The sequence below is a fragment of the Nicotiana sylvestris genome, chromosome 2 (assembly GCF_000393655.2).
Source record: "Nicotiana sylvestris chromosome 2, ASM39365v2, whole genome shotgun sequence".
Classification (NCBI taxonomy): domain Eukaryota; kingdom Viridiplantae; phylum Streptophyta; class Magnoliopsida; order Solanales; family Solanaceae; genus Nicotiana; species Nicotiana sylvestris.
Window position 1 is genome coordinate 92,837,042 of NC_091058.1, and position 72,089 is coordinate 92,909,130.

Below are 72,089 nucleotides of genomic sequence, written 5' to 3' on the forward strand. Positions count from 1 at the left end.
AGAATACATGGGAGAGGGGAACAAACCTCAAAGCCTACAAGAGCCTAATTGAAGATTATATTGCAAGTAAGGCACCGAGGACGTCGCCAACTCAGGTGGGGGAGAATGTCATGGGCGGCTTTCCAGCCATGCCCCATGACCCCTTGGGCGCACCCCGTGGCGTCCTAGCAAGCCTCCAATTGCCTAAAGCCACGGACGTCCCCGTGGTCTTGGCCTCGCCAAGTGACAAGCGCACATGTGCCTCTGTCACCCCACCGATATCCCTCGCTAGCGCCCAGCCGCAGGCAGATGCCAACAACGCCGCGCGCCCAGACAACGCCCCATGCGCCGACCGTGATGCCAAAGATGCTGCTGCTGACAACGGACCTGTTTCTGCCTTGTAGAAAACTAAGTCCTTTTCATTGTAAATATAGAGTAGTTTTATTTCATGTACTTCCATTATGTTTCTCTAGCTTAGTCAAGTCTAGTCTTGTAGCTTTGGTTTATTTTTTTAAGCATTATTAGGGGGATCAAACAATCAAGCTTTCTAGCAAGCAAACAATTCTCTGTATTGGTGTCTCTCCCCCTCGACACCTGTTGCTTTTTGTAATAGCTTTCATTAATGCAATCAAGCTTTCTCTCATTCTCAATTATTTCTGTTCTCTCAATTGCTCTTGACATTGGTTTTTCCGTATGACACTGACAATCTAGTCTAGCGTACGGAGGGGACCTCAGCTGGCGGACAGTAACTGCACTGACATCAGTTGCTTAGCTTTACGTCGCCCTTCCAAAGAATCTCAGGAAGGCGCCACGTAACACAACACATGAAGACTGATGTAATATACCATGTTGTCTCATGTAGGACTGAAATAACTCTGACATGTATTCTTTAGCGTTATCACTCCTTAGAGTACGTACTGAAGCATTGAATTGAGTTTTGACTTCAGCACAAAAGGCAGAAAAATGAGTAAACACTTCAGAGCGGCTCTTCATAAAGTAAATTCAAGTCATTCGAGAAAAATCATCTACAAAAGTGACAAAATACTTATGCCCAGTTTTAGAAACAACCGGACATGGTCCCCAAACATCAGAATGGACTAACTCAAAAGCTGACTCAGCTCGCTTATTAACCCTTGGACTTAACGAGATGCGATGGTGTTTTGCAAATTGACATGACTCACAATCCAATGATGAAATATTCTGAAACTGAGGACAGAGCTTCTTTAACGAAGGCAAAGAGGGATGTCCAAGTCAATAATGTGCTTCAAAAGGAGACACGATACTAGAGCACGCAACAGACCTTGACTCCCATTCATCAAGGATGTAGAGATCACCAGATATATATCCTTTACCAATAACCTACATCGTCTTAAGATCTAGAATCAAACAATGATCGGGAAAGAATGCACCACAACAAGTTGATCCATCAGCTACAATAACCGGAGAGGGTGCTTTATGTGAGCGAAAGCTAGAAAAAATATTTGGATTACCTGTCATGTGATTTGTGGCACCTGAATCGATCACCCATTTATTGGAAGAGGTGATAAGACATGTTTTATCTGACCAACAAAGGCAGTAACTGGAGAAGATTTTTTAACTGATTTATGATATTGAAGGAATTTTAGAAACTCATCCGAAACCAAGATTGTTGGACTAGGAGTTGTTGCATTATTATTCTTTACCATCATTTTTCCTTTCAATAACAAACTGATTAAACTAACAGAGGTCCCCGAAGCTAAAAGATACCCAAACAGATTCTGGTAGATACGGAATCAACAATCTATTGAACAGGATTTAACTTTAATAATCCACTCAACCAAATCAGAGAACCAAACGAATTTGTCCCCAACTCAAACAAAATCAGAGACCAACAAAGTTTCTGATAAGGAAAGACCCATCAGACAATATCAAGTCACTAATCGATCACCACAGTGAGTCAAAAATAAAGATGCAAGCTTCTTACACAGGCAGCCTCCAGGAAAAATACCACAGAATTAAAGAAATCGAATAACCAATAAACCAAACACAAACCTGACCAAACAAAGTAGAAAAAAATCTGGTATGAGGTTGTTCTTTGCCAAAATGTAATTCTATGATCAGAGAAACACCACAAGTCAACTGGAAATATCAAAAAGACCTCAAATTAGCTTCCGGCCAAGGAATTTCCGGTAGCGGATTCGACTCAGCTCCGATGAGCAGTAGACTTGCTCTGATACCCAGAGACAATAGAGAAATCTTTCTTGTTTGTATTCAAGAAGTAACAAGTATATATACAAGTACATAGAGCCCTAACTATGGAAAGAATCAAAAAGGAAATCTTATAAATCTGTTGTGAATCCCTATAATTATGCTAGCTATGTATATTACATAAGATTATGTCTACATTCATTATCTAACAAGAAGATTTTAAACTTTCTTCTTTGGATTGCAGGCCTTAACGTAGGAGTTGCTGTACTTGCCGGCATTGGCATTGGATGGCTAATCTTCTTCTGCAAACAAAAGAGAAAGCGGATTGCAGCACAGGCTTCACCTATCCAAACCGAAAAGAAAGATCTTCCAATTTTATGTTCAAGCAATGGCCTGACTTCTTCTTCTCCTAATTCTTCAACCACTTTCACCAGAAGCATTCCCTCTTATCCCTCTTCCAAATCTGAAGCTGATTACGGGAGGGGAAGCTCCTACTTTTGGGCGCATGTCATCAGCTTCGCTGAACTTGAAGAAGCCACGGATAATTTTGATCAATCTAAAGAACTTGGAGATGGTGGTTTTGGCGTCGTGTACTATGGTATGTACTGCAAACTCCTGATTGCATATTATTATTTTGGTAAGAGAGCCTCCTAACAATTTTAGTAATTGTTAATCATGCAAGCTCCGTGATGGTCGTGTGGTTGCAGTCAAGCGCTTGTATGAGAACAATTTCAAGCGTGTAGAGCAGTTCATGAATGAAGTTGAGATTTTAACTAAGTTCCGCCACCAGCACCTCGTGACATTATACGGGTGCACATCAAAACGAAGCCGAGATTTACTGCTTGTTTATGAGTACATATCAAACGGGACAGTGGCAGATCATCTGCATGGAAATCGGGCCAAATCTGGTTTACTCTCTTGGCCTGTCCGAATGAACATAGCCATTGAGACTGCTGATGCTCAGGCTTATCTCCACTCCTCAATTATAATACGCCGTGATGTCAAAACCAACAACATTCTATTAGACAATGATTTCCATGTGAAAGTTTCTGATTTTGGGCTATCAAGATTGTTCCCAAATAATGTCACACGTCTCTACTGCTCCACAGGGTACACTCAAAACACTTTTCTATCTTGGCATTTGGTAGATCAGATTGACCACAAAGAGAACTTTGGTCATTTTAGCCGCTCAATGAACTTAGTTGATCTTATGCAGTCTTAATGGAGCATCTATAAGCAGTTTTTCTGTTGTTTTGCTGAAGGAGTAGGTGAAACCCTCCCTAGGATGTGTGCCCTATTACTTTTTTATCTGAACAGCAGCTATAGTTTTCTGAGATTTCTTTTTTGACAGCATAGTGAGTGTACTAAGAGCTACGGTTTTGTAAATGACTCTTTGGTGATTAGTAAAATAATTTAGTTACAAAAAAAATCATTAAATTATAAAGGAAACACTTAGCCCCCTATAAGCCAGCAATTTGATGTCAAATTTCATTTAGATGAATCAGAAATTCGAATTTCCCAATGTTCCATTTGTTATCTTTCATTTCCAATTTAAAGTATGGCATGAAGCTGGTTGATCTACAGTAATGAGGTGGTTCGATACGCTTTACGCACGCAGAGTGCTAGTAGGGCTAAGACAGAATAATTGGGTCTCTGGGCCTGGATTACCTGCAAATTTATTTAATCATCTAGCCGGACTTACTATATGACAGGGAACTTCTTGGTGTCTTTATGTAAGTGCTTTATGGTCTTTGCCTATGTTTAGTTCACACATACTGGCAAGGAGGAGGAGCTATCATATGTTTTGTGTTGTGGATTACGGGACAATGTAAACTTGCCGCATTATATCTTTGATGCATAGAGTAAGTCATTTATGGTCGGAATTGAGCTCTATGGTGTTTTTTTTCCATCTGTTTTTGATAAGTTAAGCGTGCCTACTCACTCCAGATTTTGGATATAGTAATGTCTTCATTGGCAACAGTTGCCCTCTGTTGGAACATAAATTCTAAAGGTCATTCTTTTGGTTTGTGCAGGATTTTGTTTTAGTTTGACACGGATAAAGAATGCATCAAAAGAACCAGAATTGGTGTACCATATTGTCAAGGGGACTTTTGAGAGAGTGGTGTTCAGCCCGAATATGTGTGCTAAAGCTTAGACACTGACGTTGAACCTCTTCTAGTATGTTTCCAGCTCAGAACTTGATTTGATTTCTTGTATATAATATGTTCTCTCCTAACTTGGATCTTGAAAACTCTAATCAATATAAAATCTGCTTTAGAAATTTGAAAGGGTGACCGCTGCCTACTGGGATTGTTTTCGACTTTAGATATCAGTACTCTCTTATCTTCAAGTGAATTTAAAGTTAAAGGTTAATGAATGGTGTGGTGAATTGAAAAAGAATCAGATAGAAGAATGACATCAGCTATTGAGAAAATGTCGGAAAAGGCAGGGTCCAGCGCCGAGGAAATGCCAAGTTTTTTTGGCAGAATGCGGAAACAAGAGTCTTATACTAGTAGTTGCTCATCGTGACTTGTTTCTATGGCTTTAGGCATGGAAGGCGACTGATTGCTCTGCGCATTGTTTGTTGTGAATATAACATGGAGTGATTGTGCTGGTCCATTACTTTCCCATCATTGCTCTTTACCTTAAATTTCCCTTTCCCTTACTTTCTCTTTTTTCTTTCTTTGCTTTTACTGTCTCTGCGCAAATCTTTCTATATTCCCGTACCCCGTCAAACTATTAAACGCAAGACATGTATCTTTATACATAAAATTATTTAGTCATGTTACGTATCTTTATGTTAATTTATAAACTGCTAAGGTTAAGTTAATTGATTTGACATAAACGTCGAGTGCAGATAAATTTATTCCTGTATTCCTTCTAAATATTTTAAACTGAAAACATCAAAATTGGATACATTCAACATTCTCATGTGTGTATTACTTTAGTGCTTACAGTTTAATAAAATAGCAGCTTGTCAAATATTCTAGGTGATTATATTCTTACCAAGTAAAGAAATGGTTATAATTCAATTATGTATCATTCTCTTCATCACGTTCATTATAGTGAGTAGTTAAGCATTATTCTCTTGATTATTCGGAGCTGTCGAGAGGACTTAATTGCTATGGCTAGCTAAGTTGCGCGGCGTAGTGTTTCTTTGCGTACAAGAAAAACATTTTTAACTTTTTGACGTCTTTCGAAGTTTCAATCATACGGGGCACTACTTCTTTACCTGAAAAAAGTAGTAGTACTATATTTCTTGGGTCTCTTTTCCTTTTGATTTTCGTCTTATTGTGAAAGACTTAACCACCTCTTCCTGTCTTCCATCCGATTTCCTTTTCAACTCCGTACATACTACCATTACGTTGGCAGAGCACAAAAACAAAAATGTTATAAAATAAAGACCGTAAAGTAAAGACAAGTATAGAGAGAAATTGTTATATTATTCGAATTCAAACTGATGTACATAATAAATTGAAATTTCTTCTATTTATAGAAGAAAGGAAGCTGATGTGTAAGCTGTTACTATACCAGATATGGATAATCTTCTACTGAGAGCAATGTTTATCCATAACGGAGTACTGAAAGGATAAGCTTATTATACCCGATATGGATAATCTTCTACCGGGGGTAATGTTTATCCATAACTGGGTACTGAAAGGATAAGCTTATTATACCCGGTATGGATAATCTTCTACCGGGGGTAATATTTATCCATAACCGGGTACCGAAGTGATAAGCTTCTATTTCCAATAGAGTACTAAATAGATAAGCATATTTACGGTGGAGTCTCATATGGATAAGCTTCTTCAGAAGCTTATTTACAACGGAGTACTAAATGAACATCCATAATATAATATATTTATAACACTCCCCTTGGATGTTCATTAAAATATAATGTGCCTCATTAAAACCTTACTAGGAAAAACTACGTGGGAAAAAATCCCAGTGAAGGAAAAAGAGTACACATATTTAGTAAGACGCATTGCTAGGTGCCTCATTAAAAACCTTATAAGGAAAACCCCATGGGAAAAAACCTTAGTAAGGGAAAAAGAGTGCATCGCGTATTTTACTCCCCCTGATGAAAACCTTGTTTCAAATATTTGAGTCTCCGCATTCCAATCTTGTATACCATCTTCTCAAAAGTTGAAGTTGGCAAAGATTTAGTGAATAAATCTGCTGGATTATCACTTGAACGGATTTGTTGCACATCAATGTCACCACTTTTCTGAAGATCGTGTGTGTAGAATAATTTTGGTGAAATGTGCTTCGTTCTATCTCCTTTTATAAATCCTCCCTTCAATTGGGCTATGCATGCAGCATTGTCTTCGTATAAAATTGTGGGTCTTTTCTCACATTCCAAACCACATTTTTCTCGAATAAAATGAATTATTGATCTCAACCATACGCATTCCCTACTTGCTTCATGAATAGCTATTATCTCAGCGTGATTTGAAGAAGTAGCAACAATAGATTGCTTTGTGGAGCGCCATGATATGATAGTACCTCCATATGTAAATACGTAGCCGGTTTGAGATCGAGCTTTATGGGGATCAGATAAATAACCTGCATCTGCATAACCAACAAGGTCTGCACTATCTTTGTTAGCATAAAACAAACCCATATCAAGAGTTCCCTTTAAATATCGCAATATATGCTTAATCCCGTTCCAATGTCTCCGTGTAGGAGAAGAACTATATCTTGCTAGTAAATTAACAGAAAATGCTATGTCAGGCCTTGTAGCATTAGCAAGATACATTAGTGCACCAATTGCACTGAGATAGGGTACTTCGGGACCAAGGAGTTCCTCGTCCTCTTCTGGAGGTCGGAACAAATCCTTATTCACTTCAAGTGATCGAACAACCATTGGTGTACTCAATGGGTGCGCTTTGTCCATGTAAAAGCGTTTTAAGACCCTTTCTGTATAGGCAGATTGATGGATAAAGATCCCGTCTGCTAAATGTTCAATTTGCAGACCAAGACAAAGTTTTGTCTTTCCAAGATCTTTCATCTCAAATTCTTTCTTAAGATATTCAATTGCCTTTTGGAGCTCTTCTGGAGTTCCAACAAGATTTATGTCATCAACATAAACAGCAAGTATAACAAATTCTTGATGCCATTTTCTTTATAAAAATACATGGACAAATAACATCATTTATGTAACCTTCTTTCAGCAAATATTCACTAAGGCGATTATACCACATGCGCCCAGATTGCTTTAAACCGTACAAAGATCTTTGTAATCTGATTGAATACATTTCCTGAGATTTTGCTTCAGGCATTTTAAATCCTTCAGGGATTTTCATATAAATTTCATTATCAAGTGAACCGTACAGATAAGCTGTAACTACATCCATTAGATGTATTTCAAGCTTTTCATGTAGTGCTAAACTGATGAGATATCGAAATGTTATGGCATCCATAACAGGTGAATATGTTTCATCAAAATCGACTCCAGGTCGTTGTGAGAATCCTTGTGCAACAAGGCGAGCTTTGTATCTTTCAACTTCATTTTTATCATTCCTTTTTCGCACAAAAACCCATTTATGACCAACTGGTTTTATACCAGCAGGTGTTTGGACTACTGGTCCAAAGACCTCTCTTTTAGCAAGTGACTTCAATTCCGATTGAATTGCCTCTTGCCATTTTGGCCAATCAGATCTTTGTCGACATTCTTCGACAGATCGAGGTTCAAGATCCTCACTATCTTGCATAATATTAAGTGCAACATTATATGCAAAAATATTATCCACCACTATTTCAGATCGATTTAAATTAATCCCATCACCGATCGAACTTATTAAAAGTTCCTCACTCACATGAGCTTCGGGTTCATTGATTTCTTCAGGAATCTCAGAACTAATCAGATTTTGGGTCTCTTCAGGAGATCCCTTCATAGTATCGTTTTGATCATTTGTCGATTTTCTTTTTCGAGGATTTCGATCCTTAGAACCCAAAGGCCTACCACGCTTCAGGCGTGCTTTAGGTTCACTAGCTCTCATGCTAGTAGATGGTCCTACTGGGACATCAATTCGGATAGGCACATTCTCTGCTGGGATATGTGACTTAGTTATCCTTTTCAAATCAGTAAATGCGTCTGGCATTTGATTTGCTATATTCTGTAAATGGATGATCTTCTGGACCTCCTGATTACATATAGGGGTACGGGGATCAAAGTGAGATAATGATGAAATTTTCCACACAATTTCTCTTTTGATTTCCTTTTTCTCTCCCCCTAATTGTGGAAAATTTGTTTCATCAAACCGACAATCTGCAAATCGAGCAGTAAATAAATCTCCTGTCAATGGTTCAAGATAGCGAATAATAGAGGGTGATTCAAACCCAACATATATTTCTATCCTTCTTTGTGGTCCCATCTTACTACGTCGTGGTGGTGCTATTAGTACATATACAACACATCCGAAAATTCGTAGATGGGCAATATTTGGTTCATGACCAAAAACTAATTGTGACAGAGAATATTTATTATAATGTGTCGGTCTGAGACGGATAAGTGATGCTGCATGCAAGATAGCATGGCCCCAAGCAGTAGTGGGCAATTTTGTTTTCATAAGTAGTGGTCTTGCTATCAATTGCAGGCGTTTAATAAATGACTCTGCAAGGCCATTTTGAGTATGAACATAAGCTACAGGATGTTCAACTTTTATCCCAACGGATAGACAATAATCATCAAAAGCTTGAGATGAGAATTCTCCAGCATTATCAAGGCGAATAGCCTTTATAGGATAATCTGGGAATTGTGCCCTTAATCGAATTATTTGGGCTAATAGCTTTGCAAACGCCAGGTTGCGAGATGATAGTAGGCACACATGAGACCATCTTGAAGATGCATCTATTAGGACCATAAAATATCTAAACAACCCACTTGGTGGGTGAATAGGTCCACATATATCCCCATGTATACGCTCTAAAAAGGCAGGGGATTCAATACCAACCTTCATTGGTGATGGTCTAGTGATCATTTTTCCTTGATAACAAGCATCACAAGAAAATTCGTCATTTGTAAGAATCTTCAAGTTCTTTAATGGATGCCCACTCGAATTTTCAGTAATTCGTCTCATCATTATTGATCCGGGATGGCCCAAACGGCCATGCCAAAGCACAAAAGTATTTGAATCCGTAAACTTCTGGTTTACGATAGAGTGTGCTTCAATTGTACTAATTTTTGAATAGTATAAGCCAGAAGATAAAGTTGGTAACTTTTCTACAATGCATTTCTGGCCAGAAATATTCTTTGTAATACAAAGATATTCCCTGTTCATTTCATCTATTGTCTCAACATGATACCCATTTCGGCGGATATCTATAAAACTCAACAAGTTTCTTCGGGACTTGGAGGAGAACAATGCATTGTCTATAATAAGTTTTGTTCCCTTAGACAGAAATATTATGGCTCTTCCGGAGCCTTCAATCAAACTTATATTACCAGAAATTGTTGAAACATTTGCTTTTTCCTTATGCAAATAAGAAAAGTATTTCTGATCGTTGAATATGGCATGAGTTGTTCCACTATCAATAACACAAATATCTTCATGATTTGTCTTTGATCCAAACATAATTTGAGGGTTATCCATATTCTTCAAAATAACATAAATAAAATATATTATAGTAAACATCATTATCAAAGCATAACTTTTATTTATGTACAACAATTACATAACCATACTATCTATTACAAACAACAAAAATTAAAATATTTACATTTCTACAGATTCACTACCGATTACATGACTTGTTTCTCCTTCTGGGAGTGCAAAGTAATCAGCTACATCCAAATGCATGAAGTCTAAATTATCTTCAGAAATAAAATTTGCTTCAGCATTTTTCTCTGTCTTCTTCAGGGAGGCTTGATAAAGCTCAACCAGGTGCTTTGGCGTACGACAAGTACGTGACCAGTGCCCTTTTCCTCCACATCTATAGCATGCATTTTCTGCATTTGGCGCTTGCACCGCTTCATGCTTTTGTTCCTTCCTTTTCCACTGCTGGTGGTGAGGAGGCTTCTTTGGTGCATTATTATTACCATGATTGGGGTTTCTTCCCCGACCACGGCCATGACCACGACTGGGGCCACGACCTCTTCCACGTTTAGCTTGGTGGAAGTTCGTCTCATTCACTTCAGGGAATGGACAAGAACCAATAGGTCGGCTTTCATGATTTTTCATTAATAGCCCATTATGTTGCTCTGCTATAAGAAGATGTGAGATAAGTTCAGAATACTTTTTAAATCCCATCTCTCGATATTGCTGCTGCAGGAGCATATTCGAGGCATGAAAAGTGGTGAAAGTTTTCTCCAACATATCATGATCAGTAATATTATCACCACATAATTTCAATTGGGAAATAATTCTGAACATAGCAGAATTATACTCACTGATAGATTTAAAATCTTGTAGCCTTAGATGAGTCCAATCATAACGTGCCTGTGGAAGAACGACCATCTTCAGGTGGTCATATCTATCTTTCAAATTATTCCACAGTATGACTGAATCTTTAATAGTGAGATATTCCATTTTCAGGCCCTCATCAAGATGATGGCGTAGAAATATCATTGCTTTGGCACGGTCTTGGTTTGATGCCTGATTTTATCCTTGATGGTGTCTGCCAGACCCATCGCATCAAGATGAATTTCAGCATCAAGCACCCAAGATATGTAGCTTTTGCCCGATATATCCAGGGCTACAAATTCAAGTTTAGAAAGATTTGACATTATTTAGGAAAAGAAAGTTCTTACCTCTAATACTTTCAAAGTATTTGCTCGAGATGTTAGAGTCTCGTGCTGATAACGTGTTATAAAATAAAGACTGTAAAGTAAAGACAAGTATAGAGAGAAACTGTTATATTATTCGAATTCAAATTGATGTACATAATGAACTGAAATCCCTTCTATTTATAGAAGAAAGAAAGCTGTTGTGTAAGCTGCTACTATACCAGATATGGATAATCTTCTACTGAGAGCAAATGTTTATCCATAACGGAGTACTGAAAGGATAAACTTATTATACCCGATATGGATAATCTTCTACCGGGGGTAATGTTTATCCATAACTGGGTACTAAAAGGATAAGCTTATTATACCCGGTATGAATAATCTTCTACCGGGGGTAATATTTATCTATAACTGGGTACCAAAGTGATAAGCTTCTTCAGGAAGCTTATTTCCAATAGAGTACTAAATAGATAAACATATTTACGGTGGAGTCCCATATAGATAAGCTTCTCTTCTTATTTACAACGGAGTACTAAATGAACATCCATAATATAATATATTTATAACAAAAAGGTATTTTAGGTACTGCTTTTCATTTGACTGACTGTTTTAACTTTAACTTGATGACGCAAAAAATGGGAAAGAAAATGTCAAATTATCTGAAAAAGTGTACAGATGGGATTATATTGACGTGTTCCATTAACTCTCTCTCATTCTTCTGTTTGACCTAATCGGACAATCTTGATAATTGATGCTCTCCAATTTAATAGTAATGCTTACGTTAGCCCTTTGTCATTCCCTCGGCTAGCAATTAGTGCAAAATTAAAAACAAGAAAGGAAAGAAAAGACTTTTATCGTACAACATTTTCTCTTTGGCTGGATCTTCCAACTTGCCGCACCTGTCTCATGCTTTTGGTCCGAACATTGGCAAGAATAACAACCTTCAATGCATATTCCTACCGAGATTTTAGCCCCTTTTTTTCCTTAAAAAATGCCTTTTCCTAACAAGTATCAACATTTCTCTTTCTTTCTCGTTTTAGCCAGCTGCAAACATGTCTATGATGTGTATAAAACGTGAGGAATATATAATATTTGGCTTTGGGAACCGACTATATTCTCGTCATAGTGGTTGATACACCTTATTACAATGTTTTGGGTTATCTTGAACTGTCTCTTTTTTTGTTTAAACATTCGGTGTTTGAAATTTACTATCCAGACTAATTTAAATTGCATTGCATAAATTTGTTGAAGAAATAAACGTGTCAAGTTTTCCACCTCAACAATCCAAAAACTCAAACTCAAAACTTCTAATTAAGGAGTAAAATCCTACCACACCATCTATTTTGAAGTTGTTGAAGTTACATAGGACCATTTCTACTTCGTGTATTTGTACAATGGTTAAAATAATCAAAGCTTCGTTACCTTCTTCTGTGGTTGGTAAACTATTTATGCTTTTGTTTGAATAACTCATTTTAAAAAAATGCAATTTATGATTTTTTGGACAGAATGTAGTACAGTATATTCTGGCACCCATAGCTGTGAATGACTTTAAGGTCTTACATACTATAAAAAGTAGCCGTCAGTATTTTGTCGACATTTCACACACAAAAAACACACACTAAAAAAAACAAATCCGAAAACTCCAACGTTCTACAATATCCCTCTCCCATCTCTCCAACAACTTTCAATTTTCTACGCGCCTCCCTTATCCTCCACGCGCCGCCCTGAAGAAGAAAAAGATAAGAAAAAGTGAGTTGCTTTTATGATTGGTGTAGTAGCATTTAGTTAAAATGGGGGGAGTGACTTCTTCTATCGCCGCTAAGTTCGCCTTCTTCCCACCAAATCCGCCGTCCTACACGGTGGTCGCCGACGACGGTCATCTCAGCATACCTGAGGTAGCGAGGAGGGATGAGGTAGACGTATTGAAACTTCGTACTCGCCGTGGAAATGAAATCGCGGCCGTTCATGTGAAGCATCCAAAGGCATCCGCTACTATGTTGTACTCTCATGGTAATGCGGCTGACTTGGGTCAGATGTTTGAACTCTTTGTTGAATTGAGCCTCCGTCTACGTGTCAATCTCATCGGGTAATTAGAGCTTCCATTTTTAGCAGAATAATATCTGCCAATTAAGTACCTTTTTTTTTTCAAAATTTTTATCTAGTTTGTTTTCTCTTTTATTTTTGCTATCTGATCTTAAGCTAAAGTTTATCTTTTTTTTTTTTTTTTCGGATTTCTATTTCTATTTTGACTTTTTTTAGTTCTAATTTTCTGGAATCCAACTATTGGAAATACAGCTTGTGCAGTAACTGAGATGTTGTTCCATCTGTGGATCACTTTTTTCTTGAATAAGGATGAACTTAGAAATTATATGAATATGAAAGAAAAATACTTAAGTTTTGGAGCCAAGCACAGGCGGAGCTAGGATTTGAGACTTATGGCTTTTGATTTCTAAATCTTTTAAGTTATTATGTTCTAAATTAATAATTTGTACATATTCAATAAATTTCTTAAGACAAATACATGGTTCATAGTCGGTTCAGCCAAACCCGTAGGTTCTACTTTCCCTCCGCCTTTGGAGCCAAGGCATTTAATTGAGTACTAATAAGGAATCTAAGTAAAACAACATCATCAATTGTGAATTTTGTTGAGATGTAATAGCATTGAAGAGAGTTTGAGGAATTTTTTTGTTTTAATCTATCGTGCATGCTACGGTCAAACACGTATCTGGAACATATTTTCATGGGTATTCAATGTCTCAATCAGTATTGATGCTCTTTGCAGAGAATCTGGAATATAAGCACGGGTCTTCCTGATATCTTTTTGAGGAAGATACTCAGTAAAATGTTATGTTCAACAAAATTTTATTGATGAATCTCTCTCTCTCTCTCTCTCTAGTTTTATTTTAGTAACCATTTCTTGTGCTTCAATTCTTTTCTCTTGAATGTCAAATTAAATAGTAGGATTGTCTTTTGATGTCTCAGACTCTCCTGACTTTCTCATATGGTTTCTTGTTTAGGTATGATTACTCTGGATACGGACAGTCAAGTGGAAAGGTTAGATACCTGCTTCCTTGGTCATATAATTGACAGCTTCTTGTTTTCATTGTTCATAAACAAAGCTGGGACAAAGAGAAAAAACTTACTGCCTTCACCTGTTTCAGTTTGTTGCTTGTTTAATGACATGATTAGCAGGAAGAATATGTCAGCTGTTGTGAAAACTCACTTTTTCGACCAGCTCTAGAACTTGCATTGATACTTGTTATTGGAGGAGTGTGATAGTAGAACTTTAATTTTTACCTTTTTGGACTTTTAGTTCGGATTGGGTAGTGTGAAGGAGATAATAGAAGGACCCGTCGAACATAGTTCCGTCCTTCCAGGTCTTCCTGAGTCAAAATTTTCCCATTCAATAGCACTCTTCTCGCTGAGCAGCCCCTCGATTTCCACTTAGTGCAAGGGAGACAGAGCAAGGGGATAAGTTCTTCCAACTGCTGAGTTTGCTATAAAAACGATGTAAATCGGCTTATGTTAAGTAAGGGGGAAGGCTAGCAAAGCTTTGGTTTAAGGTCCACTTGGTTATTAAATTTTCATGAAGATTAAAAGTTAAATGCTGCCAAGATATGGTATAAGTCAGCCTTCATTCTCGTCCCCAAGCTATGTAATTGTTGTACTAGTGTTGATTTATAAGTAGGCATTTCATATTTACTAAATTCTTCCGCAACTCTCATGTAAAGATTGAAGGATTTCTTTCTTAAATTTTTCGGTTTTACACTTTCTGTAGATTTCTTATTTATCAAAAGAAACAGTAAAAAAATTGGTAGAATATGTTGATAACATCTTAAATTTACATGTATATTTCATTGAGACACTCAAACTAAAACAGTTCCAATTGAGCACCCGAACACATGATAAAATGTTTCTATTCGACACTTGTTAGGAAGATTTTGGGAAAATGGCTCTTGTTTTTTTTTTTAACGGAGCGGCTTTTTGTTTAACGGAGTGGGAGTTTGTTTTTAATTAATTGAGTTTTTTTAACTGGCTTGTCTTATTATTGTTTATTATAGCTAAGGATTATATCTGATGTGTATAATTAAAAGACATGGCATATTTTTAGTGGTTAACTTTTCCGCGTAATGGGCGGTTGAGAACACCCGCATAAGCTTTTACGTTTGACCTGAAAGTGTCCAAACACTTTATCATGTGTTCAAGTGCTCAATTGAAACATGTCTTAGTTCAAGGGTCTAAATGGAATATACTGACAAGTTTAAGGGATGGTCAATGTATTCCGCCAAAAGAATTTCTCTAGATTCCTTACATGAAATTGTAGCCTTAAAGCCCATGCAACAACAACAACATGCCCAGTATAATCGCACATAGTGGGGTTTGGAGAGGGTAGTGTGTACGCAGACCTTACGCCTACCTTGTGGAGGTAGAGATGTTGTTTCCAATAGACCCTCGACTCAGGAAGCATAAGCACCACAGTAGTAAAGAAGAAAAACAAGACGGGACAACACCGAGAAGCCATGTAAAAGTAGCATAAATAACAACAAGATAGTAAGATGATTGAAATGCAAAAAACGACAGGTAGTCAAAGAAACCTAATACCAACCAAATGCGAGAGTTCGTACTAATACTACCGATATGAATAATCTAGACTACCTAACATATTATCCTAATCCTTGACCTCCACACCTTCCTATCAAGTATCATGTCCTCGGTCAGCTGTAGCTGCGCCATGTCATGCCTAATCACCTCACCCCAACTCTTCTTCGGCCTACCTCTACCTCTCCTAAGGCCCTCCAATGTCAACCCCATACACCTCCTTACCGGAGCGTCTGTGCTTCTCCTCCTCACATGTCCAAACCATCTAAGCCTTGCTTTTCGTGTCCTCAATAGGGGCCACACCCACCTTGTTCCCGAATAATTTCATTCCTAATTCTATCTAACCTAGTGTGCCCGCACATCCATCTCAACATCCTCATATCTGCTACCTTCATCTTCTGGACATGGGAGCCTAAAGCCCATGGATGATGTCAATTTTATATCACCTCCCCTTCAGGCCTCAGATTAATCATTTGACACCATTTGTCACCCATATTGCTACATGGTCTTAAACTTTGAACTCCTAAGATTCTCTGAAGCTAAATCTTACGTTAGAGAACAGATTACTTCTCTTCTATACTTGCCCCAGTAATTTGACACTGGCAGCTTGGACAAAGATATATGGTAATATTGCCGAGGCAAATCAGTCTTCAACTGATGCTAATAATGCAGAAGAATCTTTTCCCAACCATAAGTTTGGAGGTTACCTATGTTGCTAGTGGGAGGTAGCAAGTATTCTGTGGAATTAGTCGAGATGTGGGTAAGCTGATCCGGAAACCACTATTATCACATCAAAAAAAAGGGTTTGGAGGTTACCTATACTGTATAATTAGAGATAGGTTTTCATCTATTTGACAACACCAGAAAGTCCATTTAGTATGGATATTGCTTGGGGCTTTGGTGATGTAGGAATAACCATAAAGACAATGGTTTTCTTTTCTGCGCTTGCAAATATACAAGGACTGTTCTGTACCTTCTTAGCAAGAACATACTAACATTGATTATTTAAGGTAGCATTGATTAGTCAGCAGTTATTTTAGAACACATCAAGTTCTTTCAGCACCACCTCATATGTTACCTAACCTTTAGCTTAGTTTCTCCTTTGTCATAACAACCACAAGTTGAAGCACCTTCTTACCAAATTAGTTTACGTAGTTGGGCCTGTGAAATCATCTGGACCCTGCAATGCACTTTTTGTGCTTAACTGCTAGTTTTGTTGTCTTAAAAGGGTAAAAGTCTCCTCCTTTGTTCCTCGAAAGGAATGCGCAAGGAGTAGTATTGGCAATGGACTTGTGTTTAGTCAGTAACCCTCTCTCTAATGACTAATCTCTGACCAGTAACTGCTCTATTACAGAAGCTGTTTGACATTGGCTGTCAATCAACTCTTAAACGCTTTAACGTACTTTTTTGAAATTCTCAGGGAAGAGTTCTCTTACCCCATTTGTACAATGACAATGATGTATCATTTAGTGAAACTTCCATGACAATCCGTTTCTAGAAAATCTTTTAGGCCTAACCCTCTTCATTAAATCCATTACCCATATATGAGTGAAATATTCTTCTGTTTTTTGCATCTTCTTCTGTGCTTACCAGTGCCTCTGTCGTGTGTGATATGTTGCAAAACGTATCAGATGTCTTGATTTTCTTACCAGATTTCGGTAGACCTTTCAGTAAACTTTTTGTTGCCCATTAAGTATTTTTTTGAGGGGATATTAATATTGCTTACCATCTATATCAAATGATAAGGTGAAAGACTTATGCCTTACCAAAGTTCAGATGATGGTGGAAGAGCTAAGGCCATTGTGGTTTCACCAATTTGGGTTGTACATTCTTAAAATTTATTCATGGGTTCCAAACCTGAATAAATTCTTTGCTTTTTACCCCATTTCTGTTTCTAGATGCTGGCAACCATCTAGGTGATTTGGGCATGTGAAACTTTCATTAAAATGTTGTTTTGGGCATTAAAACTTGTTTTTTTTTTCTTTATGTAATTTTTTGGCTTAATGTCATTAACAAATTTGTAAGAGACCTTGCACAGATATATAAGAAAGTTTCAGTTTGAAGTCTTGCATTTCTCATTCATTGCCTTTACTGGGAAATCGCGCGGGTTTCATATGAGTCTATTCTCTTGTTTGCTGACCACTGTTTAAATATATGATGAAATTATCCTTTCTCTGAAGCAGCCATCTGAATGTAATACGTACGCGGACATTGATGCAGTATATAAATGCCTAAAGGAGCAATATGGGGTCAAAGATGAACAGCTAATACTCTATGGTCAATCTGTCGGCAGTGGCCCAACCATTGATCTTGCATCACGAGTACCCAATTTACGAGCTGTTGTCTTACATAGTCCAATATTGTCCGGTGTAAGAGTTTTGTACCCTGTCAAGCGGACATATTGGTTTGACATTTACAAGGTGAAATACTCTCAATGGTTATCAGTAATTATTTTTCCATCTCCACATATAACATCCTATTTTGTTATTCCAATTTATTTTCAGAATGTTGACAAGATTTGTGCGGTGAATTGTCCTGTTCTGGTCATTCATGTAAGCTTTCCTTCTTTCAAATGTTTAATCCCTCTATTCTATAATTTTGAATCTCTTTCAAATTCAATATACTTACAAAGACCTTGCAGTGGAGGTTGGTCTGGGGAAGGTGGTGGGGAAGCTATTCTTTTACTGGTTAATACAATTACTGTAGACCTTTCCGCGTTTATACCGCCCAAAGGTTCTGCCTGTCTTGTGCGTTCAAGAATTAGTAGATAATTTCTAAATGAATAGAAGACTCTCAATTGATTGGTCAGTGTCATAAGGTTGTATAAATGTTCAGTGCAAAAGGCATGTAGCGGGACCACAGGATCTGATCTAGTAGGAGCTTGCCTGTTGGATCCCTGTGAACTGAGTTTGCAATAGGAAGTCCCGAAGAACTTTTACATGTGTGACATAAATTCTTCTGTTGATTATTGGAAATGTGAATAACCTGGTTTTGAATTAATAACAAATACTTATCATTTTTTTTTTGGGGGGGGGGGGGGGCTCTTTAAGTGTGGGTGGATGCACTTCAACCTCAGCTAACGCTGATCATGTCGATAAGTTGCTAGAGTGTACTTTTCACAATCCAATAGGTTCTTAATTTCTGTTGACCGAAAGGATCAGCTGATGAATCTAGCCTACAGCTGATGGAACTATTTTTCTGGCAAACCTAATCTAATGAAAGACTTTTTATAGGGTAATGCATTCCCAGCATATCAAGTCAACTTTTCCACAAGGTTTCGTTCTGCATCAAGGATAGAATCTGATCCTACAGTGACTTGTTTTCGTGGTCACTCATCTGAACATAACCTTTTAGTAGTTTTCCCTGCAAGCTTCCCATCACTTTGAACCTTTTACTCAAGGGATTTTAACATTTACATGTATAGGGAACAGCTGATGAAGTTGTTGATTGCTCCCATGGAAAACAGCTGTGGGAGCTATGCAAGGAAAAATATGAACCTTTGTGGATAAATGGAGGTGGGCATTGCAATCTTGAACTTTACCCAGAGTACATCAAACATCTAAAGAAATTTGTTATTGGTCTTGGCAAACCAAAGCCTGCCGCTAATGGCTCCCAAAAAGCATCAACAGAGTCTGACAACCAGAGTAAACCTGCCGAAACTGTCGCCACAGACACATTTGACCTGAAAACTGATCCTCCTGAAATTTCAAGGAACAGTTTGGACAGTCGACTTGAAAAGACTAAGAAGTCAAACAAACCCGAGAAGTCTCGGATGAGCACAGATCGTGTTGACAGGTTCAGGAGAAGAAAGGGATTAGTGTGGTAATTCCTTAAATACACAGGGAAAATACCTTTAATTAATCATCAGTAACCCGCCCAAGAAGGTAACGTGTGCCTGTTTATGCAACAAGGGATGAGCCTCTAACTGCAGTCACTGTGAGTGTAATTGTAGCTGTAAATGGTTGAGTTATCTGTGTCATCAAGAGATGAAGTGGTGACGGAGAAATAAGGTAAGTAATGCATCCCTTTTTCCCATGTAAAATCAAATGTGACATTTTGACATGAAAAGCTTGTAGTTTTATTCTCTTATGAGCTTCCATACTTGTATATTTGCAAAAGGCTATGCAAGATGTGCAACTGTAAGTGGCATAAACTCCTGGATGCCTCATCACCAGTGAGTAACTGTTGGCTATGGAAACTCGTTCCATAATTTCATCACAGTCTCCTCTGAACTCTCTCAAATATTAGCTGTGACTTTTTAACTACTGTCGCTGGAATTATCTCAAAATTAGCTGCGTCATATTTTTCTTGCTTTTCTCCTAAAGCTGTATTGTATTGAGGTCGGAATTTGCTTCTGGTCCTGACTATCCTACCAATGCCACTTTTCTGTCATCTCCGAGGACTCTCCTATGGTATTAACATGATAATTAAAAGGCTTATGATATAAAAGAATAAGAAAATATATTCCATAGAAATACAGCTTGGAATATTTTTAGTGTGTCGCTGGACATCCTTTAAAAGTAGGTCATTGATTAAGTTTCCAACTATAAGCATTTTAGCTCCCTGCCCCTGGTAATTCTGTTTGCCTAAGGTTACCTTAAAAGTTGAAAAGGCACAGGTGTGAAAGTAGTTCATTCTATTCCACCTCGATCTTCATTACTGCCGATAGTCTAATGAATCACAATCATAGAAGGAGAGCCGGTGGAGCTGGCCATGGTTCAATGCGCGTGGAAAATTTGTTTAGAAGTTTGGACAAGCTAATCTTATCACTTTTGGTGGCCATCTAAATTTTTGAATGAGTCATATTGAGTAAGAAAGCTGGAGAGAATATATTTGGTACTTATAATTTGTCGCATAATTTAATTTTCAAGAAAATGTTCCCTTCAGAAAAATCGTGTTATGGTTTTGGTTGTTTAAATTGTAAAGTTGTTATGTATATCATCAAATAGGAGAAAACAACTTACTCGCGGCCATTCTTGCCTATATCACCAATTACCATCGTCAGCCTCGATCGCAGCGTTTACTACGATTAAGAACGTACATCCAAGTGAATACAGAAAATGAGTGAGAAAATTATCTTTTATGCCGTGGAAAATAATGTTCTCGCCATAACAAACACGGTTTGACATCAAGTTCAGAAAAGTAAAACAAGTCAATTTTTCTGGGTGCCAACATTTAATGGTGCATGCATCGACTTAGGGTCACAGAGGAATCTTCCTAACAGTGCTCTTAATATGGAAAAAGTCGAGTGAAAGCAGCGTAGTCAAGGTGGAAGCAGAACATCCGCTGTCTTCATTTGGCGAGGGGGAATAGCAAGTTTTAAGACAGAAAAGAAGAAAAAAGACTTGAACAGAGCTTCCTCTAAAACGATGTGGTCAAATCTCCACTCAACTGTTATCCAGTTTATCATTCTAGGCCTTCTTCATATGCCCATATCGCTTTGTCAAGATGACGAGCGATTCAGAAGTTGTAGTGAGTAGAGCCGTCAATATGGGCATGGCCGGGCTAGCCCAACCCAGCTCACGTGGGCTTTAGCAATTGACGGGCTGGGCTAGGTTAGCCCAACCCAGCTCACGTGGGCTTTAGCAATTGACGGGCTGGGCTAGGTTAGCCCACCGTTTTGATGGGCCTTATAATGGTCAGCCCACCCCAGCCCTATGCGGGCCGCGGGCCCCCACGGGCCGGCCCATTATTTTAAAAAATATAATTTTATATTTTTTTCTTTAAGTTCTTACTTAAAAAAAGATAATTATTTAAAAGTTAAAAAATATCTTATTGAAAAAAATTAGCAAAACTTAATAACTTTTTACATTGTTCGAATATATCACAATAAACACTAAAAAAAGTAAAAGACAAGACTACATTTAATTCACTAAAAGTCAAAACTCAAAACAAACTATTCAAGAGAACGTTGATGATGCTTATGAGATATCCAACACATCATCTTCATCAAACACATTTGAATCCGCTTGGGACATGGTTGTCTTAACATCTTCACTTTCATCTACTTCTACGCTAAAATGGTGTCGTTTGTCAAATATTATTGCTATGTGTTGACCAAAGAATGACAAAATAAAGCACCCCATCTTTTCCTTTGAATTTTACATCTCATCTTCCTAATTGAATTTGGTGTTCTTCCTAACCTTTGTATCTTCCTCTTCTCTGCCCCTTAGTTCCTCATCTCCTCCCCACCTCCTCTATCTCTTTTCTAGACGAGAAGATCGTAGAACTGGGTAAAGCTTTTCTACACTATTTCTAGTTGGTAACTCTCTTTCTAGATGCTAATTCCTTTAATCAGACAGAAATGCATCAACAACTCCATCCATACTTTTTGCTCTTTAGTACCTTAATCTTTGTCTTGATCAAAATACCGGGGTTGTTCTGTCAAGATGACGAGCGATTCAGAATGTGTAGTGAGCCAATTCTCTGTGGCGACATCGAAATAAAGTACCCTTTCTGGGGAGGTGGTAGACCAGAGTACTGTGGTCATCCAAGTTTCGAGATCAAGTGCGAGAGTAACATCCCGAATATTGCTATTGAATCAACAGCATACAAAGTGATAGCGATCGATACTCCTACTCGAATACTAACCTTGGCTAGAGATGATTTACTGAGTAATATTTGTTTGGACAACCCTGAGAACGCCTCCTTGGATTTTAACATTTTCAGCTATATTTCCACTGACCAGAATATTACTCTGCACTATGGCTGCACCCTCGTCTCTGGTCAGCAATTACTAAATGACCCAAAAGTCTTTAATTGCAATAGCAACATATTTGGTATTTACACAATGATCGGGGTTTTGTTCGACTTCTCTCGGGTAAGATGCGAGAGCGAAATAATAGCTAGGATCAATCAAACGAGTGCTGTGGCATTAGCCAGCGCTACAGCAACTGTTGAAGTTCTGAGAACAGCCATTTCTGGCGGGTTTTCAGTTAATTGGACGGCAAATATTGAAACGCTATGCGGACAGTGCGACAAGTTAGGTGGAAGATGTGGATCCAACCCAGATTCCGCAGCCTTTGCTTGCCATTGTGCCACGGGTACTCATGCTTTCAACTGCACCGACGCACAAAATCAAGATGGCGGTAATCTCTTTTCTCTACTATTCCCTCATGATTTTACTAGATTCGATGGATTACTTTGAGTGCTTAAGGTTAAATGGCATTGATACATAGGTAAGTTATCCGTATCAGTTTTCGTAGTTTGAAAACCATTAGTTTTCGATGGATTATGATTAAAACTAGGAAAATTGACTATGCTTCGATAGATTACTTTTCAACTTTCTACCACATGAACTAGAAAATTCACATACTTAAGATGAATCTGCTTTACTATATCCACAATCCTCCTCTAAACTAAATTCGGCATTTCATAAGCAGTCGATCTCCAAGGGCTTGTGAAGATATCCACAACTTGATCTTATGACTTCATAAACTCGTGCTCAATTTCTTTCTTGGATCTTTCTCTGCCTCATTCATGTACAGTCTTTGACGAGAGTCGCATTTTTCATCTTTCTTTCTTGAGGAACCCTTTGCTTGGAAAACAGATTCTTGTTTCGATTTAGTCTTCATGGACTTGCAAAGATCGAGCAGTTTATTAGTGGTCGTGGTGTCAGAGTCCTTCAACTCTTGTGACACGAGAAAGCAAAAGTTCAGGTACCTCTCCAGGATTGTGAATGACAAGCGATTCACCAATTACCTTGTATTTGGCTTTCACCAATTTCTTCCTCGATCGAGCTTTTCCTTCATTTTTGTAAGAAAAATAATCTGGCTTTAATAGTGTAATCACTGTCAATTTAATTTTACAAAGCCATTGAAATTTGAGTTGATATAGTATTTATAATATCTCCAGGACTTATCTCTTCATGAGAAGCACCTATTAAAGAAAAATAATCACCCAAATGCACAATCTTGACCATTAATAATATAGTCAAATTCCAATTTCCCTCCAAAACATGCTTCAAAATATTCAAACTATATAAGACAAAGAAGTGTTATTCTACCTTTCTTTATTTTTCCAATGAGGGACAAAACAACCTCTTTGATAGGTTTTTGTATATCACTCTTCTCAAATACGTTCATCAAACACTAATTAATCTACCAATTTTCCCTTCTGTGGTTTCTCTGAAGGAAAACACCTTTTACTCCATTTTGAAACCCTGACACAGTTCCTTTGAGTTGTTCATTCATGATAGTCCTTTGTAGTTGTGCTCAGTATAAATCTTTCTCTCCGAAGAATTGATATTTTCAGCCATGAAACGAATCATGACTTCCTCAAATTTTTCCACCTCTTGCAGATTCTGGGAAAAGGTTCAGCATTTCCAGCAAACTTGCTATAGGTAAAGTATCCCAGTGCATTCCCTTAAATTTGCTCTTCTGCATTTGCACTTGACACACTTAACTTATTACCGTTAACTATTTGCAGGTGGCTCAGTTAGTATCACAGGGATGGTCCTACTATCAGTTTCAGCGATCTATTACCTCAGAAGTCGACGCACGAATTGTAAGCCACTGATTTGCTGGAAGACCGAATCAGAAGATCACAAAATTGAAGAATTCATGAGAAGCTACGGATCTCATGCTCCGAAGCTGTACAACTATTTGGATCTAAAGAAAATAACACACACATTCAGCCACAAAATAGGACAGGGAGGTTTTGGTCAAGTATACAAAGGAAAGCTACCCGATGGTCGCAAGGTAGCTGTAAAGGTGCTGACAGAAACTAATGGTGATGGAGAAGAATACATAAATGAAGTTGCCAGTATAAGTAGAACTTCCCATGTTAACATAGTGGGGCTTTTGGGATTTTGTTACCAAAGGAATAAGAGAGCCTTAATTTATGAATGTGTCCAATGGTTCATTGGACAAATTCCTCAACAATGGACCATCTGGCACAACTTGTCCCTTGGAATGGACAACATTGTACAGAATTGCAGTTGGCATTGCTCGAGGTTTGGAATATTTACATCGAGGTTGTAACACAAGAATAGTGCACTTTGATATAAAACCTCATAACATTCTTTTGGACCAGGATTTCTGCCCTAAAATATCTGATTTTGGCCTTTCTAAATTGTGTGAGAGAAAGGAGAGTATCCTATCAATGTTGGGTGCCAGAGGAACTGCTGGTTATATTGCTCCAGAAGTGTTCTCTAGAACGTTTGGAAATGTCTCTCACAAATCAGATGTCTATAGCTACGGAATGCTGGTTCTTGAGATGGTTGGAGTGAGAAACAATGTTAAAGTGAGCCAAACTAGTGAAGTATACTTTCCAGATTGGATCTATGAACATCTCGATCTGGGGAAGGACCTAGGTCTACAAGGTATCATGAACGAAGCAGATGAAGAAATGGCAAGGAAGATGATGTTAGTTGGCTTGTGGTGCATTCAGATTAAGCCGTCAGATCGACCAGCAATTGAGAAGGCAGCAGAAATGCTGGAGGGAAACCTTCACTCCCTACAAATTCCACCAAAACCTTTCTTGTTTTCTTCAACAAAATCCATCCCAGAGTCGTTTGCCTCCACATCAACATCCACAACAGCCTATGGAAAGGAGGCTTCAGTTCTGGAGTCAAATATCTCCTGAGTAAAAAAGCTTGATGCAAGCTTGTTATATTTTACTCTACTCAAATTCAAGTAATTGAGAAAGGAAGCGGGATATCTGGTTCCCTGAATCAGAAAACTAGCTTCAATGCATTAATAAAGTTATTGCCAACTTTCACCAAACAAAGAGGACATAAACTTCACTTTAGTTAATCTAGTGTCATACAATGCATGTGAAAAAGGTAATGATGCCTAACGTTGGTATCCAAATTATATGTACCATCGAGCAGCCACAACCTGACCACACATTTCCCACTAAATTACACTAACACCTATATCGTTGTCTTGTGGAAAATGAAGGGTAAATCCATAGGTGCACTACGCCCTGGATTGATAATCACCAAAATAACAATGAATCCTCCCAGTAACACTCATCTCATCCTGCATCGCAGCCACCTTTTGTTGCAGTGTGGACTTGCCACTTAATGAATAAGCTGAGTACCTAATTTTAAAAGTCAATGTGTGGTACGAACAGGACCTTACAATCCAATCTGCCATTCAGTAGAAAAATATGAGACATGTCTGCAGTAGTTGAAACATGGAATTGGCACACTATCATCAGTTGCTGTGATAGGCGGCAGAGTGTCCTTAAAGAAACAGCAAATCAATTAATTTTACTGAATCCATGCTGTATGGAACAAATCTCTATCGTACATTCATCTTTCTCCCTCCTCCAAATGCTGTTTTATTGCTTTCGAGTATAGCGGTTGGCCTACCTAATACTTCAATAGATATTTTCCTGTAATACAGGTCATGGGAGTTGAGGTCTGAGTTCTGGAAGTAAAGCAAAACAATCTTAAATCTTACCAGATCATGCAACAATTAGCAAAAAAGATTGACCATGCTGTAATGTTAGCAATGTTACTCTGTCAATCCAATGCTCTTCTGCAAGTCCACCATCAACCTGCCACACAAGACACGGATAAGTGAACTACACATTGGTTGAGAATTCCAATGAATTTGATCGTCCCAGTTATGCAAATATGAAAAACCGTTCAGAACAACAAAATCCAAATTGAAGCACCGATGAGAGTAACAGGAAAAGACAGCAAGAGAAATGATGGATATATTTATTAAATCCTAACCTGGAAAAGGGTAAAGGAGTAGAAAGTAATGAATTCTTGAATCTCTGGAGATTCTTTCGACACCCTGTAACATTGCAGGCCAAAATGGTCCTACAGTGGTATTTTACAGAAATCTCACACTGCGAGCATCAAAACTTCCTAAGCCATTCCTGTGGAAGGATATATCAACTCTCCCCTTTGTTAAGAAGGTGCAGTACTTGGCATCTTATCATTTACTTGCATTATTTAACGCATGATGCGAGGATATGTAGTGTATCTGCTTTAAAACTTGGATCTTCTGTCATTTTTGGGATTCTAAAGCCACTTATGGTATTGACCTCAGACTCCGAGTGAAAAAAAGTTGGAGGCTTAACTGCTAAACCTCAAAAATCATACCTTAACCTCATCAAAGGCATAAAATTTAGTAGACCAACACCTCTTCAAGTCTGGATTGGATTTTGCATTCTCACTGTCTCCTATTCCAACCTAGTTCACAGAACTGAAAAGTTGCTAAAACACAATAACTCAGTGGTGCTTTTTTTTTGCTGTTTAGCCCACGAAATTTTATGTGACTAATTACAATCTGCTACCTCATTTTGAAGTTCAAACCTCTATATTTCAGACAGGATTTTCCAATCCAAAATTAATCTGAAACAATATGAGGCAGCTTCACCTCTTCTTTAACCAAACAAAGGAAAGAAAAAAATCAATCGGATGCAACTATATATTGCAAGGTTTAGCCAGAATGAATTCGGTGGAAGGAACAAAGAGCATGACTAAATCATTTTCTTTCAAGAAAGTTTGGTATTGATTTGAAATGTCAACAAGTCAATAAATTTGAGTGCTGCAAACCGTCTAGAATTGAAGTAAAAACAACAGCTAAAATTTCTGGATAACTGACAGCAAATCTTTATAGGTAACTGAGAATAAAATACCTGAAACTCTGCTGTCTCATCAAGGAGAATCACGTAGTTGAATGCTTCCACAAGTTGCACAGTTATCCCAAAAGTGAAATCCCAAGACGCATCTCAAAATTTAACAAGTTTAAGGTCATTAATCAAGGGCTCAAAGCAATAGTCTTTATTTCCCCATAATACTCAGCTAGACAATGGGTGAACTCTCTTCGTGCTGATGCATGTAGACCATGTCAAGATAAAGACCAAGATCAAGAGTAGTTATGCACCACTAGCTTTTAGATCTTCCCCCATTTGACCAATCTTTACTGTATATTCTACCTGTAAAAGACAATTATCCATCAAATTTCAGCTAAGAGAACTGAATAGGATTCACTTGAGATACCATTTCAAAGCCAAAGCTAATAGTCGTGAGGTAAGTTAAGACATGAAAGGCAAAGCCCATCAGTTGGTATGTAGACAAAGAGGAACTTTAACAGTGAGACAGAAATTACCAACTTGCACTTAAGATCAGAGATTGCCTGCTCAGTTTGATTTGCATAAAACTTCAATGACTGACAAAGAACAAAATAAATCTTAGATCCAGGAATTATAAGAACTGAGGACCAAATAAACTAGCCATAAGACACAGAAGACTCACTCCAAGTCTCTGCATTTCAAGGGACCGACTTAAAGCTTGTCTTTTGTTTAAAAGATTTTGCGGCACCAATTCCGGGCGTCTGTAGTTCTTTCCCCGATAAATTACTATAGCATGGCCTTCTTTAAGTTTGTCTACAGAAACCAGTATTCCACCACTTTCTGCCTCTAGGAGATTTGCAGTATGAATGACGTGAGAAAAGATTTTCTGCATTGTGATCACCTTAACAACTTCTCTGTGCTTCCAATGCTGATGGAGACCCGCTAATACACCATCAAAAACACCGCGTCTCCCTGAAGTCAAATTGAAAAAGTAAATTTGAGCTGACCAAGTGATCAAGACAGTTTTATCATAGGACCAGAATTGCAACAATTCTCAATAATTAAAGATCCTAAAACTTTGAGCGATTAGAAATTATCAGATAAAGGCGTTATTGTCGAGTATTGGAATGAAATGGACCCAAATAAAAAAGAATGGATATGGAGGATCCATATAGTAGGCCCAACTAGTTTGGGGGTTGAGGCCTTCTTGTCGAGCCCATGAATGATAATGCATTTTTTTATGCAAGCCCAACTAGGGAATATGACAAATAATAGCTAACTCTTTTTTTATGGAACTATCTAAGATGCGTAACCATATCAGAAATTTCAGAATCCTGGTAGATAATGGACAATTTATCTGTAGATGACTATGGAATTTTCAATAGCAACTCAGCTATAGCTTTCATAGTTTGACCACGAAATGATAAGAGAGGATAATATAGCAAAAGTCTGCTCACCAAGCACTAAACTCCTGTCCATCTTCAATCCTATCTGCCTAAGAGATCGTCTCTCTTCTTGTGTTAAGATTTCTTTATCGACATCTGGTTTGGCAGGTCTCCATGCAGCATCCAACTTTCCCAATGCTATAGATGATTTTTCAATCTTCTTCTTGAGCTGCACGATTGAGTAAGAAAGCATATTTCATTTGCTGCTGAAAACATTGAAAGTGGAAAAAAGAATAGCTGATATCTTACAATGTAAAGGCTGTGCTGTTCATCTCTCAGTTCTTTTTCTAATCTTTCTTTTTCTGCTACTAATTGAACTTCAGTCTCAGATTTCTCCCTTCCAGGTTCTGCAATTGTCTGGAATTCTGATAAAGTCCCAACATTACTACTGCTCATTGATTCTCCAGTAGTGATTGGAAGGGTTTCAATTGCTTTGAATCGTGCAGCTTCTTCCTCAAGCTGACATATTCTGAGTTCCACTTCCCTCTCAGCTACAAGGCTTGCAACTTGAGAAGGAAGAAAATCCTTACCTCTGTATAGGATTATAAAGAACTTATTCCGCAATAAAAGAACTCCTCCAGTAAGATACTACATAAAAAATTTGAGCATTTTATCAGAATCTGAAAGACAAAGCCGGTGATCAGTGATCTATACCCAATGTGCCCAACACTTTCTTTCTTTTAGCTTCTACCACTGCTTAGAAGAAAGCCGCTATGGCACTGGAGATTTTGTAGCTAGAAAAAGAGGCGAGAATAGAGGAAAAGATAGTCAACAATGCATAGACTAAAAAAAAATTCAGTCAATTCAGTAATAATGGAGCACTTTCAAGTAACAACTTCCAGGAAAGAGGTCTGCATTGGAATCAATTCTTTTAATTGATTAAAATAGTCAGGCTATACCAATGATGACATCATATCAGTCCAGAGAAACCAAAACCCAACACCAGAAACCACCAGCCAAAACTTCAAGTGTTGCTTTCATCACTACCAACTTCCAACACCAACCTCTGTAGCCTGAACCACAGTTCCACTGAATACTACCTAGACCACGTTCGCTTTTTAAAGTGTTTTCAACACCAAAAAATTGTTTACAATGCCACACTCCAAACACTCTTAATCACAATGAAAGTGTTTTTGCTGAAACATTCACCACCAAGCTTCTTAAGCTCAACTCTAGGACCAGCGCCCTGACATATTCACCAACAAAGCTTCAAAACCATCTATTACCTAGTTGCTTAAGTCCTCCTCTGTATTTTGCAATTTTGATAGCTAAGTCAATCCTAAAAATGAGAATCGTTCAGACAACATCTGAAAATAGCTTTCTAAAATACTAGTAGAAAGTTTGAGGTGTGTTTTAATAGTTGTAGTATTTTTAAAAGACTTTTGTTGAAGTGAGTGTTTTGTAAGTAGAAAATTTGTTTCTCGAACAAGTTCTTTGAAATATACTCTCAAACCACAATTTCAAAAATTTATGCTTGGAAAATTCATATTTTTCTTCTTTGTAAAACTTAACAAACACGAATTTGAAATAAAATAATTGCATGTTCATAAAAAATTTCACTGACAAGCACCACCTAAATTTTAATCCATTAAATATATACTAGCTAAATTTGATTATTTTTATTTTTGTGTTTTGATAGCAGCGGTGTCGGGGCAAGCTTGTGCAGTTGTGCGTGCCTCGACTATCCTTCAAGTATCTATTAGCTCTCACTAGCACAAGTACCGGATAACTCTGTTCGCCAAGGGTTAGACAGATGGGAAGAAATCACCTAGCATCTTTTGCCTCGGCTGGAATTTGAACCCTAGTCTCCAAGGTTTTCACGCAGTTTATTGGGCGCTATGTCACATCCTTGGTACACTAGCTAAACTTGATCATTATGTATGAATAAGAAGAATTGAGAACATAGAAGGATGCAATGGGTATTGAAAGTCAGCAACTTTAAAATTGAAAAACTTCAAGCCTCGCCAAACCCTGTGCTATCCTACTTCCATCCCAAATTTCATAGAGAACCAAAATAGTCTTTCAAACTGAAGAGGAGTAACAATTTTTTGTTGTTGTTTTGAGTAACTAGTTTTTGTATTATTACTAACCCTCAAGACAAGATAATTACATGAAACTGAGGGCAGTTAACAGCTCCTCTCCTCCCATTTTCTACTCTACTAAGATGCCTCGAAACATATCTGATGTCATGTAACAATAAAACAAGCTTGCTAAGAACTAATAGAACAGACTCATCTGTTGGTCCAGAAGTTGACTGCGATTGACTGAGAAAATATAAGGATGTTAAGTACGAATTGTTCCGACTAAACTTACCTTCAGCTCATTTGCCATTAGCTCATTGTTAGTATTTGGAATTCCCCACTTCAAAGCTATCTTTGCAATATGACATTTCTCCCACAATTTTATGACGGCTGCAGCCAAGCCTTGCAGTTTTCTGTTTCTCCCTTCATATTGTGTCATGGAAAAGTAATTACAATCTCAAACAGGACAAACATAGGCAAGTGTTGCACAAGGTGCATAACCTATTGCAACAAAGTGCTCAAAATTTTAAAATCATCCACGATACAAAACGCCAAATAAGTACAATTAGCTGATTTCTTATCCATGTGTTGCTACACAGTTGAGAGTGCACTTGTATAATGTTCTAGAGACAAGAGGGGAAAGGTGACTTCTGACTTGCTTTCTCTTTAACCTTATTCAAAACGGAAAAGGTCCAAATATGCCCTTGTACTATACGAAATTGAGCACATTTGCCCTTCGTTAATACTTTAGCCCATATATGCCCTTACCGTCATATAGTTGAACCATATATGCCCTTACCGTCACATAGTTGGTCCATATATGCCCTTTTCGAAAAGGAATCCGCCCTATTTCTTTAATTGTATTAAAGTGTATTACAAACACTATTTCCTTTTTATTAGTACTTTTTTTTTCTTTACCTTTCTCTTTTCTTTCTTCTTTTTTCTTTTCTTCTTTTTTTTTTCCTTTTTCTTTCTCCCACATCCGATTTCCTCCATTGATGATGCCTTCTCCATTTCCGTCACCAATTTCAGGTGATTTTATTCCTAAAAATCAAACCTACACCACCAAAAGCTTCCTAGCAAGAAGGCTCTAGTTCTTCTGAAAAGAAGGAGATGAAAATTATCGGAGAAATTTTTTCGGTGGTGTTAATTTGGTGAAGGTAAGATATGATTATTCAAATTTTGAAGGTGTTGTTTTCTGTGGAGCTTCAGATCTGAAGGAAACAAAACCTTCAAAATCTGAATACCTATATCCTACCTTCACCCAATTAACACCACCGAAAAAATTTCTTCGACAATTTTCATCTCCTTCAAGTCAGAAGAACCTGTGGGGTTTGTGATAGTAAAATTAGCAAGAATTCTTGAGTTTTGTCAAGTGAAATTGGTGACGAAAATGGAGAAGGCATCAACAATGGAGGAAATCGGATATGGGAGAAAGAAAAAGGAAAAAAAAAGAGAAGAAAAGAAAAAAGAAGAAAGAAAAGAGAAAGGTAAAGAAAAAAAAGTACTAAATCTAACCCTTCTCATTTGCTCTATGCAGATGACACTTTGATTTTCTGTGGGGCAGACAGAAGTCAAGCGCTCTATCTAAATCTAACCCTTCTTATATTTGAAGTTATTTCCGGTCTTCACATTAACATGCTCAAAAGTGTAATCTACCCTGTTAATGAGGTGCATAATTTAGAAGACTTGGCTGGAACTTTAGGCTGCAATACTGGATGTTTACCAACTTCTTACCTGGGACTTCCACTAGGGGCAAAGTTCAGGTCAGAAGCTATATGGAGTGGGGTCATTGAGAAATTTGAAAAGAAACTTGCTTCTTGGCAGCTGCAGTATTTGTCTAAGGGTGGAAGACTAACTCTAATCAGTAGTGTCCTAGACAGCATCCCAACCTATCAGATGTCACTCTTTCCAATGCCTAGTAAGGTCCTGAAGCAGCTTGACAAGATCAGAAGGAACTTTCTATGGGAAGGGACTAAAGATGGTCACAAGTTTCACCTGGTAAAGTGATCTAAAGTTATCTTACCAAAGCACCAAGGTGGACTAGAGGTCAGGGACTTAGCTTTGCACAACAAATGTTTATTGATAAAATGGCTTTGGAGATATACACAGGAGGAGCAGAACCTATGGAAGAAAGTTGTCAATGCCAAGCATGGATCCCAAAGCCACTGGTGTACCAAGCTATCTAGAGCACCACATGGAGTTGGAGTTTGGAAGAGCATCTGCAAACTCTGGGAGGAGTTCTCGCAAAACCAACACTTCACAGTTGGAGATGGACAGCAAATAAAATTCTGGAAGGACAAATGGCTAGGCAACACACCCCTAAGGAATGACTACCCTGCTCTCTTTCAAATGGTTAGTGATCCAGACTCAACAGTTCATCAGTGCAGAGAAGGCAACTCATGGAACATAACATTTAGAAGGAACTTGCAAGATTGGGAATATGAGGATCTGCTCAGACTCCTTTCCTCACTCAACAATTTCTCAAGCAACACTCTAGTACCTGACCAGTTCAAATGGGGTAGTGCAGATGTAGGAAAGTACTCGGTCAAAGCAGCCTACAAGCTAGCAGGAACTCACAATGTAATGACTAACCATTGGCCTTGGAAGTTAATATGGAAAATCAAGTTGCCACCCAAAGTCATCTGCTTCAACTGGACTGCACTCTATGAGGCTTGTCTGACACAAGACAACTTAGCCAAGAGGAATTTTCAGATTGTGAATAGATGCTACATGTGCCAGAGGGAGGCAGAACTCACAACCATCTTTTTCTTCAATTCCCCGTTGCAACAGATTTATGGAGTATGTTTATATCACTCTTTGGACTTAGATGGATCATGCCACATAATATCAGGGATGCTTTTGAGTCTTGGAGTTACTGGAAAGTTGATAGCACCATCAGGAAAGTATGGAAGATGATACCTGCAGCTATTTTTTGGAGCATTTGGAATGAGAGAAACAACAGGTGTTTTGATGGAGTATCAACTTCTCCCCACAAACTCAAGGCTAGATGCCTCATGTATTTGTATAGCTGGGCTTATCTATCCCCTATAGACTCCCCTGATAGTTTTTTGAATTTTGTTAGCTCCTTAGTACTAGTATAACCATTTGTAAGGAGCTAACAATTGCTACACTCTTTTGTAATTTATGCATCTTCTTGATGCCAGTAATGAAACCAATTACTTCATCAAAAAAAAAGTACTAATAAAAAGGAAATAGTGTTTGTAATACTTTAATACAATTAACGAAAGAGCTAATTAGTTTGGGTGGATTCTGTAACGGTAAGGGCATATATGGACCAACTATGTGACAGTCATATGAGCTAAAGTATTAACGAAGGACAAATGTGCTCAATTTCGTATAGTACAAGGGCATATTTGGACCTTTTCCGTTTTCAAAATGAAGACTCTTTTAATAAATTTATCTACTATCTCCATGCAAATTTAATCATTTTGCTTCCTAGGGTCAATTTGACCAGATTTTGGGAAAAAACACAAGTTCAGGAAATAGAAATAAACCTAGGAATTACGTTAAAACAGTCTCAAGTCAAAACTCTTACATTGAGAATATTTAAAAATCAATATTTCAACAATCTTAGGCAAATGATTCTTTTGACCCTCACATGCAGAAGTGACAATTCCATAGCGATAAAAGGAGTACCTTACAAAAAAAGGCACCACATACAAAATAAATTTAAAACTTGTGAATGACAAACACCGTCAAAATTCTGAGTCAAATATCATTTTTCGTTATCGAAAGCCTTTCGAAATTAATTTAGATATTACATATCCACTTTTTAAATGTCTAGACAGTCAGACCGGAAGAAGCATATACCATTGCTAATGCACCGTTAGCAATTTTTCTCGCTTGATATAATCATATAACGGCATAAGCATCACACATACCAAACGTCATACAACAAGCAAACAACTGTGAGCACCTAATTTTTGACAATATTTAATTTTTTATCACTTCTTCTATGTAAATATTTTAGGGGTTTTAACCTACAATTTTTAGCTTTGTTACACTTTTTATTATAGGGTAAAAATACAAAATTTTAAAAGGTGAATTATTACTATTAATATTATTTTATTTTAAAATAATAAAAAATTCCGAAAAATATTAATTTTTTTTAATTTTCAGGAGCGATTTAAAAAATAAGGAAAAGGGAAGTATTGAATAAAAAAATAAAAGTAAAAGTAGGTGGAATTCTCTTTTAAAAAGTAAAAGAGAGTAGAAAATTACAAAAATAAAAGTAAAGTTTTGTTTTAATTTTAAAAAAATAAAAAGTAAAAGAAAGTTGGAATTAAAAAATAAATATAAAGGTATCTGAAAATTAAAAAAATTTAAAGTAAAAGAAAGTAGCATTTTTAAAAGAAAAGCAAAAGAAAGTGGATTGTTTTTTTAAGAAAAGTTAAATAAGTGGAATTCTCTTTTAAAAAGTAAAAAAAAGTGGGATTTTAAATAAGATAAAAGTAATTAAAGTTGGAATTTAAAAAATAAAAGTAAAGAAAGGTGGGATTTCTTTTATAAAAAAATAAAAGCAATTTGTAAGTGGGATTTCTTTTAATTAAAAAATAATAAAATAAATAAAATATTTTAAAAAAAAAATCTGAAAAATCTTGAAAATTTTGCTATAAATAGAAGAGAAAATTTGAGAAGAAAAAAAAGAAGAAGAGAGGGGGAGGAGAGAAATTTAGGTTGAAAATTTTCATTAAATTTTTCTTTCAACATTTCGGGCCTTAAATCTTGGGTTTGAAGAAGAGTTGATAGAGATTTTGTTGTTGCTGCTGTATTGACTCTATAACTTTCAGATTTTATTCATTTGAATTCACTCTCTTGTAGGTATGTAATTCAAGCTCTTGAGTTAAAAAATGTCGGAGCATCTTTATTGAAGCAGAAGCAAATTGATTTGGTTCTTTTGATAAAGTTTCTTTCGTATTGGATCTGTTCGCATGAATGATGTTTCTTTGATTGAGTGAATTGAGATTTGCAAATGTTAACGTTATTTTAGTATGTTCATGACTCTGTCTCTTTTTTGTTTTTTTTTCTTTATTTTTTTTTACTTTTTTTTATTTTTCTTGGCTCATGACTTGTAACCAGCAGGTATTGTTTTGTTTACATTTAGATTTCAAGCTCATGTAGCACCATGTTCATATTTTGAAATTTAAAGAAGTATGTGAAGTTGAACAATTTGTCAACATTAAGATGTAAAAAAAAAAATAGATTGCGTTAGTGGAAGGATCTTATCTTCAATTTATGTTATTGGCTGCATATTTTCTTAAATTAACCATGTGAAAATTCAACTTCCTCTGCTTCAAAATGGTACCGTAGAAGTTATAGCGGTGATACTACAACTTTCTCTTTAGCATAATGTTAAATAAATTAATTACTTTAAGTGTTCTTTGTTATAATCAAGTTTAAAATGCATTTTTGTATGTCCATGTTTGTTTTGTTCCTTCTGGTTCATCCGAATAGTTCTCAGCATGGTTTTTTTTTTTTTGTGCTCATATGGTCATTTAAGATTCATTATTTTGTTATAAAATTTTGTTAGTTTCTTTCTAGAATTTAAAAACGAAAGTCGGTCTTTTGAAGATGATATGGAGATGAACCCAAAGCTGGCACCTGTCTTTTGTTATTTTCACATAAATGTCAACTCCACCTTTCTGAATTGTAGTATGCTATAACAAAAGGCTCCAGTGATATACATGTAGCTAACCCATTTCTTTAGGCCTTTTGTACTTATCAATTTATACCACTCATCCACAATAAAACCTCAAAACTCATGACCCTCATTTAATTAATTTTAAATCCTTAGAATTTGAGGCATGCCATTTAGTGAATTTTCTATGGCTCTCGCAATTTGAAAAATGCGTAGTTGTTTTAGGCGCGTAATTTAAAATTACCTTCCTAAACTCGGGTGTGCATTTTATGTGAGCCAAATCCAAATCCCAACAACATTAAATAAAATGTGTCGTGGACGGCGGGTGCATTTATGTGATGTGGTTCAAGACATATTTTAAATGACGTTGCAATCTTCCTAAAAATGAATAAGAGCGGTTAATAAGTTAAAATTGAACCATAGGCTAAAACATGTATTAAAATCATATAATAGGCCAATTATAACAGTTGAGCGACCGTGCTAGAACCACGGAACCCGGGAATGCCTAACACCTTCTCCCGGGTTAACAGAATTCCTTACCCGGATTTCTGTGTTCGCGGACTGTAAAACAGAGTCAATCTTTTCCTCGATTCGGGATTTGAACCGGTGACTTGGGACACCATAAATTATCCCAAGTGGCGACTCTGAATTTTTAATAATAAATGAATCCCGTTTCGATTGTCACTTTAAGTTGGAAAAAACTCCCTTATACCCTTTCCGGGGTGTAGGAAAAAAGGAGGTGTGACAACAACAATTATAAAAATTAAAACAGGAAAATTGTCAATGATAAAGATAACTCGAGTCCAAGTAATCAGTAGAGAGACAGTATAGCGATCCAGGACATACACAAGCAGCAAACATATGCAGAATAAAATTCATGGAGCAATTCATCTGCACAAGATATGCATCATCAAGAACCAGAAACTTACCGAGGACAAAATGAGTTGGCAAAGAACGAGCAAGCTTTCTTAAGTGTGTAAGTTCATCATCAGTAAGCTTTGATCTTGAACGTGGTGGGCAAAGTCTAAATGGTGGCTTAAATCCAGGAACCACTTCAGGAAGCAAATCTGCATCCACAGGTAAAGGCTTTGGCCACCACCAATCAACATAACGAGGTCCTAAGTCATCCAATAATCTATTAGCTTCCCTCTCAAAGAGTGACTCATTTATTGTTAGGCTATCGTCTTCTGAGCTTTCACCACTTATCACATCTACACTGCTCCTACTTGAGTTCGACGACAAGAAAGCACTTGTCTTTTTAAAGGTATCAGTAGATGAACTGTTTTGTTGACTACGGAGAAAATCATGAAGTCGTTTGGGGTCATCCTTCTGTCTCAAAGTATAATCACATCCTCTATAAACAACTAGAGCATTTTTCTTCCTCCAAACTACAAAGCCTCCAGTCTTCATCTGCAGTACAAAAAGAATAACACACAATTCTATCAAAAAGGACAGAAGATTAACAAAGCAACGTCTTCATTATTGAGCAAAAACTTCTAGAAGCGATGTTTGTATTCTTTAGCAACTATGAGGAATGGTTTGAGGATTCACACTTATGACCCAGTGACAGAACAACTCATAAGAAGTTGAATACAAAAGGAGAAATATTCCGATCAATCAAATACCTACTCATCCTTTTGAAGTTTGAGCTGAAGCTGAAATTAAGTCATTACAAATAACAGGTATCTGTGCAAGTTCTTTTCACCCTATGAAGCATCAAATATAGAAAGCTTATTTATGGAAATATAACAGTATATAAGACAGTGTTTATAGACCAACCTCAATAATTTCTTGAGCTCTGTCCATATTACGACATAAAGGCAGGTCAAATTTGAGCATTGCAAGTTCATTATTCTTCCAAAGCAAGTGGATTTGGTGAACAACAACTTGTGTCACTCCTGCTTTCTTAACCTTCACCCACTTCTGAATCTGTCCAGCCTCACCCCTCAATCTCTCAAGCAACACTGAATCAAGTTTCAACTCAGCAGCTGTTAAAACTTTCTCCTTCTTCATTCTCCTATATACAATTCTCTCCTCACTCTCCCATGGCATTTTCTCTCCACTTCTTCCTTCACTCTCTCCTGATAAAATATCAAATTCCACTCTTTCCACTTTGTCCTTTTTCACATATGGAGTTTGTTCATTAAATTGAAAGTTCACATCTTTCCAATTAGATAAAGAAGCAGGTGGGAACTGAAATTCAAACTTAGCATCAGTTTCCACATGTGTAAATTCCAAATTTTGTGTTTCTTGGAGCTTATCAATGCTTTGATAAATCTTCTTCATTGCCTTTTTACCTCTTCCTCCACTAACTTTACCAGAAAGTGCATCACTAGGATTTTGGGTTTTAGGAAAGTTGGCATCTTTCTTCTTTCTTGATTTGGATAAGTCCAAAACTTGATTGGGTTCAACAAGAAGAGGACCCCTCATCCATGGAGCAGTAGGGCCTTTAATTCCTGAACTTGAACGTGAAATAGGGTTTGATGTTGACTCATAATCTTGATTTTCAAATAAGTTTTTGTCGGGATGATTATTATCATTGGGTTTGGAGGAAAAGGAGGTAACTTTCGAACTGAATGAATTTAAAGAAAGAATTGTTTTGGGCTTGATAATAAAATTGGAATTGGGAGCTAGAAATAGAGTAGCAGACATGGATAAGAAGTTGCTAACTCTTGCACTTACTTTCCTTTTTCTCAGTTCCAAACTACTCTGCAATCCTTATTCCTTACCCAGGAATTTCACTTTATGTGGAGACTGGAGATGATGTCAAATTAAATCATAATCACACTTTCTTTACATTTTGTAAGAATACTGATATCATTTTATAGTATTGTTCTTGCAATATTTGCGAATCCAAATTATTAATTTTTCTATTTTTTAAACTCTGAATGGAGTAGCTTTTTTGTATAATTAACTTTTTGACCTAACTTTTCACTACGTCCAACTATTATTCACATTTCAACTTATATTTTAAAATTAATGTAATCAAATATCAGTCATATAAAATTGGACGAAAAGCTTCATTTATTTGAATAATCAAAATTACAATACTTTTGTTTGATATATGCAATATACTGTTTACTAACATTTCTCACAAATTAAAGCAATTTTAGAAGAGTTGTGTTAAAATTGCAGGAATCTTTTTTTATTGTTATGGTGTTGGTCTTTCTTATCGTAGTTGGCTGTTAATGCTCTCAAAATTACGATTATAAGAGGTTTCTCAAATGAATGATATATTCTTCTCATCAAGTCTCAGCCACATACTAAATATTCTTTGCAGTAAATTCTCGAGCAAAAAAATGAAGTTACATTCAAGCAGAGTCACCAACCAGAACCTAGAATTCAGCATATTTACTACATATAATTTAGTTTTAACTCATATAACAAATTGGATATTTGCCCAACATAACATGGTAACACGTTATATTCATGTGAAACATTTGGCTTTCGTTAGTTAATTACTACATTGTATATTTCTATAACTTTGTAATTCAATAATTACGTGGTCATAACAACTCCAATTAACTCTCAGTCCTGTCTTGTATCCTTGTTGATTACACATCAATAATAGAATGAGAAAAATGGGCCAGTTTATTTGGCAACCAAGCCCAATGTGCGAGAAAGTATCACATCAACAGTGTACGTTGTATAATCATAGCACAAACATATAACTTGACAGCACAAACATTTAACTAAAAATTAATTATTCTCCACGTAGTGTTTGTAGAAATCACAATGAGTTATCACAAGTTCACAACCAACATATGAACTATCAAAAACTGTGACATAGATTAGCCTGAAAGTTTCTGCCCCACTGATTTTATTAAATATAAAGGGAAGAACAGACATGAGATGACATAATCAGCCTACAGAATTGTTTTCAGTCTACAACTTAAACTACTACCAAAAAACTTTACATCCATCAATGATTGGAAATACACGAGACAAATTCTAACATTCCACAGGTGGCCTAACAACTAGGACAATGAACAGCAAGGAACATCCTTGGGTGCAAATCAAGTACATTACATTTTCTTGGCATCCTCTTCAATGGGATCACGAAGAGTTCCAAACATCCAATCCATCCATATTGTGTAATGACCATAATTATGGCGGTATGTCGTATGGTGAATGGTATGATAGCCAGCACCCATTATAGGAAACACCTTCCCATGTATGCAGTCATGAATATTAGCCGTCCATAAGGCTTCCACAAAAATGAGTGCTATGTGTGTAGTAAAATGCATTGGCACCAGGAATAGAGCTACAACGTGTGGCACTGCCTGCAGTATTCCATCCAATGGGTGGAATGCCAATCCTGAGTAGCAGAACATGTTGATTATTATGAAGCTCTCGGAAATGAACTATGACTATGGGCAGATAACCATAAAAGAAGCTATGACATTCAGAGGTCAATTTGTGACAATTTAGCAACCAATTTCCTAGAATGGATATGCATTGCAAAGAACTGAGGCTTATAAGAAGTTCAGAATGTCAGAGATAATAGCATGGTTACAAAAGACAAAGCAGCGACAACTTAGTATTGTTTTACTTCCAGGGCTATGTATTTAGATTCTGAAACTCATTTAGATGGGAGGAAGAAAATCTATGGCTGAAAGCAAAAGTTTCAATTTTCATTTTGCAGAAATTCTTAGTATCCTATAGTTCTTGCTTGTTCAGGTTCTTGTGGAAAACTTGTTTGGAAGAACAAAGAAGCTCTCCATAATGTTGGATTTTTGGTTATCCTTTTTAGTAACTATTTCTCTTTATCTTTTATACCAAAAGGCATAAAAAGCATACTAGCTTTCTTCACTTAAAAGAAAAACAAGTGGATGTATATGGAACCATGTGTATTTATACAAGAAAAAGAGCCGAAGTTTGGTGTACACAAGTGGCTGTGCATGTGAGAAGAGAGAAGATAGGGAGGGTATTTTTTTCTGATGAAAAGGTAGGAAAGAGAAGATTGGGAGGAACTATGCTGCTGTGTGTGGGATTAGTGGCTGTCCTGCAGAGAGGAGATAAAAGAGTGGATTGGAACATACAGTTTGCATGTTGTGGGTGTGATTCGAATGGTCAATGGCATAGTTTGTAACATACATTATTTTTCTCTTTGTGGTGGAAACATAGGAAACACAACAACAACAACAACAACAACAACAACAACAACAACAACATCATACCCAGTATTATCCCACAAACATTGGAAACACCTTTTAGCCATTTTTCACTCCTCAATCCTATCATGATTTCTAGTTCCCCACAAAATGGTAAGAGAAAATAAGAACATTTTTTTGACCAAACACTACTTCGCTCTTTCAAGTAATCTGGATTTCATACTAAAAGGTAAGAGATGAAATTCCAATGAATTGCTTTGTTCTCATCGTCTTTATTTCATTTCAAGTACTATTCATGAGAGACTTATAGTAGTCTTGGTAAAACGAGTCTAACCAACCACTTCAGTCAATCCTCTGACCAAGAAAGAAAAAGGTGATGACACAAGACTAGGATGTAAAAATTTACACATTAGTTTGTCCTCAGGACTAGCTTCCCAATATTATAGCCACCATACAGGAAATACAGCATTAGTTCGACAAATTATCAAGAAGTATCACAGAGAAACCTAACTGCTGCGCCAGCAACAAGCTGTTATCACAAATAAGCCACAATTATGAGATGACTAGACTTGAGAACTTACCAGCAAATGGGGAAAGTGTATTTTGCTTGTTGTAAATATGATGTGTAGCATGCAGATATTTGTACAGAGGTTTTATGTCATGCAACTCCCTATGCATCCAGTAGATCCCAAACTCCACTATTACAAGATAAATAGCCGCATAGATAACATAGGAAAGCCATCCAACATCACTTATTCTTGCATAACATTTTGTCCATCCATTTTCAATCATGTACTCAGAAAGTGATGGAAGGGCACAGTACCATGGCATCGCTTTCATGGCAACTGATATTTGCAAGAGCATTGCTTTGTTCGAAGGGATGGCATCTGCAATAAAAATGTTCATGAGCCCATAATTTCTCCTTTTCACCAAACGAACATCACAGGAAGAAATATGAAGTAAGATTTAACGTTACCTTTATCGAAGCATAAGAAAAATGGAGTTGTTACATCATTGAAAAATTGACATCCATATTTAGAACTAAAAGGACCATTAATTAAAACAAATATAAGATCAGCTTGTAAAATTCTACAACTACTGATATTGTCTTGAGATAATTGAGGAGATTTGCTCTGGAGATCATAAATAGCTATCGATGCGATCTAGTTCAGATTCATAGTCATCAAAAGCAGAATCACTACCTTAAAAATTGATAAAACAGAAAATTCGTAATTGTTTTTCAAGGTTATAAATAATTGATCTACATATACACAATGAAATGTGAATGCATGCGTAGCCTCTTTTCCTACTCTTACATATACACCTAAAATAGTGTAGCACGCAAAAATGACACATGTAAAAAGAAATTCAAAAAAACAAACATAAAGAGGGCAAAGAAAAAGAAAAATTCTTACCTTTGGGAATATATACATTGCGTTTCCAGTGATAGATGTAGAAGCACCAGAGGAAGCCGGAGATGAAGTAAAGCAGAACTCCACCAATGTAGTTACGGAGCCATCCCTGAAGCATGTGAGGAAGTGGTCCCCACCATGATTCCGGCAGGAATGCACCCAAAACCAGCCGATTGTAAAACGATGTCTCCTCCACAAACTGTTTCAAGTAATCATCCATCTCCGACGAAAGTGGTCGGGTCGGGTCGGGTTTGACCAGATTCTGACGGCGATAAGCCGGTGAAGAGGATGAGAAGTGGAGAAAACAAGTGGCTGTGTAGGCGACAACTATGTGTGTGTTTCTGGTCTGCGCCACTATTTTATACAGAATAGATTCCCTTTTGGAATAATGAGCTAGCCAGCTTTCGCAAAGGATTCTAATATTAAATAATGAATTGTTTTTCATGATATTGTATTTCTTTGTATATAATCCGAAAAACAAAAGAGAAATAAGGTACTAGGTTGTAGTGAAAGTAGTATATCAATTTTCAAGGTTAATTTCTTTAGCATTGACCAAAAAGATTTGGCTAAATTGTACGACGATATAAAGTACTCTAATTAAATATTTCTTATACCGAAAGACGAAAGTACTTTCCTCTAATTAATGTTCTGTCTAGTATTTAAAAGATTACATCATTTAATATGTAAAATTACAAATCTGTTAAATTATTTTTCTGAAAGCACTTTAGCATGCTTCATCTGTCTTGGTGTTAAGTACTATTTGACAATTGAATGTCTTGGTGTCAGTAATTGATCAGTCATCCACCTCAACTACCTTTGATTTTAGCTTTGAAATTATTTCATAACTGATCAGTATATTCTTTGTCTGTTCGATATTAAAGATTTGTACAATTTAATAGCTACGTCTATCTAACTTTAAGGAAACCACTGGAATAATGAAAGATAACAGGTTTTTTCCTTTAAACTTAGGGACATGTGGAGCTCAATCTCTGAAGAGTTATTATTGAGACAAACACTGTCTTGAATTAATGTCCTACCTCCCCTCCTCTTAAATGTTAACCTTTTCACCTAATTTGACAAAGAAATTATAGGTTCACTTGCACCATAATTTTGTACGGTTAATTCGCTCCTGTAAGCACGTGATTTTTGCCCTATATGAGAATTACTCCCAAAAATTCAAAATAAAACAATTTTTCTTTTGTGTGCAATTTTGAGAATTTCGTGGCATTTTTGGATAATTATTTATATTTTTGTCCATGCATGTTTATTTGTTAAATTAATAAAAAATATACAAAAATATGTCGCATTTGCATTTAGGATTTAATTCTACAATTAGAAGTAATTAAGTTTGTTTTACAAGGATGAAAATTACAAAAATATGCATCGTTTGCATTTTTAGCATTCAATGTCAAATTGTGCAATTTTGTTTTAATTGATGTTTAATTATGTATGATAATTGTTGCTAGGAATTAATTAGTATTTTTGATAAGTTAATTTAGTTTATAACTTAATTTAGAATTTTAGTTTTATTAATTAGAAAGTAAAAGAAAAGAGAGCAAAAAATATAAAGAAAATCGGAATTGGGCCTCTTCTTCAATTTTAAACCTAGGCCCAAAACACCTCTACCCAACCCAAAACCCCTTGACCCAAGCCCAACCGCCCCCCCCCCCCACTCTTTCTCTCATTTTTGTTTCATTTGTTACTCAAAAAACCCTAAAGACCCCTTCTCTTTCTCCTAGCCACCGGACCCATGCACCCCCTCTCTTCATCTTCTTCGTTCACCCCTCCAAACCAACCCCCCATGCTCCAACGCCCCCCTCCCATGGCTGCCCCTTCCCCTTCACGTTGTCATCTCCGTCCTCACGTCCAAACGATCCCTCCAGTCGCGAAACGAACCAGTCTATCGCCACCAACGACCCCCCCCCCCCCCGCCATTGACGAGCAGCAGCGCTGCTGCGTCAACCAGTCACGCTGCCTAATCGTCCACCAGCAGCAGCTCCATCTCATCGTCGAGGTCGTCCACCATGCAGCAGCATTAACCATCGTCGACCAACCACGAACAGCCATCAACAAACAACACCCTGTCCGCCATTGACGAGCAGCAGCGCTGCTGCGTCGACCCCCAGCTTCACCTGCTGCTTCTTCTTCTTCAACAACCTCCCATGGCTGCCCTTCTGCTGCTGCTTCACCCAAACCACCATCGTTGCTGCTTCTTCTTCTTCTTCTTCGTCCCCAGCTTCATCCATGAACAACCCCTCCAGCTTCAACCAGTACGACACCTCCCTCCCATCGACCACACAGCCCCACAACCAGCTGCTCAACACACACAACCTTACGTCCAAATAACCTGTTGTCTCGTCGTTTCTTCAGGTTCAATCCATCTAGGTCGTCGTTTGTCGTTCTAAGTTCGTCGAGGTTAAAAGAGAAGGTGGGTTTTCATTGAGTCGAGATCCGGTACGTCGAGGTTGCTGTCCGAGTTTCTGTTCCGTTGCGGTCATTTCCGGTTAGTTGGTTTAAGTTTCATTTCTATCCGTATTTTGTTTGATATTCTCGAATCTGAAATCAGTATATGTTTGATTCTTTTCTTGTTCATTTCTTGATTATTTCTTCAGCTTGTTTTATGTTCTTGTTTAGTTTTAATATAGAAGTGTTTAGTTTAATCATGTTGTTAGATTTAATTTAAAGTTCAGTTGATTTGAGTTTGGTGGTTTGAATCTACTTATTTGACATGTTCAATTTGTTACTGTTATTGAATCTGACAGTATGTTTGTTGTTAAAAAAATATTGTTCAGTCAAAATGATTTCAGTTGTTTATTTATTGTTCATCATATGGTTTGGTTCCCTGAATCCTTAGTCTTTTTTGATGATATTAGACATAATCTGAGTTTCTAGTTTAAATTTGTTGTTGAAATTTGATTAGGAATTGGTTATAGCTGTTGTATTTTGGTTAATTGATTAGGTGAATTGGTTATAGCTGATGGGGGTAGAATGGTAAAATGGCAGTATTTTCAGGGGTAGAATGGTAATTTCAGTAGTTTCAGGGGCATTTTTGGTATTTTAAAGGAGTCTTAAAAAATGATTAATTTGAGTGCTCTGTCCACTAGGTACTAATAATATTAAATTAATACATTTTTTAATACGTAGTGGGGGACAAGATATAATGGTGGAAATTAATATATTTGTTTAATATAGTGGGGGACAAAGCATGCGGTAGTGTGGAATAATGGAATTAAATAAAGAAAAGATATGTGTTAGTGGGAACTAATATATTTGTTTAATATAGTGGGAGATAAAACATTAAGTAGTGGGAAGTTAAAGGGGGATGAGTAGAAGATGGTGAGATTTAATTTAAGTGTTTAAAGTTTGGCTATAAAGGGGGGGCTGGACACAAGAAAGGGGGGATTCGGAAATATTGAAGAGGATTAGAAGACGGATTTTTGAAGAGAGTTTGAGAAAAATTTTCTAAATATTAAGAGAGAATTAAAGAGGGGATTTTATGAACATTGGATCAGAAGAAAAAGGTAAAACATTAACTGGTCTTTCAATCTAAAAAAGGTGAGTAATTTAAGAACTAAAAACTGAAAGAGTGAAGGATGGCTTTGACGACTGAAAATCAGAATTAGTGTTGGTTTTTTTTGAATTGAAGTTCTTGTCACACCTCCTTTTTCCGCACCCGCTAGGGCGAAGGGGAGTTTTTTCCAATTAAAGGACAATCGAAACGGGATTGGTTTATTTATTTCAGAGTCGCCACTTGGGAGATTTAGGGTGTCCCAAGTCACCAATTTTAATCCCGAATCGAGTAAAATAATGACTCTATATTATAGTCTGCGTACCAGAAATCCGGATAAGGAATTCTGTTAACCCGGGAGAAGGTGTTAGGCATTCCCGAGTTCCGTGGTTCTAGCACGGTCGCTCAATTGTTATATTCGGCTTGATTATCTGATTTTATACAAGTATGAACTTATGTGCAAATTTTAACTTTTAACCACTTTATTATTATTGTTTTTACAAGAATGTGAACATCGCTTAAAACACGTCTTTGGACTGCGTCACATGAAATGCACCCACAATCCGGAACGCATTTTATTTGATGTTTTGAGATTTGGATTTGGGTCGCATGAAATGCACACCCGAGCTTAAGAAAGTAAATTATTAAACACGCGCCTAAAGAGACTATCGCGTTATTATTTTGCGGAGGCCGTGAAATTCGCTAAACGACCCTCCTGAATTCTAAGTAATTTTAAACAAGTATTTACTGAGGGCCCCGCAATTTGTGTTTTTATTCGGCGAGGCTCATCTCATTCTTATTTTTTAAAAGGAATTTGCAACGTCATGGACATGCATCTCGGGCCGCGTCACAATCAATGTGCCCGTGACTAGAGACATATTTCGACTCCGTTGAGATTTGGATTTGGGTCACATAAATGTGCACCCGAGTTTAGGGAGATAACATTATTAAAGGCGCGCCTAAAGCAACTAGCGCATTATTATTTTTTGGTAGGGCCGCGAAGTTTGCTAAACGGCCCGCCCCGGAATCTAAGTATTTAATACACATATTTTGTGAAGGCTCCGCAATCTGTGCATTTTTATTTTTTGGCGAAGCTAGTCTCGTTTTTTTTTGTTTATTTATTTATTTATTTTAGAAAAAGAGACAAGGCTAAAATAACTACATTTTTTGCTACTTTGCGAGGTCATGGGTTGTAGATTAAACTTATTTGATGAAACGAATACTTTTCCGTGGGATTAAAATTACTCCTATGATTTTAACATTACTACTATACGTACAAACAACTCTTAAGACAAGCATGTAGATAACAATAATCTTAGCATGAAGAAACAAAATGCGGAATAGCTACTTAAAATAATGAAACAAAGGAAGAGACATTCAACAAATCCGATACACAAACAGTGCATAGGAAATCCATATCATTTCATTCCATTTAAGCAAATATAACAAGTTTGGAAATGTATATGCACCTGTTTGAAGCAAGAACAACAACCAAACTGTCTCGACAACTATCGGAAACCTCTCCAATGACGGAACCTCGATGTCGAACTCAACGATATCAGACCGGAAGCCACGAGCACAACTCGACGACGACCTCAGACGGTCTGCGCGACGATAGCGAAGAAACGGCGGCAGCTGGGCATGCTAATGCTAATGGCGTTACTGCTGGTTCGTGGCTGGGGTGAGGAGGAGGCCTGGGGTTATGGTCGCCGGACTGTTTGGATCAGCTGGGCGGAGGAGGGTGTTTCTGCTGGACGTGAGGAGGAGGGGGTTCGACTGGATGGGTTGTTGTCGTTGGTCGTGGTCGCGGTGGAAGGTGACGGACTGGGCTGGAGGTTGACGACGAGGGGGGGAAGCTGTTGGTCGTGGTGTTGGGTTGTGACGGGCCTGTTTGGTGGTGTTGGGTAGGTTTGACGATGGTTATGGCGTTGGAGTTTTGGAGGGGACGGGTGGTCGTTTGGTGGTGGTTTTGGGGTGATGCCTGGTGATGGGTGGTGGTGTTCGGTGGTTTGGGTGAGGCTAGAGCTGAGGGACAGTGGCGACGTGAGGGAGGGGGGTTCCGACGTTGGGGGGGGGCTGGTTGGAAGCTGGAGGGGTTGGGGAGCTCCTAGGGTTTTTTGGTTCTTCTTCTTCTTCTTGAAGAAGAAGATCTACAATGGAAAAAATCCACTCCCCTCAAAATCTGTCCAAATTTTCAAAGTCCCATGTCCGTGTATTTGTGTAGTTTTGCCAAGAAAAATGAGCCCACGCGTGGTGGGGTTCAAGGTTTGTGTCCCCCACGCGTGGTGGGGTTCCCCATGTGTCCTGGACACGGTTTATTATGGGTTAGGTCCGAAATTAGGCCTAAAACCGGGTAGTTTGAACCCGAATATTATTCTTTTGCCCGGACCCGAGAAATAGGAACACGTTGCTTAACTAGTCCTATGTAAGCAAAATAACTACCAAAAATAAGACTAGTATTTAAACAAAACTATATCTTTTTTTAGATATTTTTCAAGATTTAAAATAGCTACAAAATATTAATAAAACTATATTTTTTTTTGTAATTTTTGTTTTTATAAAGATAAAATATAAAGTAATATTTTTTGCATTTTTTCCAAATTAAAATGACTACAAAACCTTAATAGAATTATATTTTTTTGTAATTTTCGAAATTATATAAAGTACAAAAATAAAGTGCAATTTTTGTATTTTTCAAGTTTATGAGAGATACATAAACTAAAGTTTATATATATATTTTTTTGAAATTTTTCTTTTTTGCAACGAAATAAAGTAAAAATAGTTAAAATAGCTATACTAGACCCAATTTCACATATTCACGCTAAAAATGTGAAAATTCTCGGGGAGGGTCAAAAATCACGTGCTTACAGCTGCCCCTCTTTGACTGGAAACACGAAGAGTTTTCCGACAAAGAACGACTAGACGTGTTTTTGACCCGACCATTACTTGGACGGACTACACTTAAGGAAAGGGAGGGAATGTGACCGAGCCCTGGTATCTGAGCTGCCTACATATCCTTGGTTATACAGGAATCAGGCCACGTGTAGTTCGGGATGAGAGAGATAGTGAAGTGTACCGAGGTGAAGAGCCGATCGAGGTGCCGTTCCGTTGAGGTTCCGGTCCGCGGTCCTGTCATTACAACAAAAATGAAAACTGAAAAAGACTAACTAAGCCTATCAGCTACTAGTTACAAGGATTCCTATCTCTTAAGTCTTCTGAAACTTGGTCTTGAGTCTTGAATGGTGCTTCATACAGACTTTGGATTTGAACCTTGATACTTGCTAGTTGTAGGTGTTAGTTCTTGAGCAGACCACATCTGTTCTCCACTTCCGTATTTTCTCTTTTTTGTTTTTCTCTTTTCTTGTTCTTCTTTTTTTTTCTTGTTTTTTTGTTTTTGTGACCAGCTTCTGTTGATCATCCCAGACTATTGATTCGCGTTCTTGAGGCGAGCTTCTAACTTGGATTGAATGCTGGGGATTTCTGTTGTAATCCTTCTGCTTTCCAGTGGGTCACTGCTTGATCTTTGACAGGCGGACTCCTGACTTCTTCGATCTTTGACATACCACAAACTCCGTTCTACAGGCGGGTCCCTGACAATCAAAACAAACAAAACAAACAAAATTTCCTAACCCAGTTTGCACTGGGGAGGTTTGTGAGTCGTTAGCAAAATCGTAGCCCACTGATACTACTGATGCAGTGCTGAGAGTGAACCAAACACTAGATTAGGATGTATTCCCTTGTTATACAGGTGGGCGCCTAACTTCAATGCTTGAAATGTAAGGACTGAAATGTATTCCTCTGTTTTATGGGCGGGCTCCCAACTTCGACACTTGAAAAGTAAAGACTGAAATGTATGCCTCTGTTATCTGGGCGGGCTCCCAACTTCAACACTTGAAAGTAAAAACTGAATGTATGCCTCTGTTATTATGGGCGGGCTCCCAATTTCAACACTTGAAAAGTAAAGACTGAAAAGTATTCCACTCGTTATACAGGTGGGCGCCTGGATTTAGGAAAATGACTCTTTTTTTTCAAACGTTTTTCTTTTCTCTCTTTTTTTCTTCTTTTTTTTTTGTTTTTTTTTTGTTTTTTGGTATCTTAGGAGAAAGATTCATCAGACTAAGATTTTGATCCTAGGAGAAGGCTCGTCAGACCAGGTCTCTATCTTAGGAGAAAATTCATCGGACTAAGATTTTGATCCTAGGAGAAAGTTCATCAGACTAGGTCATTTTTTGTTTTTTGGTTATCTTAGGAGAAAGATTCATCAGACTAAGATTTTGATCCTAGGAGAAGATTCGTCAGGCTAGGTCTCTATCTTAGGAGAAAAATTCATCGGACTAAGATTTTGATCTTAGGAGAAGGTTCATCAGACTAGGTCTTTTCTTTTTGGTATCTTAGGAGAAAGATTCATCAGACTAAGATTTTGATCCTAGGAGAAGGTTCGTCAGACTAGGTCTCTATCTTAGGAGAAAAATTCATCGGACTAAGATTTTGATCCTAGGAGAAGGTTCATCAGACTAGGTTTTTCTTTTTGGTATCTTAGGAGAAAGATTCATCAGACTAAGATTTTGATCCTAGGAGAAGGTTCGTCAGACTAGGTCTCTATCTTAGGAGAAAAATTCGCCAGACTAAGATTTTGATCCTAGGAGAAGGTTCATCAGACTAGGTTTTTCTTTTTGGTATCTTAGGAGAAAGATTCATCAGACTAAGATTTTGATCCTAGGAGAAGGTTCGTCAGACTAGGTCTCTATCTTAGGAGAAAAATTCGTCAGACTAAGATTTTGATCCTAGGAGAAGGTTCATCAGACTAGGTCTTGTTTTTTGGTATCTTAGGAGAAAGATTCATCAGACTAAGATTTTGATCCTAGGAGAAGGTTCATCAGACTAGGTCATTTTTTTTTTGGTATCTTAGGAGAAAGATTCATCAGACTAAGATTTTGATCCTAGGAGAAGGTTCGTCAGACTAGGTCTCTATCTTAGGAGAAAAATTCGTCAGACTAAGATTTTGATCCTAGGAGAAGGTTCATCAGACTAGGTCTTGTTTTTTTGGTATCTTAGGAGAAAGATTCATCAGACTAAGATTTTGATCCTAGGAGAAAGTTCATCAGACTAGGTCATTTTTTGTTTTTTTGGTTATCTTTTTTTTTTTTTATCTTTAACAACCACTTAGGAGGAAATGCATCTCCTACGGGTGAAACTAAAACAATCTTAGGAGGAAATGTATCTCCTATGGGTAAAACTAAAACTAAGGAGGAAATGCGTCTCCTATGGGTAGAACATAAACTTAGGAAGTGCGCCTCCTATGGGTACAATAGACTTAGGAAGCGCGTCTCCTATTGGTAAAACTTTTCTTAGGAAGTGCGTCTCCTATTGGTAAAATAAACTTAGGAAGGAAATGTATGCCTCTGTTATCTGGGCGGGCTCCCAATTTCAACACTTGAAATAAAAAGACTGAATGTATGCCTCTGTTATCTGGGCGGGCTCCCAACTTCAACACTTAAAAGTAAAGACTGAATGTATGCCTCTATTATCTGGGCGGGCTCCCAATTTCAACACTTAAAAGTAAAGACTGAAATGTATGCCTCTGTTATCTGGGCGGGCTCCCAACTTCAACTCTGGAAATATAAAGACTGAAACCAACATATCCTATTTGAGGGCGGATGAACCCAACATATCCTATTTGAGGGCGGATGAACCCAACATATCCTATTTGAGGGCGGATGAACCCGACAGATCCTATTTGAGGGCGGATGAACCCGACATATCCTATTTGAGGGCGGATGAACCCGACATATCCTATTTGAGGGCGGATGAACCCGACATATCCTATTTGAGGGCAGATGAACCCGACATATCCTATTTGAGGGCGGATGAACCCGACATATCCTATTTGAGGGCGGATGAACCCGACATATCCTATTTGAGGGCGGATGAACCCAACATATCCTATTTGAGGGCGGATGAACCCGACATATCCTATTTGAGGGCGGATGAACCCAACATATCCTATTTGAGGGCGGATGAACCCGACAGATCCTATTTGAGGGCGGATGAACCCGACAGATCCTATTTGAGGGCGGATGAACCCGACATATCCTATTTGAGGGCGGATGAACCCGACAGATCCTATTTGAGGGCGGATGAACCCAACATATCCTATTTGAGGGCGGATGAACCCGACAGATCCTATTTGAGGGCGGATGAACCCGACATATCCTATTTGAGGGCGGATGAACCCGACATATCCTATTTGAGGGCGGATGAACCCGACAGATCCTATTTGAGGGCGGATAAACCCGACAGATCCTATTTGAGGGCGGATGAACCCGACAGATCCTATTTGAGGGCGGATGAACCCGACATATCCTATTTGAGGGCGGATGAACCCGACAGATCCTATTTGAGGGCGGATGAACCCGACAGATCCTATTTGAGGGCGGATGAACCCGACATATCCTATTTGAGGGCGGATGAACCCGACATATCCTATTTGAGGGCGGATGAACCCAACAGATCCTATTTAAGGGCGGATGAACCCAACATATCCTATTTGAGGGCGGATGAACCCGACAGATCCTATTTGAGGGCGGATGAACCCGACATATCCTATTTGAGGGCGGATGAACCCGACAGATCCTATTTGAGGGCGGATGAACCCGACAGATCCTATTTGAGGGCGGATGAACCCGACAGATCCTATTTGAGGGCGGATGAACCCGACAGATCCTATTTGAGGGCGGATGAACCCGACAGATCCTATTTGAGGGCGGATGAACCCGACAGATCCTATTTGAGGGCGGATGAACCCGACATATCCTATTTGAGGGCGGATGAACCCGACAGATCCTATTTGAGGGCGGATGAACCCGACATATCCTATTTGAAGGGCGGATGAACCCGACATATCCTATTTGAGGGCGGATGAACCCGACATATCCTATTTGAGGGCGGATGAACCCAACATATCCTATTTGAGGGCGGATGAACCCGACATATCCTATTTGAGGGCGGATGAACCCGACATATCCTATTTGAGGGCGGATGAACCCGACATATCCTATTTGAGGGCGGATGAACCCGACATATCCTATTTGAGGGCGGATGAACCCGACATATCCTATTTGAGGGCGGATGAACCCGACATATCCTATTTGAGGGCGGATGAACCCGACAGATCCTATTTGAGGGCGGATGAACCCGACAGATCCTATTTGAGGGCGGATTAACCCGACATATCCTATTTGAGGGCGGATGAACCCGACATATCCTATTTGAGGGCGGATGAACCCGACATATCCTATTTGAGGGCGGATGAACCCGACATATCCTATTTGAGGGCGGATGAACCCGACAGATCCTATTTGAGGGCGGATGAACCCGACATATCCTATTTGAGGGCGGATGAACCCGACATATCCTATTTGAGGGCGGATGAACCCGACATATCCCATTTGAGGGCGGATGAACCCGACATATCCTATTTGAGGGCGGATGAACCCGACAGATCCTATTTGAGGGCGGATGAACCCGACAGATCCTATTTGAGGGCGGATAAACCCGACATATCCTATTTGAGGGCGGATGAACCCGACAGATCCTATTTGAGGGCGGATGAACCCGACAGATCCTATTTGAGGGCGGATGAACCGAACATATCCTATTTGAGGGCGGATGAACCCAACAGATCCTATTTGAGGACGGATGAACCCGACAGATCCTATTTGAGGGCGGATGAACCCGACATATCCTATTTGAGGGCGGATGAACCCGACAGATCCTATTTGTGGGCGGATGAACCCGACAGATCCTATTTGAGGGCGGATGAACCCGACATATCCTATTTGAGGGTGGATGAACCCGACATATCCTATTTGAGGGCGGATGAACCCGACATATCCTATTTGAGGGCGGATGAACCCGACAGATCCTATTTGAGGGCGGATGAACCCGACAGATCCTATTTGAGGGCGGATGAACCCGACAGATCCTATTTGAGGGCGGATGAACCCGACATATCCTATTTGAGGGCGGATGAACCCGACAGATCCTATTTGAGGGTGTATGAACCCGACATATACTATTTGAGGGTGGATGAACCCGACAGATCCTATTTGAGGGCGGATGAACCCGACAGATCCTATTTGAGGGCGGATGAACCCAACATATCCTATTTGAGGACGGATGAACCCGACATATCCTGTTTGAGGGCGGATGAACCCGACAGATCCTATTTGAGGGCGGACGAACCCAAAATATCCTTAAGACTTGAAGATGTCTTACCTTGAATACTTGTTGGGGATTGGGATGAAATTTCCCTTTCTACCTTCCCCATTTATTTTATTTTTATTTTTATTTTTTTATTTTTTTTTTTTTTTTTGTTATTATTATTCCTTTTTTTATTATTATTATTATTATTATTATTATTAGCTTCCTTCTTTGAAGTCTAACCACTGAGGATACCGACTTTCCAACCTTGTGTTGGACCCCTCGTAACTGCTAGTGATAACACTGTTGAGGAATTATTTACTTACCTGTTGGGGGTAAAATGTTATCAGCTGGGGGTACCTGACTTCCAGAAAATTTTCTAAATGGAAGGAAAATTTTCTGCCCCAGTTTGATAATATCCCTTGTGGTATGCGTTTCTGCCTCAATGCCATTTCCTTTACCTGTTTCAAATCAAACAAAATTTGTTAGTTTAAAACATAGTGGTTGGTTTTGATACTCCTACTGGGATGGCTTTCCCTTTCTCCTTCCTTGCTCTGCGTTCAACAACTTGTTGGGGATGATATTATGTGCTGGGGATAATCCCTTCCTCCTGGGGGATATCCCTCTTCTTTTGTGGCATAGCTTGGAAACTGGCATTTCCCCGACCTTTTAGTCTAGTATGGATTTCGCCAAATCATGCTCACTGTTCTCCTTGCTCTGTTCATGGGTCTTGGCCTTTGAGGTTTATAACCTTGGGTTTGACAAGGATATCTCTTTTGACGCTCATCAATCCTTTTGTCAATTCCCTTTGTTGGGGATATCTTTTTTGACACTGGCCTCGCGCTTGTTCCTCGCTGACTATACCATTTGGATATACTAGTCAGATCTCATTTTGGAAAGCTGATGGCATATTTTGAAGTCATTTCATACTTGTTCTGACCGGACAGACTCTATTGGGGAAAAAAAATTTATGAAAGGAGAAAGATAACAGAAACAAAATAAAAGACAAAGGAAACGATGACTCTTTTACAAAAGAAACTATAAATAAAACCTATCAAACGCATATACCGACTCTAATGGCCATGACATGCATATGGGGCCTATCTTTTACCGTCAATCATCTTTCAAGATCCTCAATTGGTGATTCCCCATCTGATTCTTAATCTTATTCGACTTGCAGTGTCCGAAGGGTTTTCACTATCAAGTCTCTCTCATTTTTGGTTTTCTCTCAGCTTTCATCGCCTTATGGTGCCTGTGAAGGTTTTCACCGATAAGACTCTCTCATTTGTATCACTTTCTAGCTGGGGGTTTGGAGTGTCACCGGTATGACTCTTTCTGCTGGGGATCAGAGTCCTTTCTGCTATGGAACAGAATGTTAGGTTCGCCGGTAAGACTTTTCATTTGTCTGACTTGGCATCTTTTGAAGACTGATCAGAAGGTCTTTCTTTGAACCGTTATGTGGGTTTTTGGATATGGCTAGAAAGAAAGGGTATAAAAGGCTCAAAAATGAATGGATTTTGGGTTATTAATTACAACATTCGGAACTAAATTTATTTACAACAAACACAACCTTTGCCCCAGTTTCTTGCTTGGGGATTATTTTAATTGATTTTTTTTTTCATTTTTTTCAAAACTATGACCGAGCCGTGAAGCGCCTACGTATCCTCTTTGAGGAATCAGGTCAAACGTAGTTCCCAATTCCTCTTTTTCATTTGACTCTTTTTTTTTGTTACCATTTTCTTTTCTTTTTTTCGTTTTGTTGTTTTTTTTTCTTTCTTTTTTTTCTTTTGTTTACCTGCAGCGCTTGCGTATTCTATTCGTTGCTACTAATTCCGAACGAGGGGTATGAAAGGAAAATAAATAAGGCTCAAAAGGGGTTAACGAAGGATAAAGTGTTTGGGTAGCAGAACAAAATGCCTTCGTCCTTCCAGTCTTCAAAACATGCCAAGTGCAAACAACACAATTTAACAAAGATTTGCAGTCTCTTTCGATGGTGCTGGATTTTGACAATTATGTTAAACATTTTATTTTTCCTTTGTCATTTCTAAAGCACCGTTGGGCGACACTCTCATTATCATGAACGGCTCTCATGCCAATTTGGCGAATCTTGCTTTTAACGGTTTTTCTTTGTGTTTCACTTGCCCCAGTTTCACATGACTCGGGCTCTGAATAATCTCAAACCGTTCTTATTTCCTTTAAATGGTCTGATCACCTTTTCGGGGTTTTATGATTAACTTTAAATGCTAGGCCCAAACTGTGCACGCATGTCATGTCACTAGAATCGGCGTTGAATAAAAAATGGTAAAAGGACTAAACAAAAAGATGACTGGAAATAATAAAAGACCGGACTTTGTATTAGACTACCGGTGAAATGGTTTAAATAACAAAACAAACAAAACAATCCAGAACAAAATCCTAAAAACAAACTGGACAAGACAACATCCGACTCATAACCCTAATAATCCGAACAACAGAAATGACAACAAAATGAGCCACCACAAGCTTCTCTCTTGCTGACCCAGGAACAAAACGTCCTCCCACTTTATCAAAATTGGCATTTTAGCCACTGAGCTTTGCATCAATACTGCCGAGACCATTACCAGCTTCAACCTCATCAACCTCCGTCGGCAAATTCTCGAGGAGGTTCGAGTGCTCCATGTCACTGTTATTAATCGCAACCCGCCCTTCTCGGATCATTTTCTCTACTTCCCTTCTCCAACTATGACAGCTCTCAATGTTGTGCCCTATGACATTGGAGTGGTAGGCGCATCGCGCTGCCGGATCAAAACTTCTTGCAAGTGGATTTATAGTGCATGCGAGGAGTGGCTCAATCGAACCAGCATGCCTTAGCCTTTCAAACAGACTGGCATAAGATACCCCGATGGGGGTGAGAGCCTTTCCTCGTTTCAGAAACCTCTTCATTCTTGCATGTTGACAGGGCCGGAAACCTGATCCAGATGGCTTTTGATGGGCTTGTATAGGTGGGTAAGCATTTCGTGGAGTCGGGTCCCTGGGAAGTGAGGTATGGCTTTTGAGGTCACGGGGAAAGAAATGGTGTTGGGGAGCGGAGAAGCATTGAGGAGTGATGGAGCTACTCGGATAGCTGGGAAAGCTGCCATAAGTGGGTTGGGATGGAGAGTATGGGGGATCTTCCATTATGGTGTTGGGTGCTTGGGAAATGACCGAGCTCAAGAGACTTGGCGGTGGAGGGGGTGGTGCTTTTCCCGTTATCCATGCCTGATACATGTCTGCCACATGTTGTCTCAGCATTCTCACTTCTTCTACCAACCCGCTGTTCCGTTCGATCAATTGTTGTCGGTCATCAGTACCGACCCACTCGGTTCTGCGGTTCTGAGCCATTGTCCTTTGATTTTGCTTTGCAGGGAGGAGTTACCACAACCAACCACTTTTCTATATATGAACACAGCAAAGGGAAGCCATCAACGTTAGTGTTAGGGCATTTGACAGACAATCATATATCAGAGATGCAATGCGCCTAAGCAGTCAGACAATTGTGCCCCTCTGAAAATTTTCCACAATTTCCTTTATTTTATTTTTTTATTGTTATTGTTATTATTGTTATTATTATTATTATTATTTTTAGTGGTGGTCGAATCTTATGGAGATTGCCTACGTATCATGTCCCCGCATGAATCAGACCTTGCGTAGTTCGGACCAATAAGAGATAAACAATAACAAACAATTTTTCAATTTTCATATTAAAACAAACTGGGTTTCAAAGGTTTGAAGATGACCTACAAACTCGAAAATCAAATAACCCATATATTTTAATCAAGAGATTTATAAACTCAAAAACAAAAGGCTAACTCCCTTTCTCTATTCGACAAATGCAACCAAATGGTTATTTTTGCAAATGTGGCCCCTTCCAAATTTCACATGAATTTTGAGGCCGGGGAGGATTATTTATGACACTTTACAAGCTTGTCCATTCTTTTACGAAAATAGCCTTTCGACAACTGAAAGATACTCTAAGGCTATTTCGGCAAGAACGGTTTAAGACGCGGCCGAAACTGGCTCGGCTTATTTTATTTTTTCATATTTTTGACTAAACATCCAAACGGCATTCACCCGACCGTTGACTCTTTGTTTTTTTTTCAAATTATGATAAAAACCTTGTATTGCAAACACGGCCTTTCGACGTCTCGGGGACGAAGCTTTTTAAGGTTGTGTGGGTCAACTGGACCAACAATCCTAATCATGACCCAAAGGTGGCTGTTTATGCAAATTCAGCCTTCCGGCGTCCCTTTCGGGAACATTCGGCTATTTATGACAAAGCAGAATCACCTGGCTTATTTATGAAATTTGACATATATATTTTTGCTATTTTTTTTTGTAAAAGGGGAAGTTGGACATCACCCGACTTATTTATGAAAAAAAATCTTGACATGTTTTTCATTATTTGTTTGTTTTTGGCTTTTTAGCAAAAGGTGGGGTTGGACCCGATGAGGGTTGCCTACGTATCTCACATCCGGTGAGAATCAAACCCGCGTAGTTCGGGCAAAAGAACTACTTTAAAAGAAGAAAGGAAGCATTTTTTGATTGATTTTCTTTTTACAAGAAACACTTCTAAGATATATTTTTGAATTTTCATTTGCTCTTTTTTTTATTCTAAAGAAGAAGAAGAAAATATTTTTCGGAATTTTGCTTTTAATAAAAGAAATGCTTCTCAAAATGTTTTTTTTTTGAATTTTGAATTTTCTTTTCAATTTTGAAAAAAGAATCAAAATATTTTCGGATCTGTTTTTTTTTTATATATTATATTATTTTTGAAAACAATTAGAAAGACTTTCTAAAGAAGTCAATAATGGAGAAAATATTTTTGGATTATTTTAATTTTGTCATTTTCATAAACAAATAAATAACACAAATTTTAAAAACAAGACTCTTTTTTCATTTTTATGGCAAGACAAACTATTTTCTTTTCTATTAATGTTTTTTTTAAAAAAAAAATAAGACAAAACAATGATTATTTTTTCTAGTTTTCCTTTGCTTTAATAAAACAAACTAATAAGACATATATATATATATATATATATATATTTATTTTATATCCTCAAAATTTCGTCAGAGTTTCGACACTACTTGGACATTTCTTTTTCTAACAATAAGTAGTTATATCTCTACACTGTTATTTTCTCCTATTTTCCACTATTTTCTAATTTGTGGATGACGATGAAAACATACACAATCTCTCTTTTTTCAAATTTTCAATGTTTTTTTTATATATATACATATATATTTTATTTTTTATATTTATTATAGTTTCAAAAATGTGGCATGGGGGACATAGGGAATTTCAAGACTTCTTGGATTCCGCAACTGTTCCCCATGTGCTTTTCCCAAAAATGAAGCGTGGGGGACATAGGGAATTCCAAGACTTCTTGGATTCCACAAATGTTCCCTAGGTGCTTTTCCCAAAAATGAAGCGTGGGGGACATAGGGAATTCCAAGGCTCCTTGGATTCCACAAATGTTCCCCATGCTTTGATTAAAATAACACCATGCTGGAAATGACCAAATGACCCATTCGCCCTTGACTAAATACAACATGTAGCACATAGGATGCCAAAAGCTGGTCTATTATTTTCAGGTTGCTTGTCCTAGACGGACCCAACCCCTATGTTGAGTCCCCTAAGTCAAATGCACATGATGCAAATAAACGTTCCTACTAGGGATCCGGCATGTGGCTTTGTTATACTAGGTTCAGAACCTGGGTGTTTGTTCTAGACCTGGCTTACCCGAGCGGACAGCTCGAGCCGAGGGGGGGCAGCGTACCGGGAATACAGAAGCTTCACCGGCTTAGCAACTTATCCGAACCTCGTTCTAAATTGGGATTTGACACTATACAGAAAAGAAGTCATACGAAGTACGCCCTTCTTCATGATTTAGAAGACTCAGAGAGAAGATGGGTTTCGGCACAATTTATATACAGTTCACATAATATCAAAGCGGTAAAAGCAACATTTAGCACATTAGGCTCAAAACATGTAAAAAATCAGATAAAGCCAAATATAACAATTTATCTAAGCTCGAATTTCTAACCCTGAACTAGTGGTTCTGGGTTACTAGTCCCCAGCAGAGTCGCCAGAGCTGTCACACCTCCTTTTTCCGCACCCGCTAGGGCGCAGGGGAGTTTTTTCCAATTAAAGGACAATCGAAACGGGATTGGTTTATTTATTTCAGAGTCGCCACTTGGGAGATTTAGGGTGTCCCAAGTCACCAATTTTAATCCCGAATCGAGGAAAATAATGACTCTATATTATAGTCTGCGTACCAGAAATCCGGATAAGGAATTCTGTTAACCCGGGAGAAGGTGTTAGGCATTCCCGAGTTCCGTGGTTCTAGCACGGTCGCTCAATTGTTATATTCGGCTTGATTATCTGATTTTATACAAGTATGAACTTATGTGCAAATTTTAACTTTTAACCACTTTATTATTATTGTTTTTACAAGAATGTGAACATCGCTTAAAACACGTCTTTGGACTGCGTCACATGAAATGCACCCACAATCCGGAACGCATTTTATTTGATGTTTTGAGATTTGGATTTGGGTCGCATGAAATGCACACCCGAGCTTAAGAAAGTAAATTATTAAACACGCGCCTAAAGAGACTATCGCGTTATTATTTTGCGGAGGCCGTGAAATTCGCTAAACGACCCTCCTGAATTCTAAGTAATTTTAAACAAGTATTTACTGAGGGCCCCGCAATTTGTGTTTTTATTCGGCGAGGCTCATCTCATTCTTATTTTTTAAAAGGAATTTGCAACGTCATGGACATGCATCTCGGGCCGCGTCACAATCAATGTGCCCGTGACTAGAGACATATTTCGACTCCGTTGAGATTTGGATTTGGGTCACATAAATGTGCACCCGAGTTTAGGGAGATAACATTATTAAAGGCGCGCCTAAAGCAACTAGCGCATTATTATTTTTTGGTAGGGCCGCGAAGTTTGCTAAACGGCCCGCCCCGGAATCTAAGTATTTAATACACATATTTTGTGAAGGCTCCGCAATCTGTGCATTTTTATTTTTTGGCGAAGCTAGTCTCGTTTTTTTTGTTTATTTATTTATTTATTTTAGAAAAAGATACAAGGCTAAAATAACTACATTTTTTGCTACTTTGCGAGGTCATGGGTTGTAGATTAAACTTATTTGATGAAACGAATATTTTTCCGTGGGATTAAAATTACTCCTATGATTTTAACATTACTACTATACGTACAAACAACTCTTAAGACAAGCATGTAGATAACAATAATCTTAGCATGAAGAAACAAAATGCGGAATAGCTACTTAAAATAATGAAACAAAGGAAGAGACATTCAACAAATCCGATACACAAACAGTGCATAGGAAATCCATATCATTTCATTCCATTTAAGCAAATATAACAAGTTTGGAAATGTATATGCACCTATTTGAAGCAAGAACAACAACCAAACAGTCTCGACAACTATCGGAAACCTCTCCAATGACGGAACCTCGATGTCGAACTCAACGATATCAGACCGGAAGCCACGAGCACAACCCGACGACGACCTCTGACGGTCTGCGCGACGATAGCGAAGAAACGGCGGCAGCTGGGCATGCTAATGCTAATGGCGTTACTGCTGGTTCGTGGCTGGGGTGAGGAGGAGGCCTGGGGTTATGGTCGCCGGACTGTTTGGATCAGCTGGGCGGAGGAGGGTGTTTCTGCTGGACGTGAGGAGGAAGGGGGTTCGACTGGATGGGTTGTTGTCGTTGGTCGTGGTCGCGGTGGAAGGTGACGGACTGGGCTGGAGGTTGACGACGAGGGGGGGAAGCTGTTGGTCGTGGTGTTGGGTTGTGACGGGCCTGTTTGGTGGTGTTGGGTAGGTTTGACGATGGTTATGGCGTTGGAGTTTTGGAGGGGACGGGTGGTCGTTTGGTGGTGGTTTTGGGGTGATGCCTGGTGATGGGTGGTGGTGTTCGGTGGTTTGGGTGAGGCTAGAGCTGAGGGACAGTGGCGACGTGAGGGAGGGGGGTTCCGACGTCGGGGGGGGGGGCTGGTTGGAAGCTGGAGGGGTTGGGGAGCTCCTAGGGTTTTTTGGTTCTTTTTCTTCTTGAAGAAGAAGATCTACAGTGGAAAAAATCCACTCCCTCAAAATCTGTCCAAATTTTCAAAGTCCCATGTCCGTGTATTTGTGTAGTTTTGCCAAGAAAAATGAGCCCACGCGTGGTGGGGTTCAAGGTTTGTGTCCCCCACGCGTGGTGGGGTTCCCCATGTGTCCTGGACACGGTTTATTATGGATAAGGTCCGAAATTAGGCCTAAAACCGGGTAGTTTGAACCCGAATATTATTCTTTTGCCCGGACCCGAGAAATAGGAACACGTTGCTTAACTAGTCCTATGTAAGCAAAATAACTACCAAAAATAAGACTAGTATTTAAACAAAACTATATCTTTTTTTAGATATTTTTCAAGATTTAAAATAGCTACAAAATATTAATAAAACTATATTTTTTTTGTAATTTTCGTTTTTATATAAAGATAAAATATAAAGTAATATTTTTTGCATTTTTTCCAAATTAAAATGACTACAAAACCTTAATAGAATTATATTTTTTTGTAATTTTCGAAATTATATAAAGTACAAAAATAAAGTGCAATTTTTGTATTTTTCAAGTTTATGAGAGATACATAAACTAAAGTTTATATATATATTTTTTTGAAATTTTTCTTTTTTGCAACGAAATAAAGTAAAAATAGTTAAAATAGCTATACTAGACCCAATTTCACATATTCACGCTAAAAATGTGAAAATTCTCGGGGAGGGTCAAAAATCACGTGCTTACAGCTGCCCCTCTTTGACTGGAAACACGAAGAGTTTTCCGACAAAGAATGACTAGACGTGTTTTTGACCCGACCATTACTTGGACGGACTACACTTGGTTTGTTCCTTGAGTTTGGTTGGTTATTTGTTATTGTTTCATTGGGGTGTTGCTGGAATTTTGCTGGTTTTATTAAACACTGTTACTGGGCTGTTCTGTTTCCGTTACTGGTGTTGTTGTTGTGTTGTTGCTACTGCTCCTGCTGATCCTTTTCTTCCTTTTCCTTGTGGTCCCTTTCCAGGTACACATTTCTGAGATTAGTACTGATGTGACTTCAAACTGCAAAAATGCTGAATTAAAAGGCTTAACAGATTGCCTATTAAAGTGTGTTCAATTAATGTATTAGAATGTACATTAGGAAATATTGTATATGTTTATGCTCATCTTAAACATGTATTTACATTGTACAACTATACTGAAAATTGGACTGTGCTTAGAACTATTCTAAGTAGTTTGAACTGTTTTTATATGCCTATGGGTACATGAATTGATAGATAGTCATTATTGGAGATTATTTTGATTTAAGAAGTATAACTCTGAATTCATGCAAACCGGAATAGAAATGAGTCAAAGCTTGTGAATTTTTAATCATGTTAGTAATGTAGATCTGTAAATATTAGGCAGAATCAAAAATGGCCAGTAATTTCGTAGAATCAGTAGGCCCACTATATTTTAAGTTAGGATCGTAGTAGTAATTGCTAAGATCATTAATCCAATAGGCATGAGTTGAGTTCAAACAAGACGAGTTAACGATTAAGTTTAACAAACTTTCGAATAAGCATTAGTGATTAAGGTTAATTCCAGTTTCAAATAGTTGTAAATAATTAATTCCAACGGTTCAATTCATCTAACAATGTGGGTTTAAATTAGTTAGAGGATAATTAGTTTATTTTGGTAATATTATTTGTAAATTCCGTATTCTATTTATAATTTCAATTTTAGTAATATTCAATTATAGAATAAGGCATGAAACAATCTCCCTTTGTCTCGATTGCAATTTTCGGTTTGCATTTGTCTTAATCCGATAATTAAGTAGCGGCCTTTTCAAGCATGTAACTAATTAGAATTGTTTTCTTTTTTTTTAGAGACGAACTTAAAATAGAAAAAATGTAGTCACTTTAGGATTATCCTTTTAAAATAAACGAGATGAGTCTCGCCCAATAAAACGCACAAGTTGCGGGGCCCTCAATAATTGGTTAATAATTGTATAGACTTCGGGATCGGCCGTTTAGCAAATTTCACGGCCTTACCCAAAATAAAGATACGTTAGTCGCTTTAGGCGCGCCTTTAACAATTTACTTTCTTAAACTCGAGTGCACATTTATGTGACCCAAATCCAAATTTCAACAGAGTCGAAATGTGTCGATAACCACGGGTACATTGATGTGACGTGGTTCGAGATACGTTTTTCATAATGTTGTAATTCTCGATAAAAATAATAATAATGATAAAAGCGGTTAAAAGTTAAAATTCGCACATATGTTCAATATGTATTAAATCAGATAATCAAGCCGAATATGACAGTTGAGCGACCGTGCTAGAACCACGGAACTCGGGAATGCCTAACACCTTCTCTCGGGTTAACAGAATTCCTTATCCGGATTTCTGGTGCGCAGATTGTTAAACAGAGTCAATATTTTCCTCGATTCGGGATTCAACCGGTGACTTGGGACACCATAAATCTCCCAAGTGGCGACTCTGAATCTTTAAATAAAATCTCGTTTTCGATTGTCCTTTAATTGGAGAAACTCCCCTCCGCTCCCCTTTGCGGCGGCGCCGGCGGAAAAAGGAGGTGTGACAGCTCTGACGACTCTGCTGGGGACCGAACCCAGAATCTCTGGTTCAGGGTTCAGAATTCGAGCTTAGATGAATTGTTATATTTGGCTTTGTTTATTATTTGATCTTATTACATGTTTTGGCCTAAATGTGCAAAATGATGCTTTTTTTACCGCTTTGATATTATTTGAACTGTACATATAAACTGTGTTGAAACCTTCTCTTCTCACCTCCGGGGATGTGCTTACTAGTTGAGACTCTCTATTCTGTTAGTGTCATACCCTGAAATAAAAGAGGCTCGGAAATTTTCTAAGCCGGCCGGCCTTTTGGTTTCCGGAAAGGAGCTCCTTCCTCAACTCGAGTTGTCCGCTCGGGTACACTATCTAGAACATATACCCAGGTTGAACCTAGAATAACTTGACTTCATGCCGGATCCCTAGTAGGAACGTTTATTTGCATCATGTTGCATTTGACTTAGGGGACTCAACACAGGGGTTGGGTCCGTCTAGGACAAGCAACCTGAAATGAAAAAAGACCATCCTGCTGCATCCTGTTTGTTTTGCACATTTATTTGCTTCAGATCTGCATATTGACCGGCTTCTGAAATCGGGAATTTTTGAAAAATTATGAAAAGAGAAAAAGAAAAATAGCAGTGTAGGGAGATAACTACTTATTTTTAGAAAAATAAAACCAATGTCCAAGTAGTGTCAAAACCCTGACGAAATTTTGAAAAATGAAAAAAATTGTCTTTTTTAGTTTGATTTATTTGAAAAACAAAAGAAAGGAGTCTTGTTTACAAGTTTAGTTTATGTTCCTGAACTACGGGGGTTTGATTCTCACCGGATGTGAGATACGTAGGCAAACCTCTTCGGTTTCGGCCCACCATATTCAAAAAAAAAATCCAAAAAATATTTTCTTTCTTCTTTAGAACTTTTGAACTTTAAATCAAAATCAAAATCCAAACTTTAAAAAGTTCAAAATCCAAAAAAAAAAGTTGGTTTATTTACTTTATTCCAGATCTTTTCGAACTACGCAAGATCTGATTCATGTTCCCACATGATACGTAGGCAACCCACATCAGGTTCGATCACTATTAAAAAAAAGTAAAAAAATGCAGAAATGAAAAATATTCATAATAATAAGGACCGACTGAGTCCATTCTAACATGTTTTGAATTGTGAAGAAAGCTGAGGTGGTCGGTTTGTGGTAAGATGGAAACACCAGATCCAAGGAAAATGATAACTGACATCGAAGCTGTTACAAGTGCTCAAGAGACTCAAGGTCAGAGGGTTCAAAAAGAGTCTACTGTGCTGGAGAAAAATAGAATACTGAAACAGCAAATGACCGAAATGTGTCAAGCATGGGCCAGTGGTCAAGGACAGCCTCGTCATGAGTCACAATTTGCGACACAACAAGAGCAATACCACTCTCCTGAGTACCACTTGTACTCGTTTAATCTTCCTGCAAAGATTGAGAAGCCTGCCCGAAATGTGGTACAGGAAGAAATGACCCAAAGAGTGAAAAGCTTAGAACAATGGTTGACAAACATGCAAGGGTCGGCAGGTCAAAAGAGTGTTGCCTTCAAAGATCTATGTATGTTCCCTGATGTCCACTTGCTGCCTGGTTTCAAGACTCCCAAATTTGAAAAGTACGATGGACATGGAGATCCCATAGCCCACCTGAAAAGGTACTACAATCAACTGAGAGGTGCGGGAAGAAATGAAGAATTGTTGATGGCCTATTTTGTGGAAAGTCTTACGAGAGTAGCCTCCGAATGGTTTATGGATCAAGACATGTCTCGCTGGTATGTCTGGGATGACATGGCACTGGCCTTTGTCAAACAGTTCCAATACAGCATCGACATTGCCCCAGACCGCATTTCCCTTTCAAACCTGAAGAAGAAACCAAGTGAAAGTTTCAGGGAATATGCCATTAAATGGAGAGAGCAAGCAGCTCGAGTTAAGCCACCCATGGATGACCACGAGCTAATAATTGTCTTCCTTCAAGCGCAAGAGCCAGATTACTTTCAAAACATGATGTCCGCAGTTGGCAAATCCTTCCCGGAAGCAATCAAAATGGGAGAAATGATAGAGAATGGTCTTAAGACAAGCAAAATTATAAGTCAAGAAGTTTTTAAAGCTGCAACTCAGGCTGTCCGGGTTGAGTCTGAAAATTTTAGCGACACAAATGAGAAGATTGAAGAAATCATGATGACATTAGGGTCGAGAAGAGGTCCGAGGAGAACATCTCAAAGGTATGAGCAGCCTCCTCAAGTTTTCCATGAATCCCCTGAGCAGTATTATCCCCCTCAGAACCCACAACACTCTGTTGTTCCACCTCAGTATGTTGCCCAGCCACCAAAACACCCCAGAAGGCGAGCACGAGCATCAAAAAATCTCCAGAAGCCTCCATAAAATTTTCAGGTGCCCTATAACCCACATCCAAGCCAGAGGTATAAAGGGGAACGAAGGTTGAAAGATAATTTTACACCAATAAGAGAGTCCTATGAAAGCTTATTTGAGAAGTTAAAGCATTATGACATGATTGCATCTATTCCTCCAAATCATATGGACCCACGTGCAAGAAGCTTTGACCCTTCTAAAAGGTGTGAATACCATTTCAATGCCCAGGGGCACAATGTTGAAAGATGTCGGAATTTGAAAAGAGAAATAGAAAGGATGATCCAGGAAAATCTGATTGTGATCCAAGATAGCGACACCCAGAATATCGCGCAGAATCCTTTACCTGCACATCATGATGCACACTTTGTGGGGAAGATGCCTGGTGACATGGAGTTTGAGAATCATCCCGGGAGTTTGCTAACTGAAGCTAAGGATGTTGAAATTGGAGAAGACCCTACTGATTTTGATGAACAAATTTGTCGCTAAATGTCAAGAATAACAATTGAAAAGTCATTCCCTCCTCCTAGGAAGGAATCATGATAGCTTGTTTTGATTTTTTTTTGGGTTATTTCAGGGTTGTGATCCAGATTTTTTTTTTGTTGAGTCAAACCCTTCTATCCTTCCATTCTGTTTGTATGAGTATTGTCTGTCTGTTCTGTTGCTATTAGCCGGGTTATTTTAGGGTTGTACTCGGAATTTAAGTTGCTTGTTTAGTTGTCAAACCCTTCCATCCTTATTCAATAAAATACAGTTTGTCCTTTTGTGTCATTCTATTTCTAGTTCTTTTCTCGCTAGTTCTAATGACATGACATGAATGCGGAAATTTTGGCCAGATCTTAGAAACTGATTTAATCTGGAATTCGAGTAAAATTCACCTTCAAATCATTGTGAAGATCGGGTTTGAGGAAGAATCAATTGAAGTTTGTTGGAAAGTTTAACATTAAGGGATGAGAAGTGTCTTGTGACCACGACACACCAAGAAGACAAACATGTTCGTAAATGCTGGGATCGCGAAAAGATAGCATGATTGGCATTCTCGAGGCTAGGAGGCATTTTTTCCGCTACCCAAACACTTTATGTCCTTTGCCACCCCTTTAAGAATGTGTTATTTTCTTTGGCCACCCTCTTTTGGAATCAAGTGTAGAGTCGGAAAAAGATGAAAAATGAAAAAAAAAGGGAAAAAGATAAAAAGAGTCCATGTCCCAAGAGTACAAACTGGGGCAATTCTTAGAAAGTTCAAAAAAAAAAAGGATTGTCTGCCTCCAAAAAATAGAACCTGGGGCAATTTGTTTTGAAAAAAAAAGGGAAAGAAAAAGAAAGAAAAAAAACACAGAAAGAATGATGAAAATTGTAGTTAGGTCAGATGTTTGAACTACGTTCGACCTGATTCCTTAAAAAATAAGGATACGTAGGCAGCCTCACGGTTCGGTCCAACCAAATAAGAATTTAGAAGAAAAAAAATAAATAGAAAAATCCAAAAATCTCCAACATCTGAAACTGGGGCAAAAATTTTATTTCACTTTTGAAAGAGTCGATTCCAAGAGTTGTAAGTCTACAACCTCTCATTTTGAGTCTACTTTGAGCCTTCATATCGACCCTTCTTTCCAACCCTATCCAAAACCTTCCAAATAAAGACCTCTCGATATGCCTTCAAGAATGCCAAGAGAAGCATGCAATGAGTAATGGTTGTCACGCATCATATAACACTGTCAGGATGTTTGCGCAAGAAAGCAAAAGAAAAAGAAAAATAGAGAAGAAAAATGAGAGAGTCTTACTAGTGAAAACCCTCACGGGCACTATAAGGCGACGGTAAGCAGAGATGAATAGATGAGAGAGACTTGTTGGTGAAAACTCCTCGGGGCACCATTAGTCGAAAGTGAGTCGTGAAGCTGATGCAAAGGATTGGCACGGATAAGCCCGACTCTAAAGATCATAAGAATGGTAAAGGGGAAGATTTGGTCAGTTTGACAGATCGGCTGTTAAGTCCAAATGCATGTCATGATTATTAAGGCTAGTTATTGAAAGAAAAAAAATTTCTTCCTTCTGTCCTTCCGACAGGGGCATTTCTTGTTAATATTTTGTTTCTTTGCGTCATTGTGTCCTTCACCCTGAGTCAGTCCTTCTCAAAACAAGCAAGAAAAGATGTCAAAATCTGCTACCAGCTTTTCAGTTGTACAAAGTAAATTTGGCCAGCAAACTCAGTTGCTAATGTCAACATGCCTCGAGGATTCATACAAAGGCTCCCCTAAAAACTCTTGTCAGCCTGGTTGGTGCAAACAAAGATAACTTGTGATTCTCTCTGACAGACAAAGTGCTCAGATATCAGAAAGGATAATCTAAGAAAAGATCTTCAGTTGGGATAATGCTGATTAAGCCAGAAATACAAATGGTACCGGGTGTGAAACAGTCAGAGTTGGTGCAGAACAAAAGTTTCTTGAGACTGACTCAAGATGATCGAGCAAAAGCCAAGCTGCTCAAGACTCAAGGCCACAAACCGACCACCATTTTCAAAACTGACAAATTTTTCTTTGTGTGAAACAGAAACAAAGCAGGGCAAGGAAAATGGTTCAAAAAAAAAGAGAAAGGGAAAAGACGAGAAGAGCCGACAAAGGGAAGTTTCTCAAATCATTGCCTTTATTTGTCTTGCTACTATGCATAAAATCTTGCCATTGATCTTCACATTTTCCCTCCTAGGATAAAAAGTCCTAGTCTGATGGATTTTCCTCCCAATATAAATCTTAGTCTGATGAATTTTTCTCCTAAGATAGAAAACCTAGTCTGGCGAACTTTCTCCTAGGATCACAATCTTAGTCTGATGAATCTTTCTCCTAAGATAACAAAAAGAGGACCTAGTCTGATGAACTTTCTCCTAGGATCAAAATCTTAGTCTGATGAATCTTTCTCCTCCTAAGATAGAAAACCTAGTCTGATGAATCTTCTCCTAGGATCAAAATCTTAGTCTGATGAATCTTTCTCCTAAGATAACAAAACCTAGTCTGATGAATTTTCTCCTAGGATAAACGTCTTAGTCTGATGAATCTTTCTCCTAAGATAACAAATGAATCTTTCTCCTAAGATAACAAAACCTAGTCTGATGGATTTTCTCCTAGGATAAACGTCTTAGTCTGATGAATCTTTCTCCTAAGATAATAAAAAGAGGACCTAGTCTGATGAACTTTCTCCTAGGATCAAAATCTTAGTCTGATGAATCTTTCTCCTAAGATAGAAAACCTAGTCTGATGAATCTTCTCCTAGGATCAAAATCTTAGTCTGATGAATCTTTCTCCTAAGATAACAAAACCTAGTCTGATGAATTTTCTCCTAAGATAGAAAACCTAGTCTGATGAATTTTCTCCTAGGATAAACGTCTTAGTCTGATGAATTCTCCTCCTAAGATAGAAAACATAGTCTGATGAATCTTCTCCTAGGATCAAAATCTTAGTCTGATGAATCTTTCTCCTAAGATAACAAAACCTAGTCTGATGAATTTTCTCCTAGGATAAACGTCTTAGTCTGATGAATCTTTCTCCTAAGATAACAAAAAGAGGACCTAGTCTGATGAACTTTTTCCTAGGATCAAAATCTTAGTCTGATGAATCTTTCTCCTAAGATAGAAAACCTAGTCTGATGAATCTTCTCCTAGGAACAAAATCTTAGTCTGATGAATCTTTCTCCTAAGATAACAAAACCTAGTCTGATGAATTTTCTCCTAAGATAGAAAACCTAGTCTGATGAATTTTCTCCTAGGATAAATGTCTTAGTCTGATGAATTCTCCTCCTAAGATAAACGTCTTAGTCTGATGAATTTTTCTCCTAAGATAGAAGACCTATTCTGACGAATTTTCTCCTAGGATAATTTAAAAAAAAGGCAGTTTGAATTTGAAAAAAAAGGAGTCATTTTTAGTCTTCTTAAGATTATCAATGTTTAGTTTTCCTAAAATCAGGGAGCCCCCCCTGAAGAACAGAATGACGATTTATTTTTCAAAGTTGTTGTTGAGATCAGGGAACGCCCGCCTGAAGAACAAAATGGCGATTTATTTTTCGAAGTTGTTGAAATCTCGCCCGCCTGAAGAAAGGAATGACGACTTATTTTCGAAGTTGTTGTTGAGGTCAGGAGCCCCCCCTGAAGAACAGAATGTCGATTTATTTTTCGAAGTTGTTGTTGAGGTCAGGAGCTCCCCCTGAAGAACAGAATGACGATTTATTTTTCAAAGTTGTTGTTGAGGTCAGGATCCCCCCCTGAAGAACAGAATGACGATTTATTTTTCGAAGTTGTTGAAATCTCGCCCGCCTGGAGAAAGGAATGACGATTTATTTTCGAAGTTGTTGTTGAGGTCAGGAGCCCCCCCTGAAGAACAGAATGACGATTTATTTTTCGAAGTTGTTGTTGAGGTCAGGAGCCCCCCCTGAAGAACAGAATGACGATTTATTTTTCGAAGTTGTTGTTGAGGTCAGGAGCCCCCTGAAGAACAGAATGACGATTTATTTTTCAAAGTTGTTGGTTGAGGTTGGGAGCCCGCCCATATAATAGAGGAATACATTTCAGTTTTTAGATTTCAAGTCCAGAAGTTGGGAGCTTGCCCATATAACAGAGGAATACATTTCAGTCTTTAAATTTCAAGTCCAGAAGTTGGGAGCCCGCCC

The 72,089-nt window shown here is 38.1% G+C and overlaps 3 protein-coding genes and 1 pseudogene across 4 annotated transcripts; 2 read left to right on the top strand and 2 right to left on the bottom strand.

Annotated features, from left to right (window-relative positions):
• Nucleotides 1–11,868: 11,868 nt before the first annotated feature.
• On the top strand, nucleotides 11,869–19,758 carry LOC104235250 (uncharacterized). Its single transcript, XM_009788972.2, has 5 exons — nucleotides 11,869–12,980; nucleotides 13,912–13,948; nucleotides 17,677–17,913; nucleotides 17,998–18,045; nucleotides 18,918–19,758. The coding sequence occupies exons 1-5, from the start codon at nucleotides 12,685–12,687 to the stop codon at nucleotides 19,317–19,319; spliced, it is 1,020 nt and encodes a 339-aa protein (XP_009787274.1). The 5' UTR covers nucleotides 11,869–12,684; the 3' UTR covers nucleotides 19,320–19,758.
• Nucleotides 19,759–21,439: 1,681 nt separating this feature from the next.
• On the top strand, nucleotides 21,440–25,218 carry LOC104235249 (LEAF RUST 10 DISEASE-RESISTANCE LOCUS RECEPTOR-LIKE PROTEIN KINASE-like 2.1; annotated as a pseudogene).
• Nucleotides 25,209–38,954, bottom strand: LOC104235248 (chloroplastic group IIA intron splicing facilitator CRS1, chloroplastic). Of its 2 annotated transcripts, none has more exons than XM_009788971.2 (10): nucleotides 37,939–38,954; nucleotides 37,089–37,569; nucleotides 30,790–30,920; nucleotides 28,726–29,064; nucleotides 28,489–28,645; nucleotides 27,714–28,003; nucleotides 27,572–27,627; nucleotides 27,095–27,394; nucleotides 25,903–25,999; nucleotides 25,209–25,834 (listed from the first exon to the last, which is right to left on the bottom strand). In XM_009788971.2, the coding sequence occupies exons 1-8, from the start codon at nucleotides 38,809–38,811 to the stop codon at nucleotides 27,391–27,393; spliced, it is 2,331 nt and encodes a 776-aa protein (XP_009787273.1). In that variant the 5' UTR covers nucleotides 38,812–38,954; the 3' UTR covers nucleotides 25,209–25,834; nucleotides 25,903–25,999; nucleotides 27,095–27,390. The 2 variants fall into 2 exon arrangements, with proteins under 2 accessions (XP_009787273.1, XP_009787271.1); XM_009788969.2 differs by having other exon boundaries at nucleotides 27,568–27,627.
• Nucleotides 38,955–39,950: 996 nt separating this feature from the next.
• Nucleotides 39,951–43,236, bottom strand: LOC104235251 (delta(7)-sterol-C5(6)-desaturase). The gene is made up of 3 exons (XM_009788974.2): nucleotides 42,689–43,236; nucleotides 41,855–42,160; nucleotides 39,951–40,477 (listed from the first exon to the last, which is right to left on the bottom strand). Exons 1-3 carry the CDS (start codon nucleotides 43,128–43,130, stop codon nucleotides 40,185–40,187), a joined length of 1,041 nt encoding a protein of 346 aa, XP_009787276.2. The 5' UTR covers nucleotides 43,131–43,236; the 3' UTR covers nucleotides 39,951–40,184.
• Between the last annotated feature and the right edge of the window lie 28,853 nt (nucleotides 43,237–72,089).

What these genes read in the sequence shown, in the direction of transcription:
- LOC104235248 (XM_009788969.2), bottom strand. Translation starts at nt 38,811, where the DNA reads ATGTCTGCTACTCTATTTCTAGCTCCCAATTCCAATTTTATTATCAAG. An exon ending in GCCAACTCATTTTGTCCTCG is followed by an intron (nt 30,921 to 37,088) that starts GTAAGTTTCTGG and finishes CACAATATGAAG; the next exon opens with GGAGAAACAGAAAACTGCAA. An exon ending in AACAGCACAGCCTTTACATT is followed by an intron (nt 28,646 to 28,725) that starts GTAAGATATCAG and finishes TCAATCGTGCAG; the next exon opens with CTCAAGAAGAAGATTGAAAA.
- LOC104235251 (XM_009788974.2), bottom strand. Translation starts at nt 43,130, where the DNA reads ATGAAAAACAATTCATTATTTAATATTAGAATCCTTTGCGAAAGCTGG. An exon ending in CAATGTATATATTCCCAAAG is followed by an intron (nt 42,161 to 42,688) that starts GTAAGAATTTTT and finishes TTTTTATTGCAG; the next exon opens with ATGCCATCCCTTCGAACAAA. An exon ending in TACACTTTCCCCATTTGCTG is followed by an intron (nt 40,478 to 41,854) that starts GTAAGTTCTCAA and finishes TCTGCTACTCAG; the next exon opens with GATTGGCATTCCACCCATTG.
- LOC104235250 (XM_009788972.2), top strand. Translation starts at nt 12,685, where the DNA reads ATGGGGGGAGTGACTTCTTCTATCGCCGCTAAGTTCGCCTTCTTCCCA. An exon ending in ATTGGTTTGACATTTACAAG is followed by an intron (nt 17,914 to 17,997) that starts GTGAAATACTCT and finishes ATTTATTTTCAG; the next exon opens with AATGTTGACAAGATTTGTGC. An exon ending in GTCCTGTTCTGGTCATTCAT is followed by an intron (nt 18,046 to 18,917) that starts GTAAGCTTTCCT and finishes TTACATGTATAG; the next exon opens with GGAACAGCTGATGAAGTTGT.